General features: G+C 42.3%; 1 protein-coding gene and 2 long non-coding RNA genes across 3 annotated transcripts; 2 read left to right on the top strand and 1 right to left on the bottom strand.

Annotated features, from left to right (window-relative positions):
- The first annotated feature begins 1,836 nt into the window (after positions 1-1,836).
- LOC133375221 (uncharacterized) lies at positions 1,837-40,189 on the top strand. The gene is made up of 4 exons (XR_009760104.1): positions 1,837-2,303; positions 37,535-37,669; positions 39,283-39,349; positions 39,900-40,189. It is a non-coding gene; the product is annotated as an uncharacterized LOC133375221 (long non-coding RNA).
- On the top strand, positions 19,710-24,132 carry LOC133375219 (uncharacterized). The gene is made up of 2 exons (XR_009760102.1): positions 19,710-19,978; positions 23,218-24,132. It is a non-coding gene; the product is annotated as an uncharacterized LOC133375219 (long non-coding RNA).
- Positions 40,190-59,167: 18,978 nt separating the features above from the next.
- LOC133374776 (keratin-associated protein 21-1-like) lies at positions 59,168-60,552 on the bottom strand. The gene is made up of 2 exons (XM_061605989.1): positions 60,508-60,552; positions 59,168-60,005 (listed from the first exon to the last, which is right to left on the bottom strand). Exon 2 carries the CDS (start codon positions 59,995-59,997, stop codon positions 59,611-59,613), a length of 387 nt encoding a protein of 128 aa, XP_061461973.1. The 5' UTR covers positions 59,998-60,005; positions 60,508-60,552; the 3' UTR covers positions 59,168-59,610.
- Between the last annotated feature and the right edge of the window lie 396 nt (positions 60,553-60,948).

The raw sequence follows: 60,948 nt of genomic DNA, 5'->3' as shown, positions 1-60,948 counted from the left end.
AGAAAAAAAACACACCTCACGAGTCCCTGATTATGAGAATGATCATGAAAGGCAGTCAAAGAAATGGTTAGAAAATGACAGGCAAAGCACACATGAATACTGGCACCGATTATCAGCGATGACGAGAGCACACGGAACTCTGAGACTTTGTTTAGAATTGTGGACACTACCCAGCTTTGATATCTGATGCCCATGCTCTTAGCCATTAATCTGTAGCATGGTTGTTCCATTTTGATCGATCATGCCTCGGTGGTTTAGGATGGAGAGTAAGAGGAAAGATGAAGTTCCAGGCTGTAGGGAGATGAACCCACACAGGATGGAGAAGGATGGGATGCTGCAGGACTAGACAAGATATGGCCAGGGTGCTCTGTGTGGGATGATGGGGAGTGGAAATCCGTAACGAGGGATTGGAAAAGCGATGGGTAGTCTCAGGATCGTGTCCCATGGATTGACGGAATGCCAGAAAGGGCTAAATGGAATGAAGGGTTCAGATAGGATGTACGCTGGCCCTGTACATGCTGGAAATGGTGGAAGGTGTTGGTATTTTAAAAATACAAACTGAAATAGGAGCTAAGTTTGGTGGTCCTATTTCTTAGCAAAGATAAAAAATACAAGCAGCAGAGTGAGATAAAACCAGTCCCACCTTTCTCTAGACAAATAACTAGACACAATCACTGCCCAAGGGTGGGTGGCCAGGACTCTGAACATCTTGGAGAAGAAATGAGTGGGGTGGCACCTTAACCCAAACAATAGACCAGGTATTATTCTCCCTGCTGGTCCAAAGAGGTTCTCACCTGCTCCTCCTGATGGAAGAAACTTCTGCAGACTTCCTCCTCTAATCATGGGAGGGAAATTCACCCTTGTTGAAGGGACAGGGGTGGCATTTGCTTCCTAGCTTTGGATATGACAAAAGTAGGAATTGTTGGGGGTGTTCCCCTTGGCCATTTTTGCTTCTTCTTTTTTTAGACTTATGTGATTGTCTCACAGTGGCCAGACTTAGGAAGATAGAAAAATGTCTTATACTGAGCCAGACCCACTGGTGCATCTACACTGAGCAGCAGCGGCTCTCCAGGGTTTCAGGCTGGGGTCTCTCCCAGCTCAACCTGGAGATGCCAGGGGTTGAATGTGACAACTTCTGCATGCAGAACAGCTGAGCTATGGCCCATTCCTCATATCTCCCTCCAAATCTCCTCATCGCTCCCAGCTTCAGGTAGATGTGAAATAGCATCTGAGAGAGTATAATGCCCTGGGGCATGTCATAAGCCTCCAGGGGCCAGGGGTTCAAGAAACTCTCAGCCTGTACTACCTTCTGGAATCTCTGGCATCTCTTGCTGGGCACCAAGCACAACCTTAAAAAATACCAAGCTTATGTGAGGTAAGGACTCTGTGTTCATTGGAAAAGTTTTTAAAAAAAATTAAATAGCTCCCACCCATGTAACTTTGTGCATGTACATATGCAACAAAAACAACAACACCCACACAGACTCACCAAGGATAGGTCTTCTGACAGTCAAACAGCAAGTGGAGAGGAGGGGAAGGAGAAGGGCTGTAGCAGCAGATGCATTGTGAGCTGTGCTCATGAGGAAGTCCAGGGTCCATTGGTAACAAACCATCCTCTCTTCTTGCACTTAAAAGCCAATCCTCAAAAACACTCAGATATGAGGTGTTGGTGGAATGTACATTGGTTCAGGCTTTAGTGAGCCTTCCAAAATGGCTAGGCCTCAATTTGTTTAGCATATATGCTGCAATTGCTGTGCAAAGGAACTAAGGCAACAGCTGGAAGTTATAAAGTGTCGAAATGCTTGCTTGCTTGCCATATTCTGTCAAGGGAGTCATAAAGGACAAGAGGAGGGGTGACGGGAGATCTTTCTTTGCCAGGAAGCAAAAAGTCAACTTGACATTGCATATTTTCTTAGAATCCAGTGACTTGTTTATGCCAAGTGTTGAAAACTCATGCCAATGAATGACATATTGGTATGTATTATCATGTCATAATTGTGTAATCATGCAATTTTGAAAAAGTATAAAAGTGGGTCTAAAACTCATGTCGGAGAGCTTGTGTTTGAGAATTGTGTCTCTGGACAACCTCCCAAGCAGCTGCTTGAAATAAAGCTATCTACTCAAAGCATCAATTCTGTGTCTTGAGAGTGTTGGTGTAGAGGACCTCAAAGTATTGAACTAAGCAGGGGCATGCCCAGTTGGGCTCCTGCAACAATTGGAGGTTCCACCGAGGTTCTGGGACATTCCCAACTCCTGCCCAAGGAGGCCTAGGACGGAGGAACGGAGGCACGCCGACTAAAAAGGTAAGGGGAGCCAATGTTGTAAATTCCCCCTTAGCCGTCTCTCCCTTCTTTGCTTTCTCTGGGTGGGGTGGGGAATGGTAAAAGGCCTGTTACTAAATTTCATGCAGCCCTTATTCTAGGGCCGAGTTGTTTCTTTGATTAGCATAGTGCCAGCGCTGGAGGTGGAACGTAGTGTTAGGTTGGGTTTTTGTGAGGGTATATGTGTGGACCGTGAATGTGCAAAAGGTGAGTGTTGATACCTGGAAGACGAGCCATCTGCAGGGCGAGGTCTTGTGACTGTTAACCCCCGCAGGAAATGCCACACCCAGGTTGGCTGCTTTCCAAGAAGGGGGTCCTCGGACCGGTCTTCTGAGTAACGAGTGCATGTTGTGTATGCTTGAAAGGTCCAAAATAGTGTGAAAAAGTAATAACATTTGTAAAGCCTGCAAAAGGCAGCAAAAGAGAGTACTCTATTAAAAGTGAGGGGTAAGCTGGCCATAATTGGCCACTCCAAGTAAGCCCACCAGAGGTTTGGTGGCACCATGGAAATTGTTTTAAGAATTTCCTGGACATAAGAGTAGGAGTAAGCCTGCAGCATCCTAAAAACAATTAAAGTATAACACTATAGTGGGTATGTTTGAAATGTTTGTATGAAACCTTCCCTCCCTTTTTCACCCCGAGAAAATAACGGGGCCATGAGCCAGATCTGATTGTGGGTAAAAGTCAACTATGCCTTTGTCATGACTTCATTTGTGTGACTTATGTGCCGATAGATTAAGAAACCCCATTCTGCACCGGACTTCCTCAATAAGCTTTACCTTCTGAGTGATGTGTGCTTGTAAGTCTCTCTCTGAATAGAACATATTAGTGAAAGAAAGCAGAGAGACGGAGTGTTTGATTATGTCCCCTCCCCATAGAGTGTGTGAAGTAGATAATTTTGATATGGGACCAAAACCAAGTAAAATTGACCCTAACAGTCCATTGGGCCAAATTGTAGAAAAATTTGGACAAAAAGGGAAAGAAAAGTTGTCGGCTGCGTTGAGATTGGGACAGCTCATCTGGTTGTGCCAAAAAAGATGGCCATTGTTTACTTAAGAAGAGCCTGCTGGATCAGGCCAGTGGCCCATCTAGTCCAGCATCCTGTTCTCACAGTGGCCAACCAGGTGCCTGGGGGAAGCCCGCGAGCAGGACCCGAGTGCAAGAACACTCTCCCCTCCTACGGCTTCCGGCAACTGGTTTTCAGAAGCATGCTGCCTCTAACTAGGGTGGCAGAGCACAGCCATCATGGCTAGTAGCCATTGATAGCCCTGTCCTCCATGAATTTGTCTAATCTTCTTTTAAAGCCGTCCAAGCTGGTGGCCATTACTGCATCTTGTGGGAGCAAATTCCATAGTTTAACTATGCGCTGAGTAAAGAAGTACTTCCTTTTGTCTGTCCTGAATCTTCCAACATTCAGCTTCTTTGAATGTCCACGAGTTCTAATATTATGAGAGAGGGAGAAGAACTTTTCTCTATCCACTTTCTCAATGCCATGCATAATTTTATACACTTCTATCGTGTCTCCTCTGACCCGCCTTTTCTCTAAACTAAAAAGCCCCAAATGCTGCAACCTTTCCTCGTAAGGGAGTCGCTCCATCCCCTTGATCATTCTGGTTGCCCTCTTCTGAACCTTTTCCAACTCTAGAATATCCTTTATGAGATGAGGCGACCAGAACTGTACACAGTATTCCAAATGCGGTCGCACCATAGATTTATACAACGGCATTATGATATCAGCTGTTTTATTTTCAATACCTTTCCTAATTATCGCTAGCATGGAATTTGCCTTTTTCACAGCTGCCGCACACTGGGTCGACATTTTCATTGTGCTGTCCACTACAACCCCGAGGTCTCTCTCCTGGTCGGTCACCGCCAGTTCAGACCCCATGAGCGTATATGTGAAATTCAGATTTTTTGCTCCAATATGCATAATTTTACACTTGTTTATATTGAATTGCATTTGCCATTTTTCTGCCCATTCACTCAGTTTGGAGAGGTCTTTTTGGAGCTCTTCGCAATCCCTTTTTGTTTTAACAACCCTGAACAATTTAGTGTCGTCAGCAAACTTGGCCACTTCACTGCTCACTCCTAATTCTAGGTCATTAATGAACAAGTTGAAAAGTACAGGTCCCAATACCGATCCTTGAGGGACTCCACTTTCTACAGCCCTCCATTGGGAGAACTGTCCGTTGATTCCTACTCTCTGCTTTCTGCTTCTTAACCAATTTCTTATCCATAAGAGGACCTCTCCTCTTATTCCATGACTGCTAAGCTTCCTCAGAAGCCTTTGGTGAGGTACCTTGTCAAACGCTTTTTGAAAGTCTAAGTACACTATGTCCACTGGATCACCTCTATCTATATGCTTGTTGACACTCTCAAAGAATTCTAATAGGTTACTGAGACAGGACTTTCCCTTGCAGAAGCCATGCTGGCTCTGCTTCAGCAAGGCTTGTTCTTCTATGTGCTTAGTTAATCTAGCTTTAATCATACTTTCTACCAGTTTTCCAGGGACAGAAGTTAAGCTAACTGGCCTGTAATTTCCGGGATCCCCTCTGGATCCCTTTTTGAAGATTGGCGTTACAGTTGCCACTTTCCAGTCCTCAGGCACGGAGGAGGACCCAAGGGACAAGTTACATAGTTTAGTTAGCAGATCAGCAATTTCACCTTTGAGTTCTTTGAGAACTCTCGGGTGGATGCCATCCGGGCCCGGTGATTTGTCAGTTTTTATATTGTCCATTAAGCCGAGAACTTCCTCTCTCATTACCACTATTTGTCTTAGTTCCTCAGAATCCCTTCCTGCAAATGTTAGTTCAGGTTCAGGGATCTGCCCTATATCTTCCACTGTGAAGACAGATGCAAAGAATTCATTTAGCTTCTCTGCAATCTCCTTATCGTTCTTTAGTACACCTTTGACTCCCTTATCATCCAAGGGTCCAATTGTCTCCCTAGATGGTCTCCTGCTTTGAATGTATTTATAGAATTTTTTGTTCTTGGTTTTTATGTTCTTAGCAATGTGCTCCTCAAATTCTTTTTTAGCATCCCTTATTGTCTTCTTGCATTTCTTTTGCCAGAGTTTGTGTTCTTTTATATTTTCTTCATTTGGACAAGACTTCCATTTTTTGAAGGAAGACTTTTTGCCTCTAAGAGCTTCCTTGACTTTGCTCGTTAACCATGCTGGCATCTTCTTGGCCCTGGCGGTACCTTTTCTGGTCTGCGGTATGCACTCCAGTTGAGCTTCTAATATAGTGTTTTTAAACAACTTCCAAGCATTTTCGAGTGATGTGACCCTCTGGACTTTGTTTTTCAGCTTTCTTTTTACCAATCCCCTCATTTTTGTGAAGTTTCCTCTTTTGAAGTCAAATGTGACCGTGTTGGATTTTCTTGGCAATTGGCCAGTTACATGTATGTTTATTTTAATAGCACTGTGGTCACTGCTCCCAATCGGTTCAACAACACTTACATCTCGCACCAGGTCCCGGTCCCCACTGAGGATTAAGTCCAGGGTTGCCGTCCCTCTGGTCGGTTCCATGACCAACTGGTCTAGGGAATAGTCATTTAGAATATCTAGAAACTTTGCTTCTTTGTCATGACTGGAACACATATGCAGCCAGTCTATGTCCGGGTAGTTGAAGTCACCCATTACTACCACATTTACTAGTTTGGATGCTTCCTCAATTTCATATCTCATCTCCCGGTCTCCCTGAGCATTTAATCTCCTTCCAGAACAGCAGTGGGCAGGAGACGGTTCCTTTGATTTTGGACGGCTAATACCACTTAGGCTGTACTTGGAACAAAATAAACCAGGCCAATTGGACTACTATTCTGTATGGGATGACGAAGCTTTGCAAAGGAAAGAACGACAGAGTTTGCAAATATGCGGGGAAGCTTTAAATAGTATTGGCAGTAAGCTAGCTCCACATCCGTATGCTCCTATATATCCATCATTGACACAGCTGGCTTCGGCCACTGAAAAGAAAACAGAAGCAATTGTGCCAGGACTTGCTCATTCGCAAGGGCCAACACAGTTGCAATATCAGACAGAGCAGGAGTCATTGCCAGACCTCATGCTTAGATATCAGGAGGGATAAGTTGACCCACATACTTTGCTAGGGAGTCATGGTCTGAAGAGACTGACATGCCCAGTAAACAGGAGGGATAAATCCCTCTCAGATAGGTATCCTCACCTGCCTGAGGTTGCTTTAATTTGGTATTTGGCAGCAATTGGATTTAATACAATTGTTATATTTTAAATAAATATAACATTATCCCATAACTGTGTCACGAGTCTTCTTTGGTGTGGTGGCAAAAACAGATCTTCTCAGCAAAGTGGAAGCACCATAAACCATGCAGACCTGAGGAATATTCAGAGATCCATCAAAGAATGATAAATGAATTTGGGATCCCTTGAATTTTGGTGAATGTGTTTAGGTTGCTTTGAAAGAAAGGAAGAAAAAAGCTCCATATTTAAGAGAATTGGAGGGAAACCTGGAAGGAGCCTTGAGCAGGCAGATGTAGGTATGAGTGTCCGAGGTGATGAGCAATCACAGATCCAGTCTGCTCTTGTTTGTCTGGATGGGGAGGCTCAACATTTCTGGCATCAAACCCAGACAATCATCAGCTGTGAATCCATTTTGTGCAATTCAAGTGCCATTTTGTACCATTCCTGTGATGATCATGTTCCCATTCAATGAAGGGGCCAGCTCGTCCTGCACACGCTGCAGAGGAGATGTGAGCTTCTTCTGGGATTGAAAAGTAATGAGTTTGGTTGTATCAGTGGTGGGAAATGAATTTCAGATAATGGACGAGGAAAGCTTGGGCCGGAGAACCCTCCATATCTCTGGGCAAGGTTGTTTCTCAGGAGGAATGGGTATGTGCCAACTTCCAAAATTGATATGGGGACTCCATCAGACAGGGGAGGATGCCGGTGTGGTGTGTAGACAGGAGAATTAGATTAAGGAATAGGAATAGGAATGGGCTGTGGCCATGGCAGTAACAGGAGCACTTCCATCTCTCCGAAGTTGATAGATGACATTCTATTCCAGAAAGAATCTGGGGGGAGAAGGAGTGGAATCATTTAGGCTGGTGAATGTTGCTGTGCACTTGAATACTAGTTTACCTATTTAAGCAGGTAAAGAGCATAGGTAAATGTACTCAAGCCTAGCCATCTGGAGGACCCCAAATCTATGTTCCTTCTGGAATACAAATGAAAGAACCCGAACAGGAGGTGCTCTTGCCCCACTTCTAACAACTCCTCTTTTTTTGAAGAAGAGAAACAGTTTCTGCAGATACGCCACTCTTTTACCATCAAAGATTTCCCTTTGCTTGTTGTTTGGAAGATGTAAAAGGGACCGCCTGCACCCACATCAGAGAAACTTGCACATCACTTGCAAATTTCCCAAGACTGACAGTGAAATCCTATCTATGCCTACTCAGAAGCAAACCCCATTGAGTTCAATGGAGCCAATGTGTCCAGAGAATAAATGCAAACGTTCTCCCTTTTAGTCAATGCTGCTGCATCTGTTGGCATTTCTATCGCTGTTATAGAAAAGTCCAACAGGCTGTGATCCTCAGTGTTGAAATGTTTTGCAACTGGTTGCTCCACTTTTTTCATTAAGATTGCCGATTTGTGGTTTCTGAAGCATGTGCATAGGTCAGTTGTGGTTTTTCCTACCTATTGGATATGACATCCTGGTCTTTTGCATTCAATGAGATAGATTATATTGCAGGACCTGCAGGTGATGTTCTGTTTGATGTAATAGGTCCTGCCTGTCCTAGTACTTGTAAAAGTAGCTGTCGCCCTGAGGTACACATAGGTGATACAGCGTTTGGAGTGACATGGATGAGACCCAGGATTGGTGATAGGTGGCTTAAGCACAGCTCTCACTAACAATCTGCATAAATTAGGAGGCTGGCGAAATGCTACAGCAGGAGGCCTGCTGATGGCTCTCGCAAGATGTTCAGAGTTTGCCAGCAATGGGTAGCTCTCCCTGATTGTTCCTTCAACATCAACTTCACTGGACTGGCCATGATGTTTGAATACCTGATCACCGTCTTCCAAAGCAGCTACTTTTACTCCCAACTTAAGGATGGAAAATGGAATATTGGTGGACAGCAAAAGAGGTTTAAAGACATTCTTAAAGCAAATCTAAAAAAAGTAACATGAGCATTGAGAACTGGGAAGTCTTGGCCCATGAACGGCCCAAATGGAGGCCGCCTATTATCAAAGGTGCTGTGGACTTCAAAGAATCACAAATGCAGGGCGAACAGGACAAAAAAGCTAAGTGGAATGCACATCAAACAAATCCTTATTGCAACCATCTGCCATCTGGAAACCTATGTCCTCACTGTGGGAGGCTGTGTGGATCCAGAATTGGCCTCCACAGTCACTTATGGACCCACTCTCACCCTTGGGCAGTGAGGGCTTTGCTATATATATATATACTTATATATATATATATATATAAGTAGGAGTTGTTGGGCATGTTTCTCTTGGCCCTGGCTGGGTTTTTTTTTTTTTTTAGCTTTATGTGATTGGCTCACAGTGGCCAGACTTAGGAAGATAGAAAAATGTCTTATACTGAGCCAGACACATTGGTGCATCTATACTGCGCAGCAGCAGCTCTCCAGGGATTCATGCAGGGGTCTCTCCCAGCCCAACCTGGAGATGCCAGGGGTTGCACATGGCACTTTCTCCATGCTTTTCTACTGAGCTATGGCCCATTCCTCATATCTTCCTCCAAATCTCCTAACGATATCTCCCAGCTTCCTATAGATGTAAAATAGTGTTTGAGGCAGTATAGTGCCCTGTGGCACCCCATAAGCCTCCAAGGGAAATGGGGTCAAGAAACACTAAGCCAATGCTGCATTCTCTTGTGCATCAAGCCCAACCTAAAAAAAAAAACTTTTATAAGTGGAAAGGTAATTCACTTGAAATCAAAGTGTAGAAGCCATCTTGAGCTTTGCTCACCACACACACACAAACACACACACACACACACACACACACACACACAAGTCGTCATCGTCATCTCTCATCTCCGCAGCCAGTTCTTCATGTCTATTTCTCTGTTGCCTCCTTGCCCTCCAGCTCTTTTCTCCCTCCACACCTGTCCATTTTTAAACAATTGTTTTCTCCACCTGTTTTGCTCTCCCTTGTCGCCTCCTAAGCATCCATAGAGCACGAGGGAAGAGTGATGCTGCACAGAAGCTCAATTTGAAGCACAAGCTTTTATCCACAAATTAGAGAAGCAGAAGACTTCCCCTGCTCCCACCCAAATAACACCCAAAGTTAACTCTGGAAACGTTACAGCTCAAAAGTAATGAAGTTACTAGTCCTTCTATTACCAGCAAAATGTAATGATGTTACCAACTCGTTATTCAAAAAAGTAATAAATTACAAGTAACTCGTTATTTGTAACTATTTACTTCCACGCTCTGCTAAAACATGAGAGGACCACAACAGATCATTTGGATGCAGATAGATGAGGTTTATTGTAGGGGGAAGAGGAGTGCAGGGAAGCCTTTCCATGTTGAGCAGCTTCAGAAAGGTGAACAATACATTTTGTGCAGAAGAGTGAAATGACAGATGAATGAGGAGTAAAATGAGAGAAGGCATAAGTACACAGAGAATGACAGCTTCTCAGCAAAGTGGAAGCATCATAAATCTTGCAGACATGAGGAATATTCAGAGATGCATCAAAGAATGAGCAGTGAATTTGGGATCCCTTGAATTTTGGACAAAGCGCCTTCAGGTTGCCTTGAAAGAAAGAAGGGAAAAAGCTCCATATCTAAGAGAATTGGAGGGAAACCTAAAGGAAGCTTTGAGCAGGCAGTTGTAGGTATGAGTGTCAGAGGTGATGAGCAATCATGGATCCAGTCTGCTCTTCTTTGTCTGACCCATACAATCATCTGCTGTGAATACATTTTGTGCAATTTGAGTGCCATTTTGTTGCATTCCTTTTTTTTTTAATAATTTTTATTCAAATTTTTCAAAAGACAAACAAAACAAAGTCAAAAAAACATAGCAATACATCAACAAAAAATAAAAATAAAATAGTTGACTTCCAATTTGTCGCAGATCAACTATAAGTATATAATATACATCAAACCTGTCCCTTAATGTATACATACAGAATCCCTTTTCTCCGTAGGCTGTCTTAATTAATCGTCAAATCCCAGTATCATCATTTTATTTTGATCTTTCAACAAAAAGTCTAAGAGAGGCTTCCATTCCTTAAGAAATGTATCTGTCGATTTTTCTCTAAGTAAACATGTCAATTTGTCCATTTCTACTAAATCCATTAATTTCAATAGCCATTCTTCCATTGTTGGTGTTGATTCCATTTTCCACTTTTGTGCATATAATAATCTTGCTGCTGTAATCATATATAATATTATTCTTCCATATTTCTTTTCTATTTGTTTATCCATAAAACCCAATAAAAAAAATTCTGGTTTTGACTGAATATTTATCTTTAGAATTTTTTGCATCTTCCTACCTATCTGTGCCCAAAATGATTTTGCCTTTTTACATAACCACCACATATGATAAAATGATCCTTCTTGTTGTTTACATTTCCAACAAACATTAGAAACATTACTATACATTTTTGACAACTTTTCTGGAGTCATGTACCAACGGTACATCATTTTATAAAAATTTTCTTTAAGATTATAGCATAGTGTAAATTTCAAACCTTTTTTCCACATATTTTCCCATTGATCCATTTGTATGTTATGACCAAAATTTTTTGCCCACTTTACCATACACTCTTTTACTTGTTCTTCCTCCATATCCATTTTCAATAAGAGTTTATACATTTTCGCAATTATATTTTCATCATTTGTACACAATCCTATTTCAAAATCAGATTTACTTATTTCAAACCCATACATTTTCTTGTCCATTTTATATCTTTCTAACAATTGTAAATAGGCAAACCATTGAAAACTATATCCTTCCTTTGTCAGTTGTTCTCTCTCTTTCATTGTATATTCTCCATGTACATTTTCTAATAGTTCTTGATAAGTTAACCATTTCTCTTTTCCAGTCATTTCTCTTCTATAAAACGCTTCTTGACTTGAGACACATAATGGTATTTTCGAATAAAACCTTGGTTTGTATCTATTCCATATTTTCAACAGAGGACGTCTTATAAAATGATTGTTAAAGTCTACATTTACTTTTACTTTGTCATACCATAGATATCCATGCCATCCCCACTTCAAATTATGGCCCTCCAAATCCAATAGTCTTTTATTCCTCAATAAAATCCATTCCTTTATCCAGACTAAACAGCAGGCAGCAAAATAAAGTCTCAGATTTGGTAATCCCAGTCCTCCTCTTTCTTTGGCGTCTTGTAGTAGTTTAAATTTAACTCTTGGTTTTTTTCCTTGCCATACAAATTTAGAGATATCATTTTGCCATTGTTTAAAAGGTAAATCAGAGGATATTACAGGTATTGTTTGAAACAAAAACATCATTCTCGGTAATACATTCATTTTTATCACAGATATTCTACCCATTAATGACAGTTGTAGTTTATCCCATCTTAGCAAGTCTTTCTTAATCTCTGTCCATAATTTTTCATAATTATTATGAAACAACTTTGAGTTTTTATTTGTCATAATGATACCTAAATATTTCAACTTTTTTTCTATTGTAAAATCTGTCTTGTCCATTAACTCTTTCTGTTCCCTTAAAGTTAAATTTTTCACCAACGTCTTTGTTTTTTGATTGTTGATCTTAAATCCTGCTAACGGTCCAAATTCTTTTAATTTGTCCATCAATATATGAATTCCTTCCAAAGGGTTTTCTAGTACAATTATCAAATCATCAGCAAATGCTCTCAATTTATATTATTCTTTTTTTATCTTTAATCCCGAAATCCTTTTATCTTGCCTTATATCTCTAAGCAGCACTTCTAAGACCAGAATAAATAAAAGGGGAGATAATGGACATCCCTGTCTTGTACCCTTTTGTATTTCACATGAATCCATTAAATCTCCGTTAACAATTATCTGGGCCTTCTGAGATGTATAAATCGATCTAATCCATTTTATAAAATTGTCTCCAAAATCCATTTGCTCCAAAACCTGAAACATAAATTTCCAATTCAAATTATCAAATGCTTTTTCAGCATCTAAAAAAATCAAAGCTGCTTGTTTATCATTTCGTTGTTCTAAATATTCCAACACATTCAAGACATTCCTGACGTTGTCACGTAATTGTCTTTTAGGTAAAAACCCTGATTGATCTTCCTGAATAAATTGTTGCAATATTATTTTCAATCTTTCTGCCAAGATCATTGTAAAAATTTTATAGTCATTATTCAATAGAGATATTGGCCGATAATTTTTTGTTTTAGTTAAATCTTGCTCCTCTTTAGGTATTAATGTTATATTAGCATTTTTCCAACTATCCGGTATCTTTCCCTCTTGCAGAATAAAATTCATTGTAGACTGTAAAGGTAGCAAGAGTTCTTCCTCCAAACATTTATAATACATTGCAGATAACCCATCTGGTCCTGGCGCCTTTCCTAATTTAATTTTGTTTATAGCTTCAGATATCTCTCTTGACGTAATAGGGCCATTAATAGCTTGTCTCTGAAAATCTGTAATTTTAGGCAAATTCTGTTTAGATATATACTCTTCTATTTTTTCAGATGGAATTTCCTGACACTTGTACAATGTTGAATAATATTGATGAAAAATCTTTTTGATTTTTACATTATCTGTCAGCGTCTCATCTCCTTCTTGTATCTTTAAAATAATATTTTTTTGACGTTCTTTTCTTAATTTATATGCTAACCATTTCCCAGGTTTATTTGCAAATTCAAAAGTCCTTTGTTTAGCAAAATTTAGTTTCCTTTCAATTTCTCTAACTGTCAACATTGACACTTGTTTCTGTAACATTTTAATTTGATTTACAATAGAAACTTTAGTTGGATTCTTTTTCAATTCTTCCTCTTTTTGTTTTATTTCTTCCAAAATTAATTGCATTTTCTGTTGTTTCTTTTTTTTTAATTCAGAGTTACATTTAATAAAATATCCCCTCATAAATGCCTTACTTGTATCCCAAACGATATTTTCACTTGTTCCTTTATGTAAATTATGTTCAAAAAACTCTTTTAATTTCTTCTTACATTCTTGTACTACTTTGTCATTCTGAAGTAAAGATTCATTTAGTCTCCATCTAAATCCAAGATTTTTTTTTTTTAAGGTTAATATCACAGGATTGTGGTCCGAAAAAGTTTTTGGTAATATATCCATTTTAAAAATATCCTTCGCTAAAATTTTAGACATCCAAATCATATCAATCCTCGAGAATGTTTTGTGTCTTTCTGAAAAATAAGTAAATTCCTTTGCGTTATCATTTATATATCTCCAGGTATCCACCAATTCTAAATGTTCCATCAGTTCAAAGCAAATCTTCGGTAATTTACCCTGTGTCTCTTTGATATTTTTTTCAGAAAGCCTATCAATTTTTGGTGAGATTACCCCATTCCAATCACCCATGACGCACCAATGATCATATGAAAACTCTGACAATTTTTCCATAAGTCCTGTGTAAAACCTTGTTTTATCTTCATTGGGAGCATAAATACCCACTATCAAAATGTTTGTACCCTGTAAAGTAATTTCAACCCCCACAAATCTACCACTATCATCCAGTAATACCAATTTAGGAAGCAATTGTGGGTTAATGTAAAGAACAACTCCATTTTTTTTTTTTTGGTCCAGCTGAAATAAATTCTTCACCCAAATTTTTACAAATCAAATATTTGGAATCTTTCTTCTTAATATGAGTTTCTTGTAAACAAATTATATCCAATTTTAATTTTTTCAAATAATGAAACACTTTCTTTCTCTTCTGCGCCGTGTTGGCTCCATTTATATTCCAAGTTAGATATTTGTAATCCATCTTTAAGCGTGTATTTTAAAATGTGCCTGATGCTCCTTTTAATCCATCATCTTCCTTCCCCTCCTCTGCGTATCCTTGTTGACTTTGTTTCCCAGGAATTATATCCATATCTTTGAGTTTATCTTCTTCCATATCTTTTAAAGCTTTTCTCAAGAAGTCCCTTGCTTTTTGAACAGTATTCAATCTATATTTCTGTTGTCTGAATGTAAAGATCACTCCTTCTGGAACATCCCATCTAAATTGAATTTTACAGTTTTTCTGTAAGGAAAGCATATTCTTTTCTCTTACGTAGAAGTCTAATAGGAATTTCTTTCATCACCAGTATTTCCTTACCATCAATTTTAAAGGTATTTTTAAAGTGTTGCTGTAATACCATATCTCTGGTCGTCTTTTTTATAAAATGAACAAGCACATCTCCTGGAATTTTTTTCATTGTTGCATATCTGGAATTAATTCTATACACTTTGTCTATTTCAAATTCCATCCGATCTTCATTCAAATCCAGAAATTTTACTAAAGCATTAACAATTTTATCTCTGAGACTAAACAGTTATTAGCATATACGAGCAGCGGATTTATCCAAAAAGAAATAGTCCAAAGAGAAAATTAGTCCAAAATATAATAATTGCCTCTCATCCGTTTTTAAACTTTATAACTCCAAATTCAAGCCAGCTTTTTGTCGTAAAAGAAGTTTAGTCTTGGCAACCAGAATTGTTTTGCATTCTTGGATACAGATAAGAACTGCTGGCTGGATTTCAATAATAGGCCTGGAATATTAATATCCTCTGATTTACCTTTTAAACAATGGCAAAAAGATATTTCTAAATTTGTATGGCAAGGAAAAAAACCAAGAGTTAAATTTAAATTACTTCAAGATGCTAAAGAAAGAGGAGGACTGGGATTACCAAATTTGAGACTTTATTTTGCTGCCTGCTGTTTAGTCTGGATAAAGGAATGGATTTTATTGAGGAATAAAAGACTATTGGATTTGGAAGGCCATAACTTGAAGTGGGGATGGCACGGATATCTATGGTATGACAAAGTAAAAGTAAACGTAGACTTTAACAATCATTTTATAAGACGTCCTCTGTTGAAAATATGGAATAGATATAAACCAAGGTTTTTTTCGAAAATACCATTATGTGTCTCAAGTCAAGAAGCGTTTTATAGAAGAGAAATGACTGGAAAAGAGAAATGGTTAACTTATCAAGATCTATTAGAAAATGTACATGGAGAATACACAATGAAAGAGAGAGAACAACTGATAAAGGAAGGATATAGTTTTCATTGGTTTGCTTATTTACAATTGTTAGAAAGATATAAAATGGATAAGAAAATGTATGGGTTTGAAATAAGTAAATCTGATTTTGAAATAGGTTTGTGTACAAATGATGAAAACATAATTGCGAAAATGTATAAACTTTTACTGAAAATGGATATGGAGGAAGAACAAGTAAAAGAGTGCATGGTAAAGTGGGCAAAAAATTTTGGTTATAACATACAAATGGATCAATGGGAAAATATGTGGAAAAAAGGCTTGAAATTTACATTATGTTATAATCTTAAAGAAAATTTTTATAAAATGATGTACCGTTGGTACATGACTCCAGAAAAGCTGTCAAAAATGTATAGTAATGTCTCTAATGTTTGTTGGAAATGTAATCAACAAGAAGGATCTTTTTATCATATGTGGTGGTCATGTAAAAAGGCAAAATTATTCTGGGCACAGATAGGCAGGAAGATGCAAAAAATTTTAAAAATAAATATTCAGTCAAAACCAGAATTTTTTTTATTGGGCTTTATGGATAAACAAATAGAAAAGAAATATGGAAGAATAATATTATATATGATTACGGCAGCAAGATTATTATATGCACAAAAGTGGAAAATGGAATCAATACCAACAATGGAAGAATGGCTATTGAAATTAATGGACTTAGTAGAAATGGATAAATTGACGTGTTTACTTAGAGAAAAATCGACAGATACATTCCTTAAGGATTGGAAGCCTCTCTTAGACTTTTTGTCAAAAGATCAAAATAAAATGATGATACTGGGATTTGATGATTAATTAAGACAGCTTATGGAGAAAAGGGACTATGTATGTATATATATTAAGGGACAGGTTTGATGTATATTATATACTTATAGCTGATTTGTGACAAATCGGAAGTCAACCATTTTATTTTCATTTTTTGTTGTAATATTGTTATGTTTTTTCTTACTTTGTTTTGTTTGTTTTTGGAAAAATTTGAATAAAAATTATATAAAAAAAAAAAAAAACAATTTTATCTCTGATGTCTTCACCTATTTCCTCAGGGATTGCACGGAATCTCAAACAATGCTCTTTATTTCTCATTTCAGTCACAGCCAAATAGTCCAAGTTTTTTTCTAATTCCAGATTTAATATATCTGTTCTATTCTCCAAGATTTGTACCTTTTCTTTAGTATTTTTTGCATCCTCCTTTATTTGCCCAATTGTCCCTTTAATCTCATCCACTTGTGTTTTAATATAGTCTTTTATATCTATCAATTCAGTTTTCATTTCCTGTTTTATAGCATTAATCCCTTCCATTATTTTTTGAAACATATCTGGGGGTATAGCCCCTTCCTGTGGGTCAATAGAACCTCTTCGCTCCTGGGCCCTAGTTGCTTTTTTAGTTGTCATTTTCAAAAGAAGCCTTTAATTTCTGATATTAACCACTGTTCCAAAACCTAGAAGCAGTCTATTTCTTTTTTTTTTTCCTCCACCAACAAAAGAGTTAATATTCCAGGCCTGTTATTATAGTCCAGCCAGCGCAACACAGTTCTTATCTACGTCCAAGAATGCAAAACAATCCTGGTTCCCAGTACAGCCAACACCAAGCGATTAGTAACATATACGAACAGCAGATTCATCCAAAAAAAAATAGTCCAAGGAGAAAAATAGTCCAAAATATATTTCCATCAATTAATAATTACCTCTCATCCGTTTTTAAACTTTAAAGCTCCAAATTCAGGCCAGCTTTTTGTCGTAAAAAAAATATATATAAGTTGTTTACATTTTCTTTCCATTTTGTTCCATTCCTGTGATGATCATGTTCCCATTCAATGAAGGGGCCAGCTCATCCTGCATGCGGCACAGGGCCTGTCACCAGGGGAGATGTGAGCTTGTTCCAGGATTGTAAAGAAATGAGTTTGGTTGCATCAGTGCTGGCAAATGAATTTCAGATGAATGACGAGGAAAGCTAGGGGCTGAGAACCCTCCATATCTCTGGTCAGGGTTTCTGCTCAGGAGGAATGGGGATCTCCCAACATCCAAAATTGATATGGGGACTCCAACAGACAGGGGAGGATGTGGGAATGTTGGGTAGTGATGATGAAGAACAAACAGCTCAATTGTGTCAGCAAATGCTAATCCCTAAAGAGCACTGAGGCAAGGGTCTCAAAGCATGTTTTGCTTTTGCAGAGATTAGGGCTGCCTCTCCATGACAGGTTCCTTTCAAAATGCCTCCTGTATTTTTGGTTGACTCTGTGATGGAAATATGTATATATATGCAGAGATCCTCAGTGGTCTGAGCTGCATCTGTGCCCATTTGTGTATTTATGAAAGTAGCAGACTTTTACCCTGCATTTAGAGCACTCAGAGTTAAGACTTAGCACAATAAGAAAAGCTACTTTATTTATAGAAATACAGAGTAGATAGGAAAAGCATACCTAGTTCTAACTAACTAACTTGGAGTTGGAGGTGCAATGCCCAAACTTGGCTATTGCCCTCATGGCTCAGGAGAGAGAGCAAAGTCAAAGATGTCTCCTCTGTCCTCGGACAGTAGAAGAAGAAGACAAAGGAAGGAGGGGCAGGTCAGCTTCCCGGAGCATATCAGTTTACAATGGAAGGAAGTTCGGTAGAGAAGAGCATGGGTAAAGGTAGGCAAGCCTAGCCAGCTGGAGGACCCCAACTCTATCTTCTTTCTGGAATACAAACAAAAGAATCCAAACAGGAGTTGCTCTTGCCCCACTTCCAGGAACCCCCCCCTTTTTTTGTAGAGCAGAAACAGCCTCCTAATACACCACTCTTTTACCATCAAAGATTTTGCTTGTTGTTTGGAAGATGCAATCTGGACTGCTTTGTGCCCGCATAAGGGAAGCTTGCATATCCCTTGCAAATATTCCTAGACTACCTATGCCTACTCAGAAGCAAACCCCATTGAGTTGAATGGAGCTTGATCTAAGTAGGGATGCCTATTGCTAATAATGAGATTGATGCCACTGAATTAGGTCACCAACCCAGGCTAAAACAAACTTATCCCACTGTTCCAGTGATCATCATTTTCTCGGTTAGTCACACCAAGTCTGTGAGATGAATCTGAAAATACCCTACTTTTCTCATTTGCCTCTTCCCAAATTCAGTTTCAAATACCAAACTCCCAAGCAAATATAGTCCAGAGTGCCTTCACACTCTCTTCTTAGAAATGATTTTCTTAAGATAAGTTACCAACAGCAGGGAAAGGTGATCCCCAGAAATCGAGGGAAGCCAAAAGATACTGGTGGAAATGAATGAAATGGTGAGAGGATTTATATGGTTTCCCAACTTCCAAATATTGACTCAGCACTCTTCTGGGCAAACATTCAGATCATCAAGGTATTAAAATCTTAAGAGCACATAGTAAATCCAGCCCATGATGAGATTGGGTCAAGATACTGCATCAGCCTGTCTGCTGTAATTAATAACCTAAATAACCTAATTAATTGGAAAATGTGACATTCTTTTCTTTGAAGATATGCCATTGTTGGTGTACCATTTCAAGATGCTGAATGACCTTCCAAAGCACTTTAGTTATACAGTTACATAAAAAGTAAATGTGCATCTAGGAAGACCTTAATATGCCAACTCTGGTTTGTGTAAAATGAGTGCTAGAAAATCCTAAAGTGGGGGGAGGAATCCTTGGTACTCCTGATGTTGCTGGGTATAATTCTCATCATCCCTGACCATTGCCCATGCATGATGGTTGAGAATCATGAGAACTGGGGTTCAACATCATCCAAACAGCCCAGGTCACCTACCTCTGTCCTAAGTGGATCTGAAAACAACCTCTAGTTCACTCGGACTCCTACCCTATGTGGATCAAGCTTCACTTTGTTCAATGTCATCCATTAAAAGAAACAGCCAACATCTGTTTCCACAGATGTAGTGCCTGTGACCCTGAACTCAGTGTGCCATTTGTTCAGCCCTAAGTTGAGAAAACTGCCTTCAGGAACTGGTTGCCCATTGAAGTCTGACAGATACACAATTCATTGGAAAGAAAGAAAAAAATTCATTATATCTACAGGCTTCCTATGAAGGATCAGTTCACTCATGGGCAGCTGGGTATAATTGCTGGGTATAATTGCTGGGTATAATTCTCTATAGGAAATAATGCTTCAGAGTGCCATTCAGGATCTTGAAATGGTACACCAACAATGGCATATCATCAAAGAAGAGAATGTCACATTTTCCACTTAAATTACTATCATTTAGGTTGTTAATTACAACAGACAGGTTGATGCTGTATCCTGCCCCAATCTTGTCTTGGGCTGGATCTACCATGTGCTCTTAAGTTTTTAATACCTTAATGATCCGAATGTTTTATAAGAACAGTGATGACTCACCATATGGAAGTCAGGAAACAGTATAAATGCTCTCACCATTTCAGTTATTTCCACCAGTGTCTTTTGGCGTCCCACGATTTTTGGGGGTCATCTTTTCCTGCTGTTGGTAAGTTGTCTTTACATAAATGCTTTGTGAGAAGAGGGTGTGAAGGTACTCTGTGCCTCTGGAGCATATTTGCTTGGGATTTTGGTATTTGAAACTGAATTTGGGAAGAGGCAAACGAGAAAACTAGGGTATTTTGAGATTCGACTCACATATTTGGTGTGACTCACCGAGAAAACGGAAGACCATGCTGATCACTGGAACAGTGTGATTCCTTTGATTCAACCTGGGTGTGTGACCTGATCCAGTGGCATCAAGTGCATTCTTAGCAATGGGCATCCCTACCTAGAGCAAGCTCCATTCAACTCAATGAGGTTTGCTTCTGAGTAGGCATAGGTAGGATTTCACTGTCAGTCTAGGAATATTTGCAAATCTTGGTTCGAACATGATTGTATAGCTCAGAAGAAACTCCTTATTGCAAAGTATAGAGCTTATAGAGACACCAATTCCCCTCCACTATTTTTACAATGGATGAAGGAGAAAAAACATTATGAACAGTTAAAGTCAAAAAAGCTCTGTCACAAAAAGAAGACTGGCAATGTCTGTTAAAAGCATCCAGAGTAAAGGATTCATCTACCTTTTGGAAATTAGTCACAAAGGGTTAGCCTAGTTCCATGCCTAACTTGGATTATCATATATCAGTGGCTACCTGGGAAGACCACTTCACCAAAATCTATTGAAGAGAACAGATATATTATCAGCCAATCAAGTCCCAGGGTCACGATTTCCCTGAATGGCCTCCTGTCCCCTCTAAAGAAATAGTCGATCTAATTGCTAAATTGAAATCAGGAAAAGCACCTGGTTTGGATAATATTCCACCAGAGCTTTTCAAAGCTAATGTTGACTGGTGGGCGCCGGTTGTAGTTACCCTATTCACACGTATTGACTCTGACATTGTCATTCCAGATGACTGGGGCTTGGCAATAATTATTCCAATCTTCAAAAAAGGTACTAGATCTGATCCGGCCAATTACAGACCGATCAGTCTGTTAAATATTATGCCAGCCACTTAAGTGACAAACTTCAAACTTGGATGGAACAAGAAAATATTCTTGAGGAAGAACAGGAGGGCTTTAGAGCTGGTCGCTCCACAATGGATCACGGTCTTGTCTTATCCCATCTGATAGAAAAATATTCAACGCCCCCTGGAGGAGCTCTTTATACAGCATTTATCGATTTTAAGGCAGCCTTCAACATGACACCTAGATATAAACTTGGGAAAAGCTAGAGTCTACTAATATAGACAGACACCTGCTTGCTCTAATAAGTTGTCTATATGAATCCACCTATTTACGAATTAGATGCAATAGCGCTGGTCATCTATCCAAGGCCATTCCCACATTCAAAGGTGTTAAACAGGGATGCATTTTGGCTCCCAGGCTGTTTAATCTATATATCAACTCCTTGGTTAAAACTCTGTCATCTATAGGAAATCATTCTCCCAGTTTATCCAAGAGGCCTACATCTATTCTCCTATATGCTGATGATCTTCTTCTCCTCTGGTTGACCCCTGTGGGGTTGAGACGATTAATGAATGCCCTTGCTAGTTACTGCAAGAATGAGCTCCTGGAAATTAACCATAACAAATCGAAAGTTGTGGTCTTTTCCAGAAGAAGATTAAAACACCGTTGGCATATCACCGATCATCCTGCAGAGCAGGTTAAATCCTTTAGATATCTTGGGATGATATTTCATTCCTCAGGATCCTGGCGCCCCCAAGTAAACAATGCTACTGCCAACACTCACAGAACCACTAAGGGGCTTCTTTCCTTTTATTATAAGAAAGGAGGACAGTATGTTCCTTCCGCCATTCAGATTTTTGCGGCCAAAGTAATCGCCCAGCTATTATATGGTGCCCAAATAGGTACTTATAATGACTAGGCACCTTTGGAGGTAGTTCAGACAAAACTTTTGAGATCAATTCTTGGTACTCCATCCTGTGTCCCTAACTCCATATTGCGCCTAGAAGCAGGTCTCATTACGATCGAGGCCCACATTTGGTTGCTTAAATTTAAATTATGGCTAAAATGGTTGTTTGTCCCGGTAGGTTTGGCCCCATTAACATTAACTGATGCTTTTTGCTCAAAATGGAAAAAGTCCCTAACAAGCAAGTCACTATCTTTAGGGTTCTCTCTACCTATGATTTTGACATTGGGTTTCTCCAAAGCAAAATCCCTCATTTTCCAAAGAATTTATGACATAGAATTACAAGCCCATTTAACCAGGACGGAAACATACCCAGACCTTAGGTTTAACACAAGGTTATTTGCTCTGGCTCATCATTGGTTTAATTTGACTGTCCCAAGGTTTAGGAGGGTGTTTACCCTTGCAAAATTGAATGTGCTACCATCGACACTCTTGGAGGGCAGATTCAAAAAGATGAAATATGATGAACGGATATGCCCATGTGGCAATGATGCAGTGGAGTCGGTTTGTCATGTGTTACACTGCCCTTTTTATCATGATCTTCGGGCCATTCTAATTACACCAGTTGTGCAGAGAATTCCTCCTAGTGATGAAAGCTTCGCTGTGGGTTATCTTTTGTCTGATCATGTCTCTTTTGTGACAGCTAAGGGAGCTCGTTTCTGTGCTGCCGCTATCCGTGTCAGGAAGATTGTGGTGTCTGCTTAACTTGCGCGAGATTCTCAGTAGCTTTCTACTAATTGAATGTAATATTATTATACTCTGCTGATGTTGTCTGTTCTGTAAAATATTTCGGAGAAACTGATGCTCCTCGTGGTGAATTATCGTCTGATAAATTCCTACTTTGTTGAAATGTCAAGCATAATTTTAAGTCTTACAGGAAAAGTGGAAAGAAAAATACTTGGTTTTTAAAGTGATGTTTTAGTGATAAATATTGGTTTCATACATATCTTAATGTTCTTGTTTGGTCTATGACTGTAATAAATTTTATCGATTTGCAAGCGATATGCAAGCTTCCCTTATGCGTGCACAGGGCGGTCCAGTTTGCATCTTCCAAACAACAAGTAAAGGAAAATCTTTGATGGTAAAAGAGTGGTGTATTTGCAGAAGTTGTTTCTGCTGTTAAAAAAAACAGGAATTTTTAGAAGTGTGGCAAGAGACCTCCTGTTTGGGTTCTTCTGTTTGTATTCCAGAAGAGAGAGTTAGGGTCCTCCAGCTGACTAGGCTTGCCTACCTTTACCTGTTTAAATGAGTAAACTAGTATTCAAGTGCACAGCAACATTCACCAGACTAAATTATTCCATTCCCTCTCCCCCCAGCTGCTTTCTGGACTGGAACGTCATCTATCAACTTTGGAGTGATGGATTCACAGCCACGGATAATAGTCCGTCCTATTCCTGTTCCTATTCCTCATACTGTTGTTGTTCCTTTCCCCTGGAAACCACCCAGGCATCCTCCCCTGTCTGTTGGAATCCCCATATCGATTTTGGATGCTGTCAGACACCCATACCTCCTGAGCAACAACCCTGCCCAGAGATGTGAAGGGTTGTCAGGCCCTAGCTTTCCTTATGCTTTATCTGAAATTCATTTCCCACCCCTGATGCAACCAAACTCATTTCTTTACAATCCCAGCACAAGCTCACATCTCCTCGGGTGACAGCTGTGCAGGATGAGCTGGTCCCTTCATTGAATGGGAACAAGATCATCACAGGAATGGAATGAAATGGTACCCGAATTGCACAAAATGGATTCACAGCAGATTATTGTATGGGTGTTTGTGCCAGAAATGTTGAGCCTCCCCATCCAGATAAACAAGAGTAGACTGGATCTATGATTGCTCATCACCTCTGACACTCAGACCTACACCTGGCTGCTCAAAGCTTCCTTTAGGTTTCCCTCCAATTCTCTTAGATATGGACCTTTTTTCTTCCTTTCTTTCAAGGCAACCTGAAGACACTTTGACCAAAATGCATGGGATCCCAAATTCACTTATCATTCTTTGATGGATCTCTGAATATTTCTCAGGTCTGCAAGGTTTATGGTGCTTCCACTTTGCTGAGAAGATCTGTTTTTTCACTGTGTATTTATGCCTTGTCTCATTTTACTCCTCATTCATCTGTCATTTCACTCTTCTGCCCAAAATGTATTGTTCACCTGTTGAAGCTGCTCATCATAGAAATGTTTTCGTGAACTCCTCTTCCCCCTGCAATAAACCTCATCTATCTGCATCAAAATGATCTGTTGTGGTCCTCCTGTGTTTTACTCCTTTGGGGCAATCAGGTTTCGATTCCGGTTGGGTGAGAATTGCTCGAGATAGAAGTGATTTTAGGAAAGAGAGTGTTGAGAGTTCAACACTAAAATAGTAAAGTCATAGTGTCTGATCATAGTGTAAGGTCCCAACGTCCAATTCCAGCATCCTCTTCAAAAGAATTAAACATCTGGGTTGAACTCTCCCTCCTCAGATATTAAGACCTGAGCTGAGTTTTGTCGAATTATTTCCCCTCATTGTCAAGGTATCTCTCAGGACTGTTGTTGAAATTGGATCAAGGCATCACCATTTCTAGAAAGAGATTCCCACTAGTATTCTGTAAGGTGGCGCTCAACGGATCAATGTGGTTTGACATTCTGTTCTAGTATAGAATCCAATTTCATCTGGAACATCCTGCAAGTAGGAATGTCTCACAAAGCATCAAAGATGATTCAACAGAGCAAAGAATGTGTTATGGTGTGTGTGACAGAGCTGCTCAATTTTTTATTTTTTAAAAAATCTATCCAATAAACAGAGTGCAATGCATAGTTTTTTTGTTCTTTTTTATAAAAAACAGTCCAAACATCTTAAATGTATCATTTTCATCATGATTTCAAAACAACGGGGAGAAACCATGGTGTTCTGACGTTTCCCCTCATATTGGAGTTTTTGACAGTGGGCTTTAAGCGCAAGATGAGATGATGGTTTGTTACAAATGGAACTTGGACTTTCTCATGAGCACAGCATCTGCTGCTACAGCCCTTCTCCTTCCCCTCCTCTCCGCTTGTCATTTCACTGTCAGAAGACTATCCTTGGTGGGTCTGTGTGAGCGTTGTTGTCTTTGTTGCATATGTACATGCACAAAGTTACATGGGTGGGAACTCTTTCATTTCATTTCAAAAAAACCTTTCCAATAAACACGGTGTCCTTACCTCACATCAGCTTCTTTATTTTTTAAGGCTGTGCTTGGTGCCCAGCAAGAGATGCCAGAGATTCCAGAAGGTAGTACAGGCTGAGAGTTTCTTGAACCCCTGGCCCCTGGAGGCTTATGACATGCCCCAGGGCATTATACTCTCTCAGATGCTATTTCACATCTACCTGAAGCTGGGAGCGATGAGGAGATCTGGAGGGAGATATGAGGAATGGGCCGTAGCTCAGCTGTTCTGCATGCAGAAGGTGTGACGTTCAACCCCTGGCATCTCCAGGTTGAGCTGGGACAGACCCCTGCATGAATCCCTGGAGAGCTGCTGCTGCTCAGTGTAGATGCACCAGTGGGTCTGGCCCAGTATAAGACATGTTTCTATCTTCCCAAGTCTGGCCACTGTGAGACAATCACATAAGGCTAAAAAAAGAGAGGCAGCAATGGCCAAGGGGAACACCCCCAAGAATTCCTACTTTTAAAAAAGGAAATTGCAACGCCCTCGCTGCCCAAGGGTGGGTGACCAGGACTCTGACCTTCTTAGAGGAGAAGTGAGTGGGGTGGCACCTTAACTCAAACAATAGCCCAGATCTGATTCTCCCTGCTGGTCTAAAGAGGTTCTCACCTGCTCCTCCTGATGGAAGAAACTTCTGCAGACTTCCTCCTCTAATGATGGGAGGGAAATTCACCCTGGTTGAAGGGACAGGAGTGGCATTTGCTTCCTAGCTTTGGATATGACAGTCAGTTTTAAGAGGGGGCATTAGCCTACTGGGATGGCATAACTCTTTCCCAATTATTGATTTTCAGTACATACAATAATAAATAATAATACATTTAATTTCTGTGTCGCCTATCTGGCCAAAGGCCACTCTAGGCGACGTACAAAACAGTTAAAATACAATGAGATAAAATACAATAATACAATGAAAACAGTATGAGAACAGTACAGCAGCAACAATATTAAAACAGGGTAGGAGGCATTTCAGTCACAGTAATTAACTCTCGTTTTACTTCCAAGAGGATACTTTTGGCAAAGAGCATGTGACAGAACAATCTGTGACATTCCTAGTTTCTTTATCACAAAGGTGAAATTGCACCGCATCTTAACCCCTGGACCTATTTGTTTGAACTTTGATATATTTCTTACCCAGGGGCACCTCCTGCATGGCCCCAGTTCTCAGTCTGACTGCCTAAAAACAAAGTAAGGGAGGAAAAGTAATTTCTTCTTCTGGTTTCCCTTTCCAAATATTTAAGTCTATCCTTATGTGAAAAGCACTAATATTTCTGAAATTTGGCAGATTTCACAACCTCAGTAGGGATGCACTCCTGAAGGAATTGATAGAAACTTTCCTCTTTTTTCAAAAAAATTAATACATGAATAAATATTCCTTCCAGAAAAACCCTTGATCCTAGTTGAAATTTGTCATCATTAATTCACTCTGGTAATATACTTGAAATTTTATTTATTTATTTATTTATTATTCATTATTAGACTTATATCCAACCCGTCCTCCAAGTAGGAGCCCAAGGTGGCAAACAAAAGCACTAAAAACACATTGAAACATCATAAAAACAGACTTTAAAATACATGAAAACAGAACATCTTTAAAGTTGTCATGCTCACTCCACTCTGGTCATATGCCTGCAAGTTTTATCCACTTATGTGAAAAGAAACAAAAGCTGCACCCATTCTTTATGTTTCCCATTCCAGAGCTTCAGATTTAACTGATCAGATTAGGACCTGAATAAGAAATCAGATTAGAATGAGGCAGAATGGATTTGAAAGAGAGACTAAAGAAGGAAGTGTGTCTCAACAGGACAGACATACACCTACAGCAATGAAAGACTCAGACATCATGATAACAAAGAAATTGCAATCAGAAGAAATAATGACCTGCTGCAACACTGATATGATAAGAGAATGCAGAGAACGTCCCCTTGTCATCCCTTGATGGATCTCTGAATATTCTTTGGGCCCGCAAAAGTGATGATGCTTCCAGTTTCCAGAGAAGGTCTTTGTCTAGAGTCATTTTAATTTACCTGTCATTTCACTCTCCTGCACAAAATGGCTTGTTGACTTTTCTGAAGCTGCTCACCGTAGAAATGCTTTCATGGATTCCTTTCCTCCCTACAATAAATGTTCTCTATCTGCATGACGATTATCTGTTGTGGTTTAATTCAGTTATAGTTTCTTTTAGTCATTATGGACAATCAGGTTGAGGCTCACGTTAGCTGGGGGGGGTACGTGTGCTCAAGGCAGATGCAATTTTCAGATGACCCAGATGGAAGAATTATCCATTTATGCTTCCTTCCTTCTTATGTGGCCCTTACATTCTGTGTTCAAGATTAAAATTCCAAATCAATGTTTATAATTATTTAATCAGGCTTTCAATTTCAAGTTCCTCCTCAGGGTTTTTTGTTGAAAACTGGATTGAGGCATAACCGTTTCTAGAAAGAGATTCTAGTATAGCGTAAAGTGCCCTTCAATGGATCAAAATGTGTTGGCGTTCTGTTCAAGTATTTGTTGGAATTTAGCACCAATTCCTCAAAATGCACACATCTTTATATGGAATTAGACATAACTGGAGCCAGGGCTGGCTCCAGGCATGTGGGGGCCCTTGGGCATCAGCTTGCCCTGGCCCCCGGTGGGTGGGTGTGCGCATTCACACCCCCTGCGTCCCCTACCTGTCTAGTCTTTCCCATTGCCCTTAATGAAGATGGCGGCTGTGGTTTCCCTAAGGGGAATGAAGCCTCCACCGCCATCTTTGTTGATGGCACACGTGCGTGCTATGCGTGCATATCTCTGCCATTAACTAAGATGGCGGCAGCGGCTTCAGTACCTTAGGGAAGCTGTGGCCGCCATCTTTATTAAGGGCAATGCTAAAAAGCCAGCTGACAGGTAAGGGAGGGCATGGGGGTGCGGATCGCGGAAGGGGAGCAGAGAGCCCCTCAAGGGCCGCTCAGGGGCTCCTGTAGCTCCGGGTCCCTCGGGCCAGTGCCCAACCTGGCCGCCCTTTAGAACTGGCCCTGGGAGAGAAGACCTATCCTAGACCCAGACTGGGCAGATGAATGCAGCTGGAGTGACGTGTAGGAGCTCTGAACCAAAAACAGGCAAGAATCTCTTAGTCTCAAGGTTTGCACCGAAACCAAGACTCTCTCCCTGGCTCTCTCCCTGCAGTCCTGCCTTGAGAGCGTTGTTTTAGAGCGTGGCTATATGTGTTGGAGCGCAGATCACCATTGCCCCCCCTTCTCTCCTTCTCAGCTTCTTTTCCTAGATTCAAGCCTCGGTCTTAAAAAGACTTTTTCTCTCTCCCCCTCCTGCCCTGGAGGGGTCTGAGCATCTGGTGAGTTTGTGGCGTCTGTCTGTGTGTCTGTCTCTTGCTGACCCTGAAAAACTTAGGCTACTTTCTTTGGACAGTAGATATATTCTACTCTTCCAACACTACCCACTCTACATGGGCATACACCATTTTACAGTGGAATTCTTCTACAACGCCCTTTTAATATGGCTTACGTTAATCTGTTCAATCTTGCTCTAGGAAAAGCTCTTCTACATTTAAGTATTACTAGATTTTGTAAATAGGGTGCCAGTGAATTCAGATGACTGAGCGGAAAACTGTGACACTATGGGCAGAATTTTCTTATAGCAGCCAAATTGCTTTGTTGTTCAATGTCATAGAGGCCCAGTTTAATTAGAACTCTTGCTTTGTTAGCCCCTTAGATTGCTGTGGTGATAAACCATAAGAGGAGCGCCTTAAGGAGACGCCAAGTATATCTGCAGTCTGCAGAAACATGGACCAGGAAAGGGCTGAGTTGGCAAACACCACACCCACCACGCGAAACTTTGCGGTCATCCAGCAGTTGTTATGGCTTTGAAGCAGGAAGGACAACATGAATGATGCTCAAAATTTATTTATTTTATTTAATTTATTTAATTGCATTTCTAATCCGCCCTATAGCAACAGCTCCCAGGGCGGTGTACAACACGATAAAACCACAATATTTAAAATACAAGCAAGTGTGTATCGCGCATACAATTATAAAACATATTTAAAAACAGAGTAAAAGAAAATAAACATAAGATTAAATTAAAATAAAAAGCTTAATATGCCTGGGTGAAGAGGTGGGTTTTTACCTGGCGCCGAAAAGGTGACAGAGAAGGCACCAGGCGTATCTCATCTGGGAGGGCATTCCATAATTCAGGGGCCACCACCGAAAAGGTCCTAGATCTTGTTACTGTTCTCCGGGCCTCTGTATGAGTTGGGACCCGGAGAAGGGCCTTAGACATCGAGCATAGTGAACAGGTAGGAACATAGTGAGAGAGGCGTTCCATCAGATATTGCGGTCCAGTGCCATTAAGGGCTTTATAGGTAAGGACCAACACTTTGAATCTGGCCCAGAAACGTATTGGAAGCCAGTGCAGTTGGGCCAGAATAGGTGTTATGTGGTCGAATTTCTTCGTCCCAGTAAGAACTCTGGCCCCGGCATTCTGCACTAGCTGAAGTTTCCGAATCGTTTTCAAAGGTAACCCTATGTAGAGAGCATTACAGTAATCCAATCTAGAGGTTACCAGAGCGTGAGTAACTGAGGCTAGGTTCTCCCTGTCCAGATAGGGTTGTAGTTGGGCTACCAGCCGAAGCTGGTAGACCGCATTTCGTGCCACCGAGGCTACTTGGGCCTCGAGTGACAGAAGCGGATCTAATAAGATCCCCAAACTATGGACCTGTTCCTTTAGGGGGAGTGTAACCCCATCTAGGGCAGGTCTGACATCAACCATCTGAGCAGAGGGCCCCCCGACCAACAGCATCTCAGTCTTGTCTGGATTGAGCTTCAGTCTGTTAGCTCTCATCCAGTCCATTATCGCGGCCAGGCAGCGGTTCAGTACAGCAACAGCCTCACCTGAAGAAGATGAGAAGGAGAAATAGAGCTGCGTATCATCAGCATATTGCTGGAAGCGCACTCCAAAACTCCTGATGACCTCGCCCAGCAGCTTCATATAGATATTAAAAAGCATGGGGGACAGAACTGAGCCCAGCGGGACCCCATATTGTAGCACCCAGGGACTCGAGTAATGTTCCCCAAGCATCACCCTCTGGAGATGATTCCCGAGATAGGAACACAGCCACCGCCAAGCAGTGCCTCCAACTCCTAAATCCGCGAGTCGCCCCAGAAGGATACCATGGTCGATGGTATCAAAAGCCGCCGAGAGATCAAGGAGAACCAATAGAGTTACACTCCCTCTGTCTTTCTCCCGACAGAGGTCATCATACAGGGCGACCAAGGCTGTTTCTTTCTTTCCTTTTTTTAAATAATTTTTATTCAAATTTTTCAAAAGACAAACAAAACAAAGTCAAAAAACAACAATACAAAAAAAAATAGTTGACTTCCGATTTGTCGCAGATCAGCTATAAGTATATAATATATATCAAACCTGTCCCTTAATATATACATACAGGATCACTTTTCTCCATAGGCTATCTTAGTTAATTGTCAAATCCCAATATCATCATTTTATTTTGATCTTTCAACAAAAAGTCTAAGAGAGGCTTCCATTCCTTAAGAAATGTGTCTGTCGATTTTTCTCTAAGTAAACATGTCAATTTATCCATCTCTACTAAGTCCATTAATTTCAATAGCCATTCTTCCGTTGTTGGTGTTGATTCCATTTTCCACTTTTGTGCATATAATAATCTTGCTGCCGTAATCATATATAATATTATTCTTCCATATTTCTTTTCTATTTGTTTATCCATAAAACCCAATAAAAAAAATTCTGGTTTTGACTGAATATTTATCTTTAGAATTTTTTGCATCATCCTACCTATCTGTGCCCAAAATGATTTTGCCTTTTTACACAGCCACCACATATGACAAAAAATGATCCTTCTTGTTGTTTACATTTCCAACAAACATTAGAAACATTACTATACATTTTTGACAACTTTTCTGGAGTCATGTACCAACGGTACATCATTTTATAGAAATTTTCTTTGAGATTATAGCATAATGTAAATCTCAAGCCTTTTTTCCACATATTTTCCCATTGATCCATTTGTATGTTATAACCAAAAATTTTTGCCCACTTTACCATACACTCTTTTACTTGTTCTTCTTCCATATCCATTTTCAGTAAGAGTTTATACATTTTCGCAATTGTATTTTCATCATTTGTACACAAACCTATTTCAAAATCAGATTTACTTATTTCAAACCCATGCATTTTCTTGTCATTTTATATCTTTCAAACAATTGTAAATAGGCAAACCATTGAGAACTATATCCTTCCTTTATCAGTTGTTCTCTCTCTTTCATTATATATTCTCCATGTACATTTTCTAATAGTTCTTGATAAGTTAACCATTTATCTTTTCCAGCCATTTCTCTTCTGTAAAACGCTTCTTGACCAAGGCTGTTTCTGTACCAAACCCCGGCCGAAAGCCGGATTGAAATGGATCCAGATAATCAGTTTCATCCAAAAGGGCCTGGAGTTGGCGAGCGACCATGCGCTCTAGAACCTTGCCCAGAAATGGAACATTTGCTACCGGCCTATAGTTGTTAAAATTGTCAGGGTCCAAGTAGGGCTTTTTTAGGAGCGGTCTCACTACCACCTGTTTCAGGCAAAGTGGGACTACTCCCTCTCGTAAGGAGGCATTAATCACCTCCTTGGCCCAGCCGGCCGTTCCATTTCTGCTAGCTTTTATTATCCACGAGGGGCAAGGGTCCAGAGCGGAAGTGGTCGCCCGTACCTGTCCAAGCACCTTGTCCACATCCTCGAGCTGTACCAACTGAAACTCATCCAATAAAACAGGACAAGACTGTGTTCTGGACACCTCATTAGATTCAGCTGTTGCAATATTGGAGTCAAGGTCCCGACGGATGTTTATGATCTTATCTTGGAAGTGCCTCGCAAACTCATTACAGCGGGCTATTGATGGTAATATTGCGTCCGGAGGACAAGAGTGTAAAAGTCTCCGGACAACTTTGTAAAGTTCCACAAAAGTAATTAACGAGAATGCTGAGACTCCCAAAATGAAATAGAACACAAGAGGTACTTATCTCTTAATTCAAAATCAAAGGGAAAGTTCTTGGAACCCAATCTATGGGACTCCCAGCGACCTGGGCTGTGATTGCAGAGACGCTAATTAGTATGATCTAAGCTGGATGCATGCAAAGTTTGCACTTTGGGAGGGTGGATCAAGCTGCCGAAGGTCTGAAAGAAAACATATCAAAATCTCTGCCCCAGAAGATCTTCTTAACACTGTTATTCACCAACTCTTGTCTCCAGAATCTCTGAGAGATGACCATGTCTGCACTTTTCACCCTCTTCTGGAGGAACTGCTAGAAACTTTTCCTCTTTTTCAAAAAATAAATAAATGCATGAATAAATATTCCTTCCATGAAAGCCATGGATCTAGTTGAAATTTGTCGTGCTTAATCCACTCTGGTCAGATGCCTGAATATTTTTTTATTTATTCATTTATTATGATTTATTATTAGATGTATATCCCATCCTTCCTCCCAGTAGCAGCCAAAAGTGGCAAACAGAAGCTCTAAAAACAATTTAGAATATCATAAAAAAGAAGTGAAAATATATGAAAAGAAAACATCTTTAAACTTGTCATGCTTAATCCACTCTGGTCATACGCCTGCAAATTTTATCCACTTATGTGAAGAAGAACAAACCTGTAGCCATTCTTTGTTTCCTATTATAGAGCTTGAGATTTAACTGATCAGATGAGGAGCCAAATAACCAATGGGATTGGAATGAGACAGAATGGTTTTGAAAGAGCGAGTAAGAAAGGAAGAGTATCCCAAGACAGTATACATACATGTACAGCGAAGAAAGATTCACACACGATAACAAATTCAATCAGAAAAAAAGAGTGAATTGCTGCAACACTGATATGTTACAAAAATGCAGAGAATGTCCCCTTGTCATCCCTTCCTAGATCTCTGAATATTCTTCAGGTCTGCAAAAGTGATGATGCTTCCAGTTTCCAGGGAAGGACTTACTTGCTTGCATATCTTTGCCTTATGTCATTTTAATTCACCTGCCATTTCACTCTCCTGCACAAAATGTCTGGTTGACTTTTTGAAGGTGGTCTTCTCAAATGCGTTCATGCATTCCTTTCCACACTACAATAAATCCTATCTATCAGCATGGCTATTATCTGTTGTGGTTCTATTTGGTTTTAATTTCTTTTAGTCATTTGGGGCAATCAGGCTAAGACTCAGGTTGGCAGGGGAGTTGCTCAAGGCAGATGCAATTTTTGGATGACCCAGATGGAAGAATTCTCCATTTATGCTTCCTTCCTTCTTATGTGGCCCTTACTTTCTACATTCAAAATCAAAATTGCATATCAGTGTTCATAACTATTTAATCAGGTTTTAGCCACCTCCAAGTGAGCAGAAAAAGGGTCTTGATGTTCAAGATAGTCTTAGCGGTTGGCCGCTATATTAGTAAGGCACAGAAGTTCAATACCAGCATCCTTTTTAAAAGGATTACAAATCTGGATTGAGCTCTCCCTCCCTAGATATTAAGACCTGAGGTGAGCTGAGTCCAGTTATTTCCCCTCATTTCAAGATACCTCTCGTGGCTGTTGTTGAAACTGGATTGAGGCATAACTCTTTCTAGAAAGAGATTCCCTCGAGCAAAGTGTCAACTGCCCTTCAATGAATGAATGTTTGTTGATGTTGTGTTCTAGTATTAGTCAGCATTTTTGTACTAATTCCTCAACATGCAAACATCAAATGGAATTAATGAATGGAGCAATGAGCTGGAAGCTCACCTAACGCCTGCACAATGGGGAAAAAGCCCTATGTGGTATTAAATTAGCCACTCGTGCCATTAGGCTGAGCCTAACCCAACAGAAAATCATCCTCCGGGCCTACTGGACACCAGGACGCCTTAAGTGCAGGGACATTCCACTGCTACAGATGCAAACATCCACAAACCAACCTCACTTACCTACTATGCTACTGATCAGTAATCAAACCCTTCTGGAACAAAGTACAAGCTAGCATTAACTTGGTTTTTGACCAATCCTCATTAATAGGAGACACCAATGTCGTAATCTGCTACATACCTGCCAGTTGGGGGACCATCCGAAGGATGGGAAGGATGGGTCCACTGGGCCATGTTGCTGGAATAGTTGCTGGAATACCACAGGAGAGGAGAGTGCTGTTGTGCTCAGATCCTGCTTGCAGGCTTCCCATTGGGACATACCCAAGTTTGGGCATTGCACCTCCAACTTAGTTAGATAGTTAGAACTACGTATGCTTTTCCTATCTACTCTGTATTTCTATAAATAAAGTAGCTTTTCTTATTGTGCGAAGTCTTAAGTCTGAGTGGTCTAAATGCAGGGTAAAAGTCTGCTACTTTCATAAATACACAAACGGGCACACACGCAGCTCAGACCACTGAGGATCTCTGCACATATATACATATTTCCATCACAGAGTCAACCAAAATTACAGGAGGCATTTTGAAAGGAACCCATCATGGAGAGGCAGCCCTAATCTCTCTGTAAAAGCAAGACATGCTTTGAGACCCTTGCCTTCCTGCCCTTTAGGGATTTGGGTTTGCTGGCACAATGGAGCTGTTTGATCTCTCCCTCCCCTTCCAATATTAAGCAGGCGGCTTTGTACACTGCCTCAAGATGCAATCTGAAACCCATTCAACCCTGGAGTAAGCTCCATTGAATTTAATATAGGGACACTTAGACACCATGTTCTTGCAGCTACAATGAACACCAGATGAGATTCACATTATTAGCCACAGCTGATGAACACACAGCCAATGGTTCTGCAAAAAGTCATTTCTGAATCGGCTTCAAGAGAATGCTACACTCTGCAGGAGATGGGCCCCATCTGCATGGACAACACTGCTTTATAAGCGGGTGACAAGAAAAACGGACCACCTCTTGCTTGGACAAACTTTGCTATGGCTTTGCTGACACAGCAGTGGGCAACTTTGGCTCTGGGGTGCCTGAGCAACTGATCTGCTGCTCAAAATGGAGGCAAATATCTCCTCCCCTCATTCCATCTCTGGAAAGCCAACAAATACAATATGGCAGGCCAAGCTGATCCAACCACAGTGTGGTCTTTGCACATTGTTCTGTCTGACAATCCACACCTGCTTTCAGCCTGTAACAAATCAAAGATTACTGACAGTTTGTGATTTTGCCTGGCAGGGAATGTAGCCCTTAGATGCATCTGATCTCCAGCAACTGATGGCCATGATCTGGAAAGTGGATATATCCCATTCCCAGAGCTTGGAAAAGTTACTTTTTTGAACTACAACTCTTATCAGCCCCAGCCAGCATGGCCAATGGATTGAGCTGATGGGAGTTGTAGTTCAAAAAGTGATTTTTCCAAGCTCTGCCCATTCCACTGTGGAGGTGGCAGCCTCAATTCTATAGGAATGTGTACCAAACTCATTCCCATGGGAGCCAGCCTTATCCAGGTATAGTTTGTGAGTCCCTGTCAGCTGGGGCTTAGTGAGGGGAGAGGCATCCTGGTGAACAGCCCTGCCCCCTGTGGCTGCAAACAGAGGTAAGCCCCGATGACTCAGAGTGAACAGGGCCCCTTAGGAGGAGATGGACTCATGGAGATGGATGTCCTTTGGCTTTTTGGTCTGGCTTAGACTTATGGGTGGTGTCTAGCAGCCTGGATTTGGAGAGTGTGACATCACCCCATTGAAGAGACTCGGATGAAGCATTATTCTGGTTTGGGACCAGGAACTCACAGGGCCTAAGGTGTTAACATTTCATTGGCTCCTTTATTTCTTTAATGAATTTAGACCCCATCTTTCAGAAAACTTACCTTGCAATATTTCTAAAATGTAAAATTAAGAACAAAATTTTGATCGGATCCTAGTGCACATCAGGATTCATCAGCCTGAATGATTCCACTTTTTTCCCCTCTACAGATTTATACCTGTCTCACTACTATGTCCACCTATGCAATGCCATCTATGTTTACCCCACCAAACGTGGTGAGGATCAACCCAATTCCCTTTAATATTACTGTCCACGGACCAATATGGGCACCCAGAAGATATGAAGGCCCTCTGAGAAACAACCCTGCCCAGAGATATGGAGCAGTCTCTGCTTTTGGCCTTTTTCATCCTTTGTCTAACGGTCAGTCGTCATCACTGATGCAACCAAACTCCTTTATTTACAGTTCCAGAACTAGCTCTCATCTCCTCTGGTGACAAGTGCTGTGCTGCGTGCAGGATGAGCCAGTCCCTCTTTGACAAGCATATGTCATTCACTCTTTGCTATCCCTCAAATTCTGTTGAAAGTGCATTCAGGTTGCCTTGACAGAAAAAGCAAAAAGGTCAAGGGCGTAGCAACTGGGGGGGGGGGGAATGAGGTCATTTTCCCCCAATGATAATTCTACCCCCCAGTGAAATTTTCCTTCAGTCCCCAAATTTCTAGCATTGCAGTAACTTAAAAGTTCAGCTGAGCTTTTGGAAATACAGTTTAGCCATCCAAAGAGAGGGTCAGGGCAACGTTACCAAGGGAATGTGAACACATCAAATACAAGAGTTCAGGGTTTGAGTGAAGTGAACAGAAGTCTTGGTGGATGGGAGAGGGAGTTGGCAAACCTAAGAGTTTGCAATTGGAGGAAGGGAAGGCAGGAAGGACAGTATTGCTGTGCACTGCAGAGCGTGTCCCCCTCTTCTGTAGTGCTCAGCCTGTAGGTGGTGGTGTTATTCATTCATTTGATGGGTGTGCCTAGGCTTTGGGGCTTAAGACTGTAAAGCAGCCTAGCCTAATCCAGGACAGGACGTGAGAAGAAGCAGAGAGGTGAGTGAGCTGTTTGTCCCAGGAAGCCTAATGAGATCTTACTAACTTAGCCCAGGCAATGGGGAGCTGGCATATTGTGTGCGTGTGCGAGCACATATGTCTGGGAGGCATTTCTTCCTTAGTTTGTTAAAGAAGTTAAAAATACCCCCTTTCCATCCTTTCAGGCTGGTTCTATTTCAAAATGGTTTTGAAAAATATAATATGGCTAGAGCCTTAGTTCCTACAGTTTTTGACCTGCTACCAACTATGCAAATAATCATTATAAACAATTAATCTTATTTAACATCTCATGCGAACTTATGTACTACCAAAATAGGGTGTGTGAGATTTAGGGTGCGTGGCATTGCCATCAGAGGCAGCATTAGCAGGCTGGCTCAGGGCTTTTCTGCCAAACAGAAATTGCCACCACACCAAAAGAAGACTCGTGACACAGAGATGGAACAATGTTATATTTATTAAAATATAACAACTGTTTAAACTTCAACCAATTCAACCAATTAACCAAATAGAAACTTCTTTGGGCAGGTGAGGATAAAATTGATAAGTTGATTTGCTTTTTTGTAAACTTCACAAGTCGTAGTGCTTAAATCAGGGGTGTATTTTTCTCATTGTCTATGAACAGCTTTTCCCCAAAAAAGCTTTTTCCTCTTTTATAGTGACCGATGGGCCAACCCTTCTGCCCGCCCCCATTTTTTGTCTCTGTTCACCCAATGAAAATGGTCTTGCTACACTCCTGGAAAAGGTGCAGGTCTAAGAAAGATGGAAGGGAAACTATAAGGAGCCTTGAGCAGGTAGGTCTTGGCATGACTGATCCAGTCAGTTCTGGCTTGTCTGGATAGAGAGGCATTTCTGATCTTTGGGTCCATACATTAATCAGCCGTTAATCCATTTTATGTACAATCCCCCCCCTTTCCTGTGAGGATTGTGCTGCCATTCAAAAGAGAGACCAGATCATCCTGCTCTTATTACAGGAGCAGTCGACAAAGGAGAAGACTGCTGAACCATGCCTGATCTAGTCCACTTCTAGTTCCAATTTGAATCCATGTTGTGACTTTTTCTGCGGTTGTTTGCATGGTTGCCACGCAAAATTGGAAACAGGTACAAAACACTTATGGAAGAGTGTTCCCAACAAATGTGCAGCTTGGCTTTAATGGAAAAAGCTTACATAACAAACATGTCTGAGGCATGATCCTAATAGAACAAAACACACATTTCTCATCAAATGCTTCATCATCACATAGGAATACTGTTGTACAGACTCGCTGTGTTACATTTTTCCATCCAGGAGTATCGGTGCAGGTCTCACACTGAAATTTCACCAGATTCCACTCTTGTTACACTTCGCACCGCACCCTTGCACAGGAAGGAAAAGAGAGGCTCCAGTGCTTTACCAGTCTACCTCTTTGCTCCCCACCACACCACACCCCCATCCAGTGAATGCCAAAGAGCTCCTTCCTCCTTTATAATCTTGCCTTGCCCCTTGCTGCTGTCTGTTCCGCACAACATAGGGAGCTGACCTTTAGTGTGGTGGCACCGACCCTCCCCTTAAATGTTAGACAGATGCCATGTCTGTTCTCTTTTTGGTGCCTACTGAAGACCTTCCCCTTTCAACAAGCCTCTTACGTAGACACGGCATCCTAGGCTGCTTTCACACATGGGGCTGATTGCGTTAGTTTAACGGATTTAAAAGGCAGCGCTTCTGTCCCAATTTCTAAAATCCCTTTCACACTGCACTACCCGTTGCGTTAAGGAACAGCAGCTTTTTCAGCTGACATACCGGCATTTTGCGCAACTGTCTTTCACACATCTCATTTTTGTCCCTCATCTATGCACACTGTTCCTCACTGTGTAGGAGGGCTAAGATCTCGTCCCGTCACCATGAAAGCCCTCTCCCTTTAGGAACTGACTTTTTACATTGTTTTAGTTGTATCAAGACAGGGGAATGTGTGGGAAATGTTGCTGGTATCAGCACCGATGCCGGAATACCGGTACAACATTCATCAGGCAAAACAAACAAAACCCACTCGACTAAAGGGCAGGGACGCACTGCATGCTGGGATGCCTGTTACATGAGCGGCTGCAGCTACGGATAAACTCCTGCAATCTTCCAAGTTCCCAGCCGTGCGAAGAGATTATTTCTCGTATCTGCTTTTTTAGTACTTTTTAAAGCTGTTTCATTTTAATGTATTTTTAAAGAGATGTTGTTTTAATAGGTTTTAAAGTTTTTTTGCTTGTTATGAAGATGTCTTAGGGTGCTTTTAGTGTTTTGCTTGCAGCCCTGGGCTCTATTTGGGAGGAAGGGCAGGATGTAAATTTAACAAATAAACAATTAACAAGTAAACTAGTATTCAAGTGCACAGAAACATTAATCAGCCTAAATGATTCCACTCTGTTTTCCCCACAGATTCCTTCTGGACTGGAAGGCCATCTATCAACATTGGAGTGAGGGAAATGCTCTAGTCGTGGCCATTGTGAGCACCCTTTCATTTTTATAGTCCTCTTCTCTACCCACCACTCCCACATCCTCCCCTGTCTGTTGCAGTCCCTGTATCAATTTTGGATGTTGGGAGATCCCTATTCCTCCTGAGTAACAATCCTGCCCAGAGATATGGAGGGTTCTCAGGCCATAGTGTTCCTCATCCTTCATCTGAAATTCATCTGCCACCCATGGTGCAACCAAACTCCTTTTTTTGTAATCCCGGAAGAAGCTCACATCTCCTCTGGTGACAGGTCCTGCGCTGTGTGCAGGATAAGCTGGCCCTTTCATTGAATGGGGACATGATCATCACAGGAATGGAACAAAATGGCACTCAGATTGCACAAAATGGTTTAACAGCAGATGATTGTATGGGTTTTGGTGTCAGACATGTTTCTCTGGATGGAAAGGCTCAACAGGAGCACGCTGGATCCATGATTGCTCATCACCTCTGACACTCAGACCTACACCTGCCTGCTCAAAGCTTCCTTTAGGTTTCCCTCCAATTCTCTTAGTTATGGAGTTTTTTCTTCCTTTCTTTCAAGGCAACCTGAAGGCACTTTGATCAACATTCAAGGGAGCCCAAATTCACTGCTCATTCTTTGATGCATCTCTGACTATTCCTCAGGCCTGCAAGATTTATGATGCTTCCACTTTGCTGAGAAGCTGTCATTCTCTGTGTACTTATGCCTTGTCTCATTTTACTCCTCATTCATCTGTCATTTCACTCTTCTGCACAAAATGTATTGTTCACCTTTCTGAAGCTGCTCAACATGGAAAGGCTTCCCTGCACTCCTCTTCCCCCTACAATAAACCTCATCTATCTGCATCCAAATGATCTGTTGTGGTCCTCTTATGTTTTACTCCTTTGGGGCAATCAGGTTTAGATTCCGGTTGGGTGAGGATTGTTCAAGATAGAAGTGATTTTAGGAAAGATACAGTTTTGGGAGTTCAACACTAAAAAGGTAAAGTCTTAGTGATTGGTCACTGTTTGAATAAGGTCTCAAAGTTCAATTCCAGCATCCTTTTCAAAAGGATTAAAAATCTGGGTTGAACTCTCCTTCCTCAGTTATTATGACCTGAGCTGCGCTTAGCCCAATTATTTCCCTTCAATGTCAAGGTACCTGTCAGGATTGTTGCTGAAATTGGATTGAGCTATCACGATTTCTAGAAAGAGATTCCCTCTAATATTCTGTAAGCTAGTCCTCAATGGATGAATGTGCTTTGACATTCTGTTCTAGAATACAATCCAATTTCGTCTGGAACATTCTGCACCTAGGGATCCCACACAAACAATAAAAGATTAATCAAATGGAACAATGTGTCCCAAGGCTGACTTGTGGTTGCCAACATATTTGTGGGGTATACGCCTTGTACTGCCCTCTGGGGGGCAGTTTTAGAAAACAGCAGACCCAAAGACAGGTGTGGGTTGAAACAGGATGCAACCTTATTAAATACCACAACTAATTTGTGCCGGCATGGCACTGGAGATAGGGTCGAAGTCTCCTTCAACCACCTGTCTGTTGATTGACAACTGCCTCAGAATGACTATTGAGGGAACCTGGGCAGTTGGCAAGAGTAAAATGGATCCAGTCTGGTGCTTTCCAGTCATCTGGAGCCACACTAGCAACTGAGGTTAGTTGGCTTCAGATCGGGTCACCAAGAGAAGCCCATACTATGAACTGCCCTCCAAGGTGATGTTAATTCTCCTGTCCAATGCCATTTCCATGCCTTCCAAAAGTTGTGAAAAAATATAAGTAATGTGTAATAGTTCTAGCTGTTCACTGAGGGAAAGGAGGAACAGCCCTCCCCATGGGAGAGGAAAAAATCCTTTCTGACCCTGTTAACTGGAGACCCTAGAAAGCCTCAACAGGAGCTGGACCCCAAGGGTGGGTGGATTGGGCGAATTTCACAAAGGAGGGGATCCAAGGAGGGGATCTGAGGAGGTGCTGTACCAGCACTTCTGCAGGTCAAGGCACCACCAGCCATGGATTCTTCCCCTCCCTTGCCAGGGCCAGCCCCACAACCCCACAACCAGGTCTCTGCACACAATGGCAGCCAGAACTTTGTATAAAGAAAGATGTGTTTCCTAGGCCACCTCAAATAAGACTCATGGAACTCACAAAGTATTTGATGGTGATCTGCAAAGAAGACAAATATGTAGATGTTTGAACGTCCAGGAGTCCTTCAGCTAATCCTGTTTGGGTCAATTTCAGAAAGTAGAAATGTTGTGTCTGTGTGCAGGAATACACATTCACATGTGCATGGCTGAGGGTCAGCACTCACATGCGAATAGACTCCACAAGAAGGTTTCATACAGGGCAACACAAACCCTTCATCCAGCCGGGGTGGCACAATGCCCCTCTCGCTGCAGCCCCCTCCTTCCTCCTCACCTGCCACCTGGAAGTCAGATCTGCCATGCTTAGTGACTCTGTCTGAGTGTTGCTGTTTTTGTTAGGTACACATATGTACTATGGTGTGTGACTGTTTCATTTTTTAAAAAACCTCTATCCAATAAACAAGGCGTAATGCATAATGTGGTTTGTTTTCTTTTTTGTGTAAACAGTTTGAATGTCTTACATGTATATTCTTCATGATGATTTCTCAGTAATGGGGGTACCATGGTATTCAGACCTTTCCCCTCCTATTGGAGTTTTTTGAGGATGGGCTTTTAAGTGCAAGAAGAGAGGATGGTTTGTTACCAATGGACCCTGGACTTCCTCATGAGCAAAGCTCGCAATGCATCTGCTGCTGCAGCCCTTCTCCTTCCCCTCCTCTCTGCTTGTCATTTCACTGTCAGAAGACTATCCTGGGTGAGTCTGTCTGAGTGTTGTTGTCTTTGTTGCATATGTGCATGCACAAAGTCACGTGGGTGGGAACTTTGATTTTTTTTAAAAAAAAACTCTTTCCAATGAACATGGAGTCATTACCTTTCCCTTCGTAAAAGTGGGTTTCTTTTAGGTTGGGCTTGATACACAGACAAGAGACGACCATACGGGAAGGAAGCATTGGCTGAGTGTTTCTTGGGCCCTGGCCCTCACAAGCTTACGTGGTGCCCCAGGGCATTATCTTGTCTCAAATGCTATTTCACGTCTACAGGAAGCTGAGAGTGATCACGAGGAGATCTGGAGGGAGATAGGAGGAATGGGCCATAGCTCAGTGGTAGAGCATCTGTTCTGCATGCAGAAGACGTCACGTTCAACCCCTGGTAGCTCCAGACTGGGCTGTGAGAGATCCCAGCCTGAAACCCTGCAGAGCCGCTGCTGCTCAGTGTAGATGCACCAATGGGTCTGGCTCAGTGGAAGACATCTTTCTGTCTTCCTGAGTCTCGCTGCTGTGAGACAATCACATAAGGCTTAAAAAAAAGCCAGTGCCAAGAGAAACACCCCTAACAATTCCTATTTTAAAAAAATGGCAAAGCCCTCACTGTCCAAGGGAGTGTGGCCAAGACTCTGAAGTGTACAACAAAGTGTACAAACAATAGCCCAGATAGGATTGTCCCTGCTGGCCCAAAGAGGTTCTCACCTGCTCCTCCTGATGGAAGAGACATCTGCAGTCTTCCTCCTCTAATGATGAGAGGCAAGTTCACCCTGGTTGAAGGGACGGGAGTGGTATTCACTTCCTAGTTTTGTATGGGACCACAGGGTTTAACTTTGAGCGTTAGACTATTCGGAGGACACAACTCTTTCCCAATTCGTTTTCATTCCATACACTTAAATTTCACAGTGTATTCTCTGTTTCCTTCCAAGAGGATACTTCCAGGCAAAGGGCATGTGAGAGAACAATCGGCGACATTTCTAATTTGTTATAACAAAAGTTAAATTACCTAGGATTATAGCTCCTGTACCTATTTGCCTGAACTTTGATAAGTTTCTTACCCACAATCTGCAATCTACTTGTGAGGAAGGGGTCTACTCAGGAGCAAGCATCCCTGATACTACTTCACTGCCAGCAGCTGTGGTTAGGGTGTGGCTTAGAAGACCATAGCATATAAGGCCATTTTCAGGAGCTTTCTGGTTGCTGGAAGCAGCTCAGGTTTCTGACTCCTTATGCCTGACTCTAGAAATGTCTCGTGGTTGTGTTGTGCTTTGTGGAATACCCTATGATAGTGACCTTGACTTGTTTGTTTGTGGGTGGGATCCTCAGTGCCAAGCCTTGGATTACGGAGAACAGGTTAGATTCAGTAAAATAGATTAGGTTAGGCTGTTTGGTAGATCGGTAGCTAGCTTAGGTTGGTAGAGAGGTAGGAAGATAGGACAGAATATCATAAGAAGCTTTTGAATGACTAAGAAGACGTGTTAGATAAGACTGGTTGGCTGGTTAGTTTGTAGCTAGGTTAGGTTGTCTGGTAGGTACATAGGCAGAAGATCTGTGGGTAGGGTAGATTTATGAATAGATAAGCTGACCTCTACAGGGAGAACTGGGTGTTTCCAGTGCACCTAGAAAAAATGCATGTCAAGGAAAAGTTCCTATTTTAGCTTTCTCCCTAACATTCTATTTTTCTATATGCAAGTTTTAAAACTCTTTAAAAAAAAAAAAACAGAGGCGCATTTAGTGTCAGGATCTTCCACGAATAGTTCAAAATAATATACAGTAGTGTAGTGGCAAATTCAGAAGTAAAAATTGCTATGGAAATACACAGAGATTCTCAGCAGTATGAGCTGTGTGTGCGCCAGTGTGTATATTTACCTTAGAAACAGGCTTTTACCCTGCAATTAGATCACTGAGATTTAAGACTTAGTAAAATAAGAAAAAGCTACTTTATTTATAGAAATACATAATAGATAGGAAAGGAATACCTAGTTCTAACTAAGTTGGAGGCGCAGTACCCAGTCTTGGGTCTTGCCCTCATGGGTCAGGAGAGAAAGCAAAGGCAAAGATGTCTCCCCTCTCCTCAGACAGTTGAAGAAGATGACAAAGGAAGGAGGGGCAGGCCAGCTTCTCTAAGCATTTCAGTTTACAACGGAAGGAAGTTAGGGAGAGAAGGGCGCAGGTAAAGGTAGGCAATCCTAGCCAGCTGGAGGACCCTAGCTCTGTCTTCCTTCCAAAAGAATCCAAGCAGGAGTTGCTCTTGCCCAATTTCCAACAGTTCAGTGACACTGTGTAGCTAAAGAATAGGTCCCTGTGGGGTGACAGTGGAACATAGAAAGTTGTCCTGGTCCATCAAGCTCAGTATTTACACTGACTGCCAGTGGCTGTTCAGGATTTCAGACAAGATTCTCTCCTCGCCCTCCCTTTTGGGGATTGAACCTGATATCTTCTGCATGCAAGTCAGACGTTCTGCCACTGAGCAATGACCCTTCCTGGCATGGGGATGGGCTATTGCCTTTGTGCCCTGCTTGGAGGCTTCCTAGAGGCATCTGGGTGTCCATTACAGGAAACATGGTGCTCGTCTAGATGGACCTTTAGGCCTAATCCAGCAGGGATTTTCTTGTGTTCTTTCCAAAAAGGATTACATGAATTAATGGGTAGTTCTATTTCCCATGCAAGTTAAGTAGAATCTCCTTTATATTTTAGATCTAGCTTAGTTCACAGTTCAAGCCAGATCGATCAAATTTGCACTTTCCAAAACAATATGAGGACCAAAACATAGCCACTCTTTGAAATTTGCACTTTTTCAAATTTTGCAATGCAATTTGCCAACCAAAAAAACCCCCGCCTACATTAAGGGAAAGTGTGCATAAAAGTGAATATGTCAGTGAAAACAACATACAAAAATGAGATGAGATGTGTACATTGGTTAAAACCTGCTTTCAAAAAGGTCTAACATAATCAAAGCTGCAAAAAAAAGTTTCTTATGAGAAATTCACACTACCATGCTGGAGAGTTTTCATGAGGATTTTTTTTGGGGGGGGGGACGTGGATTTGCAAATTGCTACAGAAATAGGGGGAACTGAATTTAAGATTGGAAAAATGAGAACCGGAAAGAGCCAAAACTGACCGATCCTTCCATCCCTAACTGTGATAATAAACGTGATCAGAATCAATCTCACACCACCCCTTTCCAGAGTGCCTCAGCTGCCACAGAAATGAGGCACTTCCTGTCTCAAAATGTGGACCTTCTGTGATAATGGTGCTTTACAAATGGTATAGCACAGTGGGGAGGAGAGCCTGGCCGGGAGTCCAGACTCTGTGAGGTCAAATCCTTGCTGGTGTCAAGGGCCAGCTAAAGATCACCCCACAGTGAGTCGCTCAGGGGTTACGTGCCCTGCCACCTGTGCAGCCGTGGGCAAGTGACAGAGTCCCAAGGAGCCCAGTTGCCCCCCAGCTGGCAGTTGTGGACAAGGAAGGCGCTGGCTTGTGCAGCTGTGGCAAGCTGAGCAGGCCCTCACCAGCTGGGGAGGACTAGCCTCAGAGGGAGGCAATGGTCAACCCCCTCTGAATGCCGCCTACCATGAAATCCCTATTCGTAGGGTCGCCATAAGTCGGGATCAACTTGAAGGCAGTCCATTCCCATCGCAAATGGTCTACCACTTCCATTCAGGGCCAGTAGAGGGAGTTATTTCCTCTCGTTGAGAGATAAAGGGATTGTGCAAGTGAAAGCAACTTGCAACAAGAGCCTTGCTGGTCTGCTCATTCGTTCGTAAGGATTTCCAATCTATATACCATTCAGCTAGGGATGGGGTGAAATTTGATTCAGCTCACTTTGAAGGCAAACCTACCCAATCCACACTTTCCCCAACAATAAGCCAGCAGAAACGTGGCCATCTTTTGGAATGCAAATTCTCCAAATTTATCAAGATATGAGCACCGGCTTTTGAAAACTGTCCTGCTCGGTCAGGCCACGTCAACTGGACATTTATCACCAACCAGTTTATGGGTGGGCTACCTAGAGTTTTGGCACCAGCTCCAGCTGACTCCTGGGTCTTCAACCTACTTGGGCCAATTCAACCTGGCATTTGTCCAGAGTGTGTTGAGGCAGCCCTGGGTCAGATCCACCTGGGGTCTTCTGGGGCTGTCGAAAGAGGGGCAGTTGGTGGCTCGGAGTGTGTGGTTAAGGAGATGCAGGCGGGCAACCTGTGTGCCTCTCTTCCTCCACCCACCTCCAACCCCTTGTTGATAAGCAGATGCATGCATGCAGCCTTTGTGCATTTCTCCCTCTTTCTCCCCCAGAGTGCATGTTTAATCAGCTTTTAAAAACAATGTTTTAAGTGTTTAATCAGGGATGTTTTTAAAAGTAGTTTCCAAATTGTGAGAAGTATTGGTTCCCCTCTATTCGGCACTGGTTAGGCCTTGTCTTGAGTACTGTGTCCAGTTCTGGACACCCCACTTTAAGAAGGATGCAGACAAACTGGAACAGGTTCAGAAGAGGGCAACGAGGATGATCAGGGGACCGGAAACAGCCCTGTGAGGAGACACTGTATGAACTGGGCATGTTTAGCCTTCAGAAGAGAAAACTAAAGGGAGATAGGATAGCACTCTTCAAGTTCTTGAAAGGTTGTCACACAGAGGAGGGCCAGGATCTCTTCTCAATCGTCCCATAGTGCAGGACACGGAAAAATGGGCTCAAGAAAGCCAGATTTCGGCTGAACATCAGGAAAAACAACCTAACAGACTGATATGACAATGTAGCCAATGACCTAGGGAGGTGGTGAGCTTTCCAGCACTAGAGGCCTTCAAGAGGCAGCTGGACAGCCATTTGTCAGGAATGCTTTAACTGAATTCCTGCATTGAGCAGGGGGTTGGACTCGATGGCGTTATAGACCCCTTGAACTCTATGATACTATGAAGTATATTTTATTCTATCATATATGTAAACCACTTAGAGGCATTGATGACAAAGGGCTATGCAAATCCCTTTAAAAAAAAGCTAATCTTATAAATACATGTATCTGCATTTTTCATCTGCCTGTTTTTGATTGATTGGTTGATTGATTGCATTTTTATTTCTTGTCAAGGGGAAGGGCTGTGCTTAGTGGCAGAGCATGTGCTGTGCAGGTAGAAGGTCCCAGGTGTAATCCCCGGCATTTACAGATAAGGCTGGGAATCTGGGAATGTTCCCTGCTTGAAAATCCTGGAGATCTGCTGCCAGTCAGTGTTGACAATATGGAGCTAGGTGGACCAAAGGGCTGCCTTGAGTATGTGGCAGCTTCCTATAGTCACAGGTAGGTTTTATCAGAAAAGTCTAGGCGTCTGTGACAATATCTCCATTTTATGCATTTGGCGGCAAAATAACAGGGAGGCCACTAATCTGATGCATTCAAATCTTTAATGAAAGGGGGAAAGAATGGACTGAACAGCGACCTTTTTGCCCCAGTAGGACAAAGCAAGATATTCGACACGTGGAATGGAAAAAGTCCTCCGCCACTCAAAACTTTGCAGGACAATGTCCAAAAGTCACGGCCGGGTTTGATTCCACACCAGCTTCGCCATGCCCACTTTTACATCACCTCCCGAGTAGCAAGCTTCACCTTGTATGAACTAGCCCTGAGACAAAGCTTCCGGATGTTGTCTGGAAGCCAAAGAAAAGATATGAATGCATTCTGGACAGGTCTTCCACCTTGCTTGAGTACCAGTACAGATCTCCCCATCCCTCTGCTCCAGTTTGAACTGCTCTTTTATATTGCAACCTGCGACCTTAGAACAAGTGGGAACTAGCCATTCAGAAGCAGACATATGGGGGAATGGCAGGATGATTTGCAGAAATCTGGGCCGACAGATGTCTGGCCTGATTTTTATGGGGAGTCACATGCTGCTAGCTCTATTACCTCATCCGTGGATCTTGTTCATGGTTGCAATTTCCAGGCTGTTCTTGTTTCCAGGTGCCTTCAGTAAGCAGGGATCCATAGATTCGACTACCGGCCAGTAGAGACCTGTGTGAAAACAGGCCTGGCACACGACTACAGAATCCTCTTCCGTATCTACCCAGCCCATCCCTGATCTCCCCATATCTGCCCAGCCCATATCTGCCTGCCCATTTTTCATAGGACCCAATGGCACATGGTGTGTTTCCTCCAAGAGATACCGGCTCACAGCTTGCAGAGAGAATGGGTCCTGGGATGGTCACAATAGAGGCAGGTGGCTGGATCACAATTTCCATTGGCAGGAGCTGATTCATGCATGAAGGGGTGACCCCGTTGAGGATACCAAGATTTGCTGTGTATTCAGGGCCATAGCCAAGGCCACCATAACAGTGGCCACCACCTCCAAAGCCAGTGTAATCACAGCCAAGGTTGTATGGCAACCCAAGCGCAAACACTGGGCTAGGGGCACACAATGGAACAATACAGGATGGACCACAGAACAGCATTGTCAAAGTGATGGGGGAATGAGCCTGAAAGAGAACATTAAGGAGCAATAGTTACTTCTACTGGTGAAGCAGCCTTATATTGAGCAAATCATGGTCCTTCTTGGCTGGCATTCTGGATGACTGGCTACAGCGAGTTCCCAAAGATTCAAACATGGGCGATCTTTGTAGCCCCACAGCTCAAAGTCCTTTCAGGAGGAGATGTGAGGGATTGGACATGGCAACCACTTATTGCAGAGCCCATTCTCTGATCACTGAGTGATGTCTCCTAACCATGTCTCCTAACCAGTACTAAGCCATTACTCCTAACCAGTACCAAATGGGTCAGATCGTTGGGCAATCTAGTCTGAAAGGAACATTGGCTTTCCAGAGTTTCCGGCAGAAGCTGTTCCCTGTCTTGAGATCCTTCTACTTGGATCCTTTTCGCGTAGCATTTTGCCAAAGAACAGGAACCCAGCTCCATGTCACTAAAACACATGCACAAATAGAATCTGGATATAATTGTGGGAGCAAGCGTGCTCAAATTGCTTTTTCTGCAGTGTATCTATTGGTATGGGCATGTGCAACAGTAATGTGTAGGAGAGGACAAAGGGAGGCTTATGAGCTGAAGGGACTGAATGCTATACTAAATTCCATGTGTCCCAATTCTGAATGACTCCTTCCAACTATAGGCATGGCTACAAATACTTCCAGATGAAGATTGGGCAATAGCTCTACCCTGACTCAGAGGACAAACCTTACTGGTTCTTATACAATTTATATTTATTTGCTGTGGACCACAAGTGGGAAGAGTTGCTGTTGCACTCAGACCCTACTTGTGGGCTCCTGATTTGGGGCATCTGGTTGGCCATAGTGAGAACAGGATGCTGAGATAGATTGGCCTGATTCAGCAGGGCTCTTCTTGCAGTGGCCTGGTTTGCACATAACAGCAAGCCATATTTTATTCAACTATGATTTATTAAGTCATGGATTAGTTTTGTGTGAATCCTGACCAGCAGCTGAACTGTTGTTTGTTTACTGACAGCAAACCATGATCTGGAGGCATGATTTGCTGTTGTCTTGAGAGCCAAGGTTTGTTTCAGTTATGGCTTGGCAAGACATGCAAACCCAGAAACATGTTTTTGTTTGGTCACCCCACCCCAGATGCTCACCAGGCTACAAAGGTGCAAGACAATAGCAGCTGTGAAACAAACCAACCTTTGGAGATACAAGCCATGTTTGTGGGACAAGCCAACCATGCCTTAGTGTGATGCATGAAGACTGCCAGTGCTGAACTCAACTATCTTTGCCCTGGGGCTGCCATTAATTTCTTCCTAATGGTCTTTTTGGGTCCCTGGTGTTCTACAATTTATTTATTGCTTCAGTAGTTATTCATAGAAGCATAGGAAGCAGACTTCTACCAAGTCTGACCACTGGTCCATGTAACTCAGTATTGTCTACACTGACTGGCAGTGGCTCTCCAGGCTTTCTAGACTGGGGTCCTTTCTGCAGCCCTACCTAGACATGCCAGAGATTGAACATGGGACCTTCTGCATGCAGAGCAGATGAGCTAAGACCAGGAGAGCAGAGTCAAGGTGATCCCTTGCTTTAATATGACTGCTTGTTTGCTTTCCTCCTTCCAAGTGAATGGCTGCTGTTCATTCCACTAGGGGTTAATCGGGATGGGTCAGTATTGCTGTAGAAGGACAAATTGTGTGACTGTCTGCATAGACACACCCACACATCATCATAATCATCTTTACCACCTTTGGCATGGTGTGTGTGATGTGTGCACACCGTATTATGTGTGCACGGTGGTGTGTACACCAGTGTGGTGCAGTGGCTAGACCTGGGAGACCAAGGTTCAAACCTCATTTAGCTTTAAAGATCACTGCCTGCGATCCTGGGCCAGTCACTCTCCTCCCAGTCTAAACTGCCTTCCAGGATTATTGTAAGGGTCAAATGAAGAAATGGAGAACCATGTAGCCCACTTTGATCTCCTTAGAGGAAAACATAAGAACATAAGAAGAGTCCTGCTGGATCAGGCCCAGGACCTTCTAGTCCAGCATCCTTATCCCACTGTGGCCAACCAGATTGCTCAATGGGAAGCCTGCAAGCGAGACCTCAGTGGAACTTCCCCCCCCCTGTGGTTTCCATCAACTGATATTCAGAAGCACTTTGCCTCTGACAGTCAAGGCAGAGCACAGCCATTAGGTTTAGTACCCATTAATAGCTATGATGACTAATAATGTAAACATGAATTACTAAAGAACTTCTTTAAAAAAGAACCACACTCAACCATAGAAAGACACACACACAAAAATATTTCCATAAGGAGATGACATTTCAGGGAGTCTAAAAGGCCATTGCGCACTGGACTTACCCACTTCTTTAAGGAGCAGAAGGTGAAATGAGGTAACAGAGGCAGGTGAGCGGAGCAAACCTGGAGAATCCTGGACTTGGGTGAGCTTTATATACAGTTTGGGATGGATCACTAACACCCCTGGATGACTGGTGTTTGCTGCTGTTGTGCATGTCTGAGCCTGAGTTTCTTATTAATTTAGCTGCCAACAAATTGTGCCTTGGACAGCCCAAATTATTTTAATAACAGCAAGCCAGTGGAGCCCTATCATCCACCCTAGATAATACAAAGGTAGGGATTCTGATACCCAAGTCCTCAAATACATTTCACTTTAGAAGACCTGAAAATTATATGCCTTTGGCTGCCTCCAGGCTTGGAACACAGCTAAGAGGATCTCCTTAAAACTGATTAAATGCAGAACATATTATTGCCTGCTGATCTCTCTATTGCAGACCTTTATTGTTGTTTCCAGTTGTAAGTACACACAGAGACACTTTCTCTTCTTCAGGGTTGTATGCGACTACGTTTTACTCAGAGCAGACCAACTGAAATGAATGGACTGAAATAAATGGATCTGAGTTGGTTATGTCCAACTCATCAAGTATTTTGTATCTGTGAGTCTGGTGAAGTTGAGGACATTGTACATTATTTATTCTCCACTGCCCCTTGTACAAGTCCCCAAGATATAGATTTCTCACCTATATCCTCCACAGGAGGGCTGTTTCGGTTCTCATATCTTTTCAGAAAGTGCACTCATTTTCCTTAAAGGTCTGTGTGGGGCACGTGCATTTTATTTGGCATCCTATAGGCACAGACAGCAGAAAGGGTGTCACTCAACTTCCCCGTCACAATGAGACAGTCCTCGGCAGAGTGAATAACATGTATTTATTTGTTTGTTTGTTTATTAATTACATTTATATCCCACCCTTCCTCCCAGAAAGCGCCCAGAGCAGCAAACAAAAACACTAAAAAAACATTTTTAAAACATCTTAAAAACAAAAGGCTTTAGAACATATTAAAACAAAAATCTTAAAAAAAAACATCTTAGAAAGCAATTCCAGCACAGATGCAGAGTGGGATAAGCAAGTCAGTCCTTGGTCCTGGAATATCCAAGCTCACCCGTGAATTTTGAGGAGCCATCTCCACTAGAGGCATAACTGTGCCGCACATGTTCCATTCATCTTCACTAATTGCCGGAGGACAAGGTGTTCTCATTCTAACTCCAGGAAAGTCAACAATCTAAGCTGACTTGAAAGGAAGCCAATGTGGAGCTAGCTACTAATCACTCAGGGGAACTGCACTTCCTAATTATATGGTAAGGGTTTACAGTGAAGTGCGTTGAACAGCAGATGAGTTTGGATCAATCTCCTAGGTCTGTCTTGGACTCCACCTCCCATCAGCCCCTGTCAGCATGGCCAAGGGCCAGGGATGGGTGGACGCTTACAGACTAGTGACATCTGGAGATGTCACATTGGGTATCCCTACCCTAGATTATACACTAGGCACCCAAAGCATCTCTATAAAAGGGCCTGCCATGGAACACTCCTGAAGAAACATCTCCACATTCCCAGAGAGAACTTCATGGTCTAACTGCATGCACAGGATGGTAAAAAATGAACAGGCAAGCTTTTTGCACAAACCAATTGCTCATTATAGAAGCCATAGGATAGGCCAGCCTTCCTCGACCTGGTGCCTTCCAGACGTTGTTGGAGTCTGACTAGCACCATCCCTAGCCAGCATGGTTAGTAGTCATGTTAATCTAGTTCAAAATATGTAGGAGATTATGGCTAATCTTGGGGAAAAGGTGGACAGCAAATTTAACAAACAAATTATGGGCATTGAGAAAGCATTAGACCAGGAATGGGGAACATCTGCAGCCCTCCAGATGTGGCTGGACTCCCAGCTCCCATCAACTCTGACTATTGGACATGCTGACTAGGGCTGATGGGAAATAGGAGTCCACCAGCATTTGGAGGGCCACAGTATACCTACCCCTGCAGTAGACAAATACATGGATTAGAGCAGGTTCATTATCTGCTAGCTGGATGCAGAAAAACTTGAATAGGTTCAGAGGTGGACAACAAGGATGATGAGAGGACTGGTAGTAAAGCCCTATGAGGACAGACTGACAGAACTGGGCATGTTTAGCCTTGAGAAGAGAAGACTTGATGTGAGATATAATAGCACTCTTCGTGTACTCAACAGGTTGTCAAACAGAGGACGGTCAGGATCTCTTCTCAAATCCCAGAGTGCAGAATATGGAATAATGGGCTCAAATTACAGGAAGCCAGATTTCAGCTGAACATCAGGAAAAACTATGTAACTATTAGATCAGTAGTACAATGGAACCAATGACCTAGGGAGGTGGTGACTCTCCAGCACTGGAGGCCTTCAAGAGGCAGCTGAACAGCCACCTGTCATGTATAATTTACATTGGATTCCTGCATTGATCAGAGGGTTGGACTTGATGGTCTTATGGCCCCTTCCAACTCTATGATTCTATGAAGCTGAACAGGCTGGCATGGATTCAGGACAGAAAAAAGGGAGGACTTATTTGCATAGTGCGTGCTTAAGCTATGACACTGACTGTCTCAAGAGGTACGGATGAGGCCAAGTCCATCAATAGCTGCTAGCTACAATGACTTTGTTCTGTCTCCACTGTCAGTTACAGCATGCCTCTGAATACCAGTTTTGGGGAATCACGAACACAAGAGTGCTATTGGGCATGTGTCCTGCTTGTGAGTTTCCCATGGTCATTGGGTTGGCCATTTTGGGAAGAAAATGGTGGACAATGGGTCCTTGATCTGAGCAAGCAGGACTCTCCTTAGTGACCAAGTTAGGTAGGTAGGTAGGTAGAGAGAGAGAGAGATGGATAGATGGAAAGAATTTCTGTGCTAAGAGGTCTCAGAATAGTAAATGAAGGGGATACTTACTGCCACTTCACATGCTTATGAGGCACTTAGCTGGTATATTGATGGGAAGATATTTTCAGACAAGTCCACCCACCTCTGGCTGTGAGGGACCTGAGGCCTTCTAGATGTTCAGATGTTGCTGAACTACAACTCCCATCAGTCCCTGGAAGCAATGGCCAGGGATAATGGGAGTTGTAGTTCAGCAACATCTGGAGGGTCAAAGGTTCCCCAACCCATCCTAAAAAGTTGCATCCAGCTAAGTTCTATTCTTAGTTGGGGACGGAAAATATCTGTCAATTTCAGTTCTCTCAATTTCTCTATTTATTTATTTATTGCATTTGTATACCGCCCCATAGCTGAAGCTCTCTGGGCAGTTTACAACAATTAAAAACATTAAAAACAAAGATACACATTTAAAAATGCATTTTTAAAAAGCAATTTAGAAACACATGCTAAAATGCCTGGGAGAAGAGGAAAGTCTTGACCTGGTGCCAAAAAAGATAACAGTGTTGGCACCAATCTTAAATTCAGTTCTCCACATTTCTTTTTTTGTTTGTTTAAATCCTCATGAAAATTCTCCGGCATTTTAGTGGAAATTTCACCGAATAAACATGTTTTTTGCAGGCAGTTTTGACTAATGTGCACATTGTCGCAAGCCATTTCTCACCGCGTCATGCATCTTGCATGCTATAGTCACTCATATGTTCATTTTTATGCACACTTTCCCCTAATATATGCATTTTTGAATAAGTGCCAATTTTGAAGGATGGCTGTGTTTCGGTTCTCATATTGTCAGAAAGTGTGAATTTGATAGATGCGACTAGACAGGTGAACTGAACTGAATTGCTCACCCATCCCTACTCTGAGTAGAGCCACTGAAATCAACGGAGCTAAGGCAATCACGCCCATTCATTTCAATTAGTTCACTCTGAGTAAGCCTCACCATGTACACAACTCGTTCTTAAGGTCACGATCCTATATCCACTTACTTGGGAGTAAACTCTTTGAACTCTCTAGGTGACATGTACAGGACTGTGCTGTCACATGAAGAACAACAACAAACCTGAAATGCTACCGGTTCCACATGCAGGACCAGCCAGACAGGCCCAGCTTTGCAGTCTCAATGCGTGGATGAGACGATGGTGTCGGGTGGAAGGGTTTGGATTTCTTAGGCACTGGGGAACATTTTGGGACAAGCCGGGCCTGTACAAAAGGGATGGGCTCCACTTGAACCAGAATGGAACCAGACTGCTGGCACTTAAAATTAAAAAGGTGGCAGAGCAGCTTTTAAACTGACTGAGGGGGGAAACCCGACAGGAGCTGAGAAACGTCCGGTTTGGAATAAACCTCCCCCCTGGGATAAAAACCAAAGAAATGATGAAATTTTAAAAGGGGTAGGCCTAGAAGTAGGCATTGTGAGAGCAGGGGCACAGGATATAAATTCAGAAGAGCAAAATTACCACAGGCCAAACCACAAGTGCCAAAGACACTTGAAGAGAGACACTGCTTACAAGTGCCTGTACGCTAATGCTAGGAGCCTGCGAACCAAGATGGGAGAACTGGAGTGCTTGGTCTTAGAGGAGAGCATTGATATAGTGAGCATAACCGAGACCTGGTGGAATGGAGAAAACCAGTGGGATACGGTTATCCCTGGATATAAACTATATCGGAAGGACAGGGAAGGACGTATTGGTGGCGGAGTCGCTCTATACGTGAAAGAGGGCATTGAATCCAGCAAGCTTGAAACCCCAAAAGAGGCAGACTCCTCCACAGAATCGTTGTGGGTGGTGATACCATGCCCCAGGAGGGACTTAATACTGGGAACGATCTATCGTCCCCCTGATCAAAATGCTCAGGGAGACCTTGAGATGAGATATGAAATTGAGGAAGCATCCAAACTAGGAAATGTGGTAGTAATGGGTGACTTCAACTACCCGGACATAGACTGGCTGCATATGTGTTCCAGTCATGACAAAGAAGCAAAGTTTCTAGATATTCTAAATGACTATTCCCTAGACCAGTTGGTCATGGAACCGACCAGAGGGATGGCAACCCTGGACTTAATCCTCAGTGGGGACCGGGACCTGGTGCGAGATGTAATTGTTGTTGAACCGATTGGGAGCAGTGACCACAGTGCTATTAAATTAAACATACATGTAACTGGCCAATTGCCAAGAAAATCCAACACGGTCACATTTGACTTCAAAAGAGGAAACTTCACAAAAATGAGGGGATTGGTAAAAAGAAAGCTGGAAAACCAAGTCCAAAGGGTCACATCACTCGAAAATGCTTGGAAGTTGTTTAAAAACACTATATTAGAAGCTCAACTGGAGTGCATATCGCAGATCAGAAAAGGTACCGCCAGGGACAAGAAGATGCCAGCATGGTTAACGAGCAAAGTCAAGGAAGCTCTTAGAGGCAAAAAGTCTTCCTTCAAAAAATGGAAGTCTTGTCCGAATGAAGAAAATAAAAAAGAACACAAACTCTGGCAAAAGAAATGCAAGAAGACAATTTATTTATTTTTATTTATTTATTTCATTTTTAAACCGCCCATAGCGAACAGCTCTCTGGGCGGTGAACAAAACAAGATTAAAATACAATATTACAATAAAATTACAATAAAATCAGCAACAAGTTAAACGAAAAAAAAAATTTAAATGAAACACATTGAACATTAAAATGCCTGGGAGTATAGCCGGGTCTTAACCTGGCGCCTAAAAGAAAGTACCGAAGGCGCCAGGCGTATCTCCACAGGTAGGCTGTTCCACAGTTCGGGGGCCACCACAGAAAAGGCCCTAGATCTAATAACAATCCTCCGGGCATCCTGATCAGTTGGTACCCGGAGGAGGGCCTTGGATATTGAACGAAGTGAACGGGTAGGTTCATAGCAGGAGAGGTGTTCCACAAGGTATTGTGGTCCCACACCATGTAAGGCTTTATAGGTCAAAACCAGCACCTTGAATCTGGCTCGGAAACAAATAGGCAGCCAGTGCAGGCGGGCCAGGACAGGTGTTATATGCGCAGACCAGCGGGTTCTCGTTAACAACCTGGCTGCCGCATTTTGCACTAGCTGAAGTTTCCGAACGGTCTTCAAGGGCATGCTTGTTGACACTCTCAAAGAATTCTAATAAGGGAATGCCAATAAGGGATCCTAAAAAAGAATTTGAGGAGCACATTGCTAAGAACATAAAAACCAACAACAAAAAATTCTATAAATACATTCAAAGCAGGAGACCATCTAGGGAGACGATTGGACCCTTGGATGATAAGGGAGTCAAAGGTGTACTAAAGAACGATAAGGAGATTGCAGAGAAGCTAAATGAATTCTTTGCATCTGTCTTCACAGTGGAAGATATAGGGCAGATCCCTGAACCTGAACTAACATTTGCACAAAGGGATTCTGAGGAACTGAGACAAATAGTGGTAACGAGAGAGGAAGTTCTAAGCTTAATGGACAATATAAAAACTGACAAATCACCGGGCCCAGATGGCATCCACCCGAGAGTTCTCAAAGAACTCAAAGGTGAAATTGCTGATCTGCTAACTAAACTATGTAACTTGTCCCTCGGGTCCTCCTCCGTGCCTGAGGACTGGAAAGTGGCAAATGTAACGCCAATCTTCAAAAAGGGATCCAGAGGGGATCCCGGAAATTACAGGCCAGTTAGCTTAACTTCTGTCCCTGGAAAACTGGTAGAAAGTATGATTAAAGCTAGATTAACGAAGCACATAGAAGAACAAGCCTTGCTGAAGCAGAGCCAGCATGGCTTCTGCAAGGGAAAGTCCTGTCTCAGTAACCTATTAGAATTCTTTGAGAGTGTCAACAAGCATATAGATAGAGGTGATCCAGTGGACATAGTGTACTTAGACTTTCAAAAAGCGTTTGACAAGGTACCTCACCAAAGACTTCTGAGGAAGCTTAGCAGTCATGGAATAAGAGGAGAGGTCCTCTTGTGGATAAGGAATTGGTTAAGAAGCAGAAAGCAGAGAGTAGGAATCAACGGACAGTTCTCCCAATGGAGGGCTGTAGAAAGTGGAGTCCCTCAAGGATCGGTATTGGGACCTGTACTTTTCAACTTGTTCATTAATGACCTAGAATTAGGAGTGAGCAGTGAAGTGGCCAAGTTTGCTGATGACACTAAATTGTTCAGGATTGTTAAAACAAAAAGGGATTGCGAAGAGCTCCAAAAAGACCTCTCCAAACTGAGTGAATGGGCAGAAAAATGGCAAATGCAATTCAATATAAACAAGTGTAAAATTATGCATATTGGAGCAAAAAATCTTAATTTCACATATACGCTCATGGGGTCTGAACTGGCGGTGACCGACCAGGAGAGAGACCTCGGGGTTGTAGTGGACAGCACGATGAAAATGTCGACCCAGTGTGCGGCAGCTGTGAAAAAGGCAAATTCCATGCTAGTGATAATTAGGAAAGGTATTGAAAATAAAACAGCCGATATCATAATGCCGTTGTATAAATCTATGGTGCGGCCGCATTTGGAATACTGTGTACAGTTCTGGTTGCCTCATCTCAAAAAGGATATTCTAGAGTTGGAAAAGGTTCAGAAGAGGGCAACCAGAATGATCAAGGGGATGGAGTGACTCCCTTACGAGGAAAGGTTGCAGCATTTGGGGCTTTTTAGTTTAGAGAAAAGGCAGGTCAGAGGAGACATGATAGAAGTGTATAAAATTATGCATGGCATTGAAAAAGTGGATAGAGAAAAGTTCTTCTCCCTCTCTCATAATACTAGAACTCGTGGACATTCAAAGAAGCTGAATGTTGGAAGATTCAGGACAGACAAAAGGAAGTACTTCTTTACTCAGCACATAGTTAAACTATGGAATTTGCTCCCACAAGATGCAGTAATGGTCACCAGCTTGGATGGCTTTAAAAGAAGATTAGACAAATTCATGGAGGACAGGGCTATCAATGGCTACTAGCTGTGATGGCTGTGCTCTGCCCCCCTAGTCAGAGGCAGCATGCTTCTGAAAACCAGTTGCTGGAAGCCTCAGGAGGGGAGAGTGTTCTTGCACTCGGGTCCTGCTTGCGGGCTTCCCCCAGGCACCTGGTTGGCCACTGTGAGAACAGGATGCTGGACTAGATGGGCCACTGGCCTGATCCAGCAGGCTCTTCTTATGTTCTTTAACAATGTTATGATGCAGAGTAGATTTTTATTGGAATTTCAAAAAGCATCCAAATAATAAGCAGTTTAGAACAGGATCAAGCATGAAGAATGCATGTTAGTGAACAGCTTCTCCTTTACCATTTTATTTAGAAAGGGGGAGATAGAGTTCTATATTCCTTCCACCCTATTTTATGTAAAGCCCCAGTTACCCTGATTTACCCATTTAACTGAGCAACATTTTTGTAGACAGAATGAATGGTTCCTGTGCAAATTTCTCCAGTGAAGTTGTGTGTTTTCCGAAGAGCATTAGGCAAGTAATTAAATATCAGACGAGAGCATGCATAGCATAGTGTAAATCAGAAACAAATGCATGAAAGATCTATATGGGCCTGATTTCCAGGGATGCAGAATGCCCCTCGCTCAGTTCCAGTTAGGATTGGCTGGGATCGGGGTGCTCATATCTAAACTCAGATCTCAATATTCCACCATGAATATTTTGGACTTCCGTCCCCTTTCTTGTGTTGACAGTCCATGAGAGCTTAGCAGGGGTAATAGCAGGTGCTGCCTCTGCGCTTGGTGCCATACCCAACACAGCGACGCCCTCCCACAGAAGACCCAAGAAGACCTGAAGCATCATAGCCTCCGCTCCATAATCCGGCTCCATAGCCACCAACGGTGCATGGAGTGTTGCCTCCGACTGCCACGGCTAGCAGAGAGGATGGGTCCTGGGATGATCACAATGACGGGAGGTGGCTGGATCACGATCTCTGATGGTGGGACCTGGCTGATGCATGAAATGACAACTCCGGGAAGCACCCCAAGACTAGAAGAAGGGACGCCATATCCAACCAGAGCACCAGAGCCATAGCCAGCACCAGAGCCATAGCCAGCACCAGAGCCATAGCCAGCACCATAACCAAACCAACCCGATCCACAGGGGCCGAGACCTGCTGATCCTAAACCAACAACTGGGGTGGAAGCACAGGATGGGATGGAGCAGGATGGTCCACAGAAAGCCATGGCTGAGTCTGAAAGAACACCCAAAAAACAAGCAGTATAATACCCAAGAAGGACTGTGATTCTCAGCAGCGGCGGAAACTATGGATTCCCAGGAACACAGTGTATCAAAGGAAAAGAGGTGCAGGCTAATTTATGAACATCAGAACTTAGTTGCCTGTTCAATCGGAAGGAGGGGTTAGCCTCTTGTTGGAGCCCCCCCCCAGTAAGGGAGAACCCAGCCATTGCCAAACCAATTGTCTCCTTTGAGGAAGGGCCATAGCTCAGTGGCAGATCATCTGCTTTGCATGCAGAAGGTCCCCGGTTCAACCCCTGGCTTCTCACAGTAGGGTTGCAGATAACCCTGTCTGAAACCTTCAAGAGCCACTTTGGACAATACTGAACTAGATGGGCCAATAGTCCAATAGCAGTTTCCTAGGTTCCCTATGAGCTGCTCTACCTTTAACCAAAATCTGCCCTCCTGTACCGTTAGCCCATTAAATCTGTGCAATGACTTGGACAAGCCAGCCTTACCTGTTCTTTGGAGGACGAAGAAGCTGAGACAGGATGAGAGGTGAAGTTGATGGAGGACTGTAGAAGGAGCAGATCTTTTACACTGTGCACACGGTGTCCCTGGTGGTTGAGACACACCCCTTCGCTCTTAATATCCCAGTTATCCAGGATCAAAATCTGCTGTTTGCATCAAAGTTGAAATTACTTTAATAAGCCAAAAGGTGTCAGGAAGCCAAGCATTATGCTGTCATCACCTTATTGTGATGATTCACAACACAATGATTTTTGGATGGTTGCCTTTTTGTTCCCTCCAGGGATTTTCACTCTGTTCTGTTGACCTGGGAGAGAAACAGTGGGACTTATTTCAGTTTGGGCTGCAGTTGGGTTGATAATTTGGGGAACTGGGTAGGAAAGGAATTCATCCTCAGTTGCTTGGTTGTTTCTATCAGGAATGGGGAATCT

Source organism: Rhineura floridana, chromosome 22 (assembly GCF_030035675.1).
Source record: "Rhineura floridana isolate rRhiFlo1 chromosome 22, rRhiFlo1.hap2, whole genome shotgun sequence".
Taxonomy (NCBI): domain Eukaryota; kingdom Metazoa; phylum Chordata; class Lepidosauria; order Squamata; family Rhineuridae; genus Rhineura; species Rhineura floridana.
The sequence above is the reverse complement of the archived record's forward strand: the minus strand, read 5'-3'. Positions and strand labels throughout refer to the sequence as shown.

Bases quoted from the DNA above. Each gene is read 5' to 3' on its own strand.
- LOC133374776 (XM_061605989.1), bottom strand. From the start codon at position 59,997: ATGGCTTTCTGTGGACCATCCTGCTCCATCCCATCCTGTGCTTCCACC.